The sequence below is a fragment of the Pleurodeles waltl genome, chromosome 9 (assembly GCF_031143425.1).
Source record: "Pleurodeles waltl isolate 20211129_DDA chromosome 9, aPleWal1.hap1.20221129, whole genome shotgun sequence".
NCBI classification, from domain to species: Eukaryota; Metazoa; Chordata; class Amphibia; order Caudata; family Salamandridae; genus Pleurodeles; species Pleurodeles waltl.
The window spans coordinates 408,175,680-408,247,768 of record NC_090448.1 but is presented as its reverse complement, the minus strand read 5'-3'; the positions used below and the strand labels follow the sequence as shown (position 1 = coordinate 408,247,768).

At 43.6% G+C, this 72,089-nt stretch overlaps 1 protein-coding gene across 1 annotated transcript; it reads left to right on the top strand.

The window, feature by feature from the left end:
- The first annotated feature begins 37,111 nt into the window (after nucleotides 1-37,111).
- Nucleotides 37,112-65,195, top strand: TMEM223 (transmembrane protein 223). Its single transcript, XM_069207164.1, has 2 exons — nucleotides 37,112-37,613; nucleotides 63,908-65,195. Exons 1-2 carry the CDS (start codon nucleotides 37,181-37,183, stop codon nucleotides 64,198-64,200), a joined length of 726 nt encoding a protein of 241 aa, XP_069063265.1. The 5' UTR covers nucleotides 37,112-37,180; the 3' UTR covers nucleotides 64,201-65,195.
- Nucleotides 65,196-72,089: the final 6,894 nt, after the last annotated feature.

The window sequence follows — 72,089 nt, the reverse complement described above, 5'->3', positions numbered from 1 at the left end:
GCCGTCGATGACCACGGTGCGTACTGCACCTACAACACAGGGGAGGGGGGGATAAAAAGAGAGTGACACACACACGCAACACGCAATACCCCCACCCTCACCAACAACAACATACACAGAAATACATGCAGCAACATTACATATACACCCCCCCCAACCCCTGGAAGAACGCAAGGAGAAAATTAAATGATTGTAACGATTGTAATCATGAAAAATCTGATAGTGAAAGTTCAAAATTCAGTATATACAAATATGTACACCAACTACACAAGTCCAGATAATGTACCAATCATTGTCCGTGGACCAGTGGTCCCAAAATGCATGGGCGAAGCCCACACATGATACCTGACTAGAAACGGAAAGAACACTGCAGGGGCCTCAGATCGAAAATAAACAGGCACCTCAGGGGGAAGGTAAGGGGTGGCACCTCAGCCTGATGAACGCACAACGCCACTGCTGCAAGAGGGGGCTCCATGCCCATTGCTGTATCCTGGGGAGTGCAAAGCCACAGTCTCTCTAGTCTTTCCAGTGGGTGTTTGCCCACTGCTTTATCCTGGGGAGTGCAAAGCCACATTCTCTCAAGTCTTTCCAGTGGGTGGTTTGCCCACTGCTTTATCCTGGGGAGTGCAAAGCCACAGTCTCAAGTGGATAACATTCTCTACTGGTTCTGGAGGGGGCCTTGTGCCCAGAGTGCTTCATCCTGCCAAGGACTGAGGTAGTGGATGTGATTCTCCACTGGTTCTGGAGGGGGCATTGTGCCCAGAGTACTTCATCCTGCCAAGGACTAAGGTAGTGGATGTGATTCTCCACTGGTTTTGGAAGGGGCTTGGTACCCAGAGTGCTCCACATGCAGTGTGGCCGGTCCCAATCCCTCACCTGGGTGTGTGTGCCACGAGGTTGCCTAGGAAAAGGTAGAATGATACGCCATGGAGGCAGAGACATACCCCACACTGCTGCGCCTTCGCCTTCTACCTGCAGGTGCAAACAGTGAGGGAAGTCATGCCTCATGGAAGCTGGGCAGGGTCCAGGAAGTCTCCTCCAGCCTCGGACGGCTGACCACTGGGGATGGTAGCCATGTCAGCGGTGGTGCCACTGTCCGAGCACGTCACGGGGCTGGTGGCGGTGCTTGCGGTGGTGTCTGTGACGGCGGTGCTGGCGGTGGTACATGTGTCAGCAACTGTTGGACACAGCAGGACGTCTCCTGCAGCCTCGGATGGCTGCCCACTGAGGAAGATGCAGGTGATGGTGGCGGTGCAGGTGGCGGTGCTGGTGGCGGTGCTGGTGGCAGTGCAGGTGGTGGTGCTGGTGGCGGGGCAGGTTGTGGTGTTTGCTGCCATACAGGTTGGTGTAGTCGTGGACAGAAGGGGTGACACTAGTCCCTCAATCGGTGCCACCGTGCCCTGTCCTGACCGGCTCTTCTGCTTTTGTCCCCTCCCCACCTTTAATGGTGCCGCAGGTGTCTTTCCACTGTCCTCTTTAGTTTTGGCAGAGCCCTTGGTGGCTGGTAGGTGCGGCTTCTCCCTCTGGGATGTGGGCACCTTCTCTACCTTGGCAGGTGGCGGAATGTCCTTAGCCTCGCTACGTGGCACACCATTTCTTGGCAGTTTCATGGTGGCATTCGAATCGGCAAGACGCGCAATTCGTTTCTCGTGCTTTAACCCTTGATTTTCATTGTGCGCTACCATTTCTTGGCAGTTACATGGTGGCATTCGAATCGGCAAGACGTGCGATTCATTTCTCGTGTGTAATTCATGTTATTCATTGTACGTTACCATTTCCTGACATTCATATGATGACATTCGAATCGGCAAGGCGCACAATTCTTTTTCTTGTCTCTAATTCATGATATTCATTGCGTGTTACCATTTCATGACATTTACTGGCTGACATTCGAATCGGCAGAACGTGCGATTCATTTCTTGTGTTTAAAATCACGGTGTTTATTATGCGCTACCACTTCATGGCATTTACTTGGTGGCTCTCGAGTTGGCAAGACACGTGATTTATTTCTCAAGTCTATTTTATGTTATTCATGGTGCACAATCATTCCATGGTATTTACAACCTTTTTGAACATCTGCAATGTGCGCAATTCATGTTCCGGCAATTTTGTGAAAGCAAAAAAATGTTAGAGTTTTTAGATGTAATGTTGAATATACATAATTAGTTTCTCCGACGCGATTCATATGATGGTTTTTAGAAATCATTTAGATTATTTCCTAATCCTCATGCAAAAGATAATACTTGAATTTGAAAGTTGCATTTAACCTTTCTTGATTCCCTCACAGGTATCCAGTCATCTTGAAGTCTAGTTATTTAAGTCTATGCTTAGGTTGTCCATGTATTTTCAGAATGACAATCCTTAGAGTCATAGCCTAGTACTGATTAATATGATATAATTTTGATAATGTGTGTTTTAACCTTTTTGCTTCCTACAGGTCTCCTGCCCAGCTGTCCCATTCCTAATCCCCTTTTCCCCACTTGGACTCTCTTAGACTCTGTGACAATTCTAATCAGAGTATTGGCGCTGTCTTGTGGTGGAAGTGTTGGGAACATGCACAGATCCCGAGGATCTGGTGACTCTTGACAGGCAGGCAAAAAGTTGGGGGATGACCACCCTAAGGCTGTCAGGTCTAACAAGCAGGATCTTCTGTTGCAACTGTAGGTCAAGGCCTGCTTCCTATGCTGCATAATCAGCACCTCCGTGCATAGAGACGAGGACAATTCACTTTATGCTCCAGCCTATCTTATCTTCAGTTCCTTTACCCTTGGTTAAGAAAACCATGTTTATTAATTTATTCAGGAATCACCAGGGTCATAGAAAATGTTAAATTACAGTCCCTGTACAAAATATGTACTATCAGTGCAGAGTATTCTTTCCATGGTGCAAGGACCACTAAAAGAATGCTTATCTAATGTTTAGGGATGTATGTTATTATCCGGGTTCAAAGAGAACCCTCGACAAGGTCAATGTTAAGTAGTTGCTCACATGAAATGAGATGTTGCCATTCCAAGTTTCTGTTCTGTTTTCAAGGTTGGTGATAACAACAATGTATGAAGAATTTCCAGGGGCATGAGTGAAACGGAAAACAAAATATTATTAGTGAAAGTGAGCAGAAAAAAACTGTCTCAGAAAGTTTCTGTTGTAGCTGTAATCTTTCCACAACTTTCATAACATTGTTTTGAGATCATTGTTCTCCATTATATCCTAGGTGCTTACGAAAGGATATATACTGAGTAGTCTGTAAACTGGGCAGACTCTGTTTGGCTGATTCAAAGAAACTGCTGAATTAGGTTTATTAAAAATATTTAGACCTCCTGTGACTGACTTGGCTTTTATTTCCAGAGTGATTTTGAAACTGCTTTATCAACTGGTGCCAAAACCCGGGATAGGTATGGACCACTCCAGTCTGTTCCAAGCACTGTGGTAAATGGGGCAGCGTGAACCCCTACATATTCCAAAGTGCGCACCTCCAGAGGGACTTGTTTTCTGAGTCGGTATCTGCGGGGGACCTGGAGTAGCCACAACACTTGGTGAGTGACTATTGAGAAGTCAGACATTGGGTAAGGGTGACAGGTTGGTTTAGGGAGAAAAGGAGGCACTAATAAAGGGCACAAAGGGGATTGGTTTCCCCGAGGAACATGGTTCTCCGTCAGCTCGGGAGGTTGGTTCCTCCACGGTAGTATATGTGAAGTTCTCAGAGTTTGTTAGGATTTTTGGATTACCTATTGATAGTTTTAATAATGAGTCAAGCGCTTAACAAATGTACCTGCTCAGACCAGAGTAAGGCTTCACCACCTGGAGGATCTCCAGCTCACGAAATAATGACAAAGGTTAATATATCATCCGGTTTATTTTTGAATCAATGGCAAGGGTATATTAAAAAGACTATTTGCAGTTTCTAATGGAACAGACTTTTGACATAGCAAAACTATGGTATTTAAGATACTGTATGATAGGAAAGGACAGGAAAAAGTTGATTAGATTGGCACAATGGGAATGTGGGAATGAATGGCAGTCGTATGCCCAACAGTTGAAGTGTGTGAAACAAGTGAAGGGCATAGTACGTCTTATGCTAAAGCGGGAACTGTAGGAAGTTAGAGAGGCTAAGAGCATACAGAAGGGTAAGGAATATTGGTAGGAAGATGATTTGGCAGAAAGCAAGGTTTTTGCGACCCAGTATTCCATGCCACCGCAACAAGGAGGAGGTAGTTCCAGTGATAGCACTGGCGCCACCTTATAGAAAACCTCCTTCCTGTAGTGAGATACAGAAAAGTGATCATAGGTCAGAGAATGTAGGACAAGGAAATAAAGGTACGCATAGAATTAGGAAGAAAGCGAAGCAGCCAGGTCAAAGAAAAACACCCCAAGAAACTGGAGAAATTCAGCCTGGCACTTGACACAAAGTGGAGATGACTGTGGGCCTGTTTGCTTAGATGAAAAAGCCATGAATGAATTGGCATACTAGATAATTGACTTGTGATACCATGCACATTGTGATGCTGTTTATTTTGCCCAGTGACACCCTAATAACAAGGAACACTTAGTAGCTCAATGGGAGTCTGACTGGAACAGAGATCATGAGGAATTGGTCAGAGGAGAATGGGATGAAGAAGAAGTTAGGACATGGCTAGAGGAGCTGTACCCACGGATACAGGAATGGCAAAAAGAGGCGGGCATGTGGAGATGGGAGAAAGAGGTAGATACAAGGAAACAAAAGGAGGCCAGGTCAAACATGAAGAATCTGACATCAAGTGTAGATCAGATGGAGGTAGATCAGACTGTCACTGACAGCTGCTTGCTTGAGGATAGTACTTTGACCACCACACTTGGTCCATTAACCTACCCTGACTGAAGATCTTCCTAAGAGTTGCCCTATGAGGGGAGTGCCAGGTACAACCCCTAAAGAGTTTCAGTATAGTTATACCCCTTGAACCAAGATGGACTTATACACTTTCAGTAAAGACTTTTCCAACTTACGAGTGAACCCTGATGCATGGTTTTCAAGGGTAGAACAGGTATTAAAACTAGGCGACTTAACATGGAAAGACCCAGATACTATATTTTCTATAATTGCATCTTCTGAGTTGTGGGCTAAGGTAAAAAGGATAAAAATGTGAAGAGGAAGATTCCGAACAGAATGCAGATGACTATTTCACTGACGACAGTTTAAAACTGCCTAAGAGGGTTATAGAATGCCTTAATGAATTAGTACCCCGTAAGCATATGGATTGGAATAAAATATATAAGGGAGCCCAGAAGAAAGATGAATGAGTTCATTATTATAACGGAACAATAAGGCGGGCTTTTAAAGCCCATAGCAGGATGGACATGGATAACCCTGGTTCTACTTCAGCTTTGATGAATGCCCTGGTATGCAGACTATAGCCAGCTGTTATGAAACTCTTGCAGTTATCCCTTGCTGATCAGTAGAACCACTTGATAAAATATTGGCTAATGCTCAATACTGTTTTGAATTCCAACAACAGGGGCCCAGCAAGAGAAACAGCATAAAGATACTGCAGCAAAGTTGCTGGTTCAACAATTATAACAGTTTAGCAGTTTAGTTCTGCTAGTCGGAGAAGAGGCACAGAGGATTCTGTGGTGATGCCCGGACCCAGAGAAGGGGGGAAGAGGTTTTAAGGAACTGGGCAGAGGAGAAGGACCTTCTAATCAGACCAGGAATGTTGTATCTATGGCACCACTGGTCACTGGAAGAACAACTGTCCCAATAAACCCAATAATTTTTAAACATGTACGAACATTCCAATGCAGTGCCAGACCAATTCTTTCCCTTTCTCCCGTCCCGGAACTCCGTCAGGTACAATAAACAGGAATTCTTTTTATCAGAGACAACAACAGATCCCACATCAAATGATGGCCCAAGACATTTACAGTTAGAACTGCTATGAACCATAGGGATTCCCCTAGAGGGGAACTAGGAATAGTAGTACCTATGCTCTCAGTTGATCAACAGGCCCTTATGTTCAAGGAGAGGCTGATGGTCGTGATTTTAAGTTCCTCATAGACACTGGTAACACCTAGTCCACATTAACAGCAAAAGCGATTTTCCACTTAACCCTCTCAGGAAGTGAAATACATCTGTAAGGGATTTCAAATGTTTCTTTCACAAGTCCTATCAGTAAACCTGTTACATATACTATTGGCCCCATCACAGATAAAAATTATTTTGTGGTTTCTGACCCCAGTATTTTTAACTTGTTGGGCTTTGTTTTATTGAATAAGATTTATGCTGTCATCAAATGTACACTGAGTGGTGTTTTCATTGAATGTAGTGATGAATATCCACCTACCTCTCAAATATGTGTATATCATACTGACATGGAGTCTTATGTTTTGGGTGTTTACCTGATATTGTATGAAACAAAGTAACAGTTAATGTTTGGGCTCTGAACAAATCTGATGTGGGTAAGATACTTAATGTTCAGCCTATTGTTATTGTTTGAAAGCACAATACTGTACCACCTCGAATACCACAGCACCTAATTTCACGAGGAGGAGAGTTGTGCTTGCAGGAAATAATATTAGCATTTATCACAGAAGGAATCCTGGTAGAGGCAAAGGGGAGTGTATGTAACTCCCCAATTCTTCCCATATACAAATGAAGTAAGGATCCCTTAAAAGCTGATGAATGGCTTTTGGTACAAGACCTCAACCAGATTAACAAGATAGTATAGCCAGGATTTTCTGCAGTGCCAAACCCCCCCACCATTCTTGCTACTATACCTCCTTCAACCACCTGTTTTTCAGTAGTAGATCTGACGAATGTCTTCTTCTCCATTCCACTGCTCACTGACAGCCAGTATTATTTATTCTCTTTTTCATTCAATCAGTGTAGTTTTTGTGGACACGACTCCTCAAAAAATATACAGAATCACCCTTAACTTACTTCCAAGTGTTAAAAACAGATCTTGATCTGTTTTAGAACCTGGGATAGGGCTAGTATAATAAGTAGACTATCTCATCATAGCAGCTGATACAAAAGAACAGTGCACCTGGGCTACTACAAATCTGCTCATTTGTCTTGCATTGCGTGATCAAAGGCATTTCCAAAGAAATTTACATTTTATAGAAAGCAGATATCCTATTTAGGTCACATCATTTTTAAAGGGGAGGGGAGAATATCGCCTAAAGGCATTCACGCAATAATGCAACACCCTGTCCCCTTAGCACAGCAGGAAGTAAAATCATTCTTAGGCATGGCAGAATACTGTAGATAATGGATACCTAACACTTCCATCATTTGCAAACCTTTACAAGATTTCTCACACAAAGATGTTACTGATCCTCTTCCCTCAATGCAAGTGCGTAATGAGTTTTCAAACTATTAGGAAGGCTCTTTGCGAGTCTCCAGCATTAAGGATTCCTGATTATGCTAAAGAGTTTAATCTTTTTACACATGAGCAAGAAGGATATGCTCTTGCAGTCCTTATACAGGAACACAGAGGTCTCAAGAGACTTGTGCATGTTTGTCTGCCATAATAGATCCTGTAGCAAGAGCGCTTCCTAAATGTCTTAGAGCAGTTGTGGCAGCAGCAGTCACAGTGGAACAAAGTGAAAGCCTGGTTTAAGGAAATATATTAAATATGTATGTTCCTCATTCTGTTGATGCATTATTGAATACAACTCACACACAATACTTGACCAATGCCAGATTGATTAGGTATGAACTGATTTTGTTACCTGCTGATAAGATCACCTTTCATCATTGTACTTCATTAAACCCAGCCATGCCTATGCCGTTACCAGGGGAAGAACAGATGACTGAACTACATCATTATGTTTTAGTGGCAGAACAACCGACCAAAGGCAGGAATATCACAAGTGTAGGCCCAATTGGGAAAAATAATACTTCTTACTCAAACATGTGAATTGAGTACAGATGTGACAATTAATATTTACACTGATAGCCAGTATGCCTTTGGGGGTCGCACACGATTTTTGTTTGACTCTGGAAGGAAAGAGGATTTCTTACCTACAGTGGTGCAAAAATAAAACATGGTACCTTGATCGTGCATCTCCTCAATGCACTAGTATTACCTAAGGCTCTAGCCATCATTAGATGAGCGGCCCATCAGAAAGTGATTGGTGATGTAAGCAGAGTTAACAGTTTTGTTGATCAGAATGAGCCACATACATAGTACTTGTTTCTGCTTAGTTAGTGGTTTTGGCAGTTTGAACAGAACTCTCAGGCAGAATGTAATGTAAATATGGATCCCCGTTTATTACAACAAAATGTATTTGAGGTTGATGGGATATGGGTGGGGCCAAATGTAATGTATTGGTTGCCTGCTGCTGTGGTGTATAATTTGGCTCTTGTTATGCATGGACCTGCACATTTGGGATGCAATGCTAAGTGTAAGTACTTCTCACAATTCTGGTATAACAAGAACTTTTGGAAAAATACAGAGGGCATTTGTAAAAACTGTGATGCCTGTGGACTGTTCAGTAAAGGTAAAGGGAAACCTACCTCATTAGGACACTTCCCACCTCCCGAGGTACCTTTTGAACACCTGCAGCTGGACATTGTGGAGTTTCCCCAGACACAAAAGTTTTGGTATGCATAAGTGGTGTTCCTCATACTCAGTGGTTGGACTAAGGTTTATGCTAGCAAGCAAAATGAGGCACAGACAGTGGCCAAGTGTCTGCTGAAATAACTGATCCCAAAATTTGGCATTCTACGTAGGATTTTGCCAGATAACAGGCCTCATTTTGCAAATAAAGTTATGGTGTTTGTGTGCAAGGTTTCTTAAATATGCCCCTAAATGATTTGCACAATTAGATGAAAGACTCCTTACCTGCATCTTCTTCAATGGAAGGACATGGTCTCCAACCCGGAGACTAGGTTTACACCAAAAACCTTCAACACAACAACTGTCCCTAGCAAATGTGGAAGGGCCCCACTCCTAATTACGAATACTGCTCTGAAATGCCAGGACATAACAACTGGGTTCATGCTAGCCATGTGAAGAAAGCACCCCAACTCTGATCCACAGCTACGCCTCCACAGACTACAGACATCCCACTGCCACTGCATTCTGGAAAACCTCAATATAATTTGAGACCAAGTCCACCTTCTGGGCCCAACCAACAATAGCATGACTAACGAACTCCAAGTTTTAATGTGCTTGTAACCTCTCTTAGCGTTGTTGTGGTGAAGAATTGAGAGTACTGTATTAATGTTATCTGCATAAAAGAAGTGATCAATAATAATGAGTGGTGATCGTATGATGAAGACCAACCGACAGGAGCCAACCATAGGCAAATTGATTATTATGCTATGTATACTGTTCAGTTTTATAACATTGTATTCAAGCTAATGTTTTTGTTAATGCACATGACAGATCCTTTGGGAAGGGAATAGCCTGTGCCATATACATTCAACTTTTACATTATGGATAGCTTATCCATCCTCAATCGTTAATTGGGCAGATAACAGACAACCTCACTTTAAGGAGATACATGGGGCAATTCGCATTTGCTTACCTAGGGCCCTGCTTGTCTAATTGGGTGTATCAGGTTAAAGAGTACCCTGAGTGTAATAATAATTCATACTGTGATACTTTATATTTTGATTAAAATAATGTGACTCTTAGAGGGTTTTCCCATGGGCAAATAACTGTGACTAAGGAAGCTGGCTAGTATGCTGTCACATAATCACCCTGAATTATACTGATATGATACTAAACTGTTCAGGGATATTGAAACACAAAGCAATACAGTCAATGTATATTAAGTATCAGCCACGTACTACTGGATGCAGCGCCCACTATCTAATAGTCAGTTATGGAGGAAATGGGCCACTATATGCACACCATGGATTTTTTTTTCTTTCTAATGGTTTGTACTCTAATATCCATAACGGCACGGAAAATCTGGCAGTAGGAACAGTTTTCCTCCTTGGGGTGCCATGTACTGACATTAGAAAATGGTATAGAACACTAACTAAAAAGATCTTGTGATGGTGTGACAGATTTTGAAATGAATAATTATAGTAATGGGAAAACATTTGATTATATAATGAATCAATATTTTCTATGAGGGTGTTCCAGGGGCAAGAGTTGAGTGAGGTAGAGAATATTTTGGGTGCAAGCTTCTGATCCTGTCCAACTCACCATCTCTGCCTTAAAAAGCATCACTTTAGTATTAGAAAGCATGCAAGCTTACTCAGAGCAAAATAGATATGCAATAGGTATTATTTTGGCCCAGGAAGGTGCACTAATAATTTTGATTTTTTGCTGCAACCTGAAATAAGCTTTAACATCCTGCTTTTTAGCCTGTATCTCCAGGGCTCATGTCAGTATTTGCAAAAGTATGGCGGCTCAAGCAAATACAGATGAGTCTGAACTGGTACAAAATAGAAACATAGAAATGCGGTGAATGCCCATGTAACAGAGCATTCAAAGGGGAGTGAGGACGCTTCACTTTATGTTCCAGCCTATCTTAGATTCAGTTCCTATCCCCTTCGCTGAGAAAAACATGTTTATTCATTTATTCAGGCATGTCCAGGGTCATGGAAAATGTCAAATTACAGTATATGCACAAAATGTGTACTATCAGTGCAGAATGTTCTTTCCATCGTTCAGGGTTCACTAAAAGAATACTTATTTATTGCTTAGCTCTGGAAGTTATTATCCGTGTTTAAAGAGAACCGTTGACAAGGTCAATGTTATGCAGCAGCTCACACGAAATGAGTTGTTGCCATTCCTAGTTTCTATTCTGTTTTCAAGGTTGGTGATAAAAACAATATATGAAGAGCAGTAGTGTAACACAAATTGAGTGCCCCCCTGCAAACTACATGAAGGACCCCCTCTGTACTCAGTCAGAAGAAATCAGGCCAGGGTACTGTGAAGAGGGAGCCCCCCTGGAGCTGGGGGCTCCCTGCGCTGCAGGGGCCTGTGTTACGCCACTGATGAAGAGTTACCAATCACGAGCTAAATGAAAAGCTAATTATTATTCGTGACACTGCGTGGAAAAACTGAGAAAGTTCCTGTTATACATGTAACCTTTCCATAACTTTGAACTATGACCATTTTGTGTCAAGATCATTGTTCTCCATTATATCCTATGTGCTAAAAAAGCACTCTGTAAATTGGGCAGTGTCTTTGTTCGGTTGATTCAGAGAAGCTCTGCTGCAGTACGTTTGTAATTAAAAATCTGAAGACTGCCTAATTAACTCCTCTTTTATTTCAAGAGTGATTTGGAATCCGCATTATCAGACATTGAGAAGTGGCTGCAGTTGATATCTGTAGGATGTTGGCTCTGTATGCACTATTTCAAAGTAAGGAATAGTATGCACAGAGTCCAAGGGTTCCCCTTAGAGGTAAGATAGTGGCAAAAAGAGATAATTCTAATGCTCTATTTTGTGGTAGTGTGGTCGAGCAATAGGCTTATCAAAGGAGTAGTGTTAAGCATTTGTTGTACATACGCATGCAATAAATGAGGAACACACACTCAGAGACAATTCCAGGCCAATAGGTTTTTGTATAGAAAAATATATTTTCTTAGTTTATTTTAAGAACCACAGGTTCAAGATTTACATGTAATACTTCAAATGAAAGGTATTTCAGGTAGGTACTTTAGGAACTTTGAATTAGAAAAATAGCCTATACAGTTTTCACATAAATGACATATAGCTATTTTAAAACTAGACACTTGGTGCAATTTTCAACAGTTCCTGGGGGGAGTAAGAGTTTGTTAGTTTTTGCAGGTAAGTAAACCACCTACGGGGTTCAAGTTTGGGTCCAAGGTAGCCCATCATTCAGAGCAACCCCAAAGTTACCACACCAGCAGCTCAGGGCCGGTCAGGTGCAGAGTTCAAAGTGGTGCCCAAAACGCATAGGCTTCAATGGAGAAGGGGGTGCCCCGGTTCCAGTCTGCCAGCAGGTAAGTACCCGCGTCTTCGGAGGGCAGACCAGGGGGGTTTTGTAGGGCACCGGGGGGGACACAAGTCCACACAGAAAGTACACCCTCAGCGGCACGGGGCGGCCGGGTGCAGTGTGCAAACAAGCGTCAGGTTTACAATAGGAGTCAATGGGAGACCAAGGGGTCTCTTCAGCGATGCAGGCAGGCAAGGGGGGGGCTCCTCAGGGTAGCCACCACCTGCGCAAGGGAGAGGGCCACCTGGGGGTCGCTCCTGCACTGGAGGTCGGATCCTTCAGGTCCTGGGGGCTACGGATGCAGTGCCTTTACCAGGTGTCGGGTCTTTGAAGCAGGCAGTTGTGGTCAGGGGGAACCTCGGGATTCCCTCTGCAGGCGTCGCTGTGGGGGCTCAGGGGGGTCAACTCTGGCTACTCACGGTCTCGCAGTCGCTGGGGAGTCCTCCCTGAAGTGATTGTTCTCCACAAGTCGAGCCAGGGGCATCGGGTGCAGAGTGCCAAGTCTCACGCTTCCGGCGGGAAACGCGTGTTGTTTCAAAGTTGCAGTCTTTGGTGAACAGAGCCGCTGTCCTCTGGAGTTCTTGGTCCTTCTAGATGCAGGGCAGTCCTCTGAGGCTTCAGAGGTCGCTGGTCCCTGTGGAAAGCGTCGCTGGAGCAGTGTCTTTAGAAGTGGGGAGACAGGCCGGTAGAGCTGGGGCCAAAGCAGTTGGTGTCTCCGTCTTCTCTGCAGGGTTTTTCAGCTTAGCAGTCCTCTTCTTCTTAGGTTGCAGGAATCTGAGTTCCTAGGTTCTGGGGAGCCCCTAAATACTCGATTTAGGGGTGTGTTTAGGTCTGGGGGGTTAGTAGCCAATGGCTACTAGCCCTGAGGGTGGCTACACCCTCTTTGTGCCTCCTCCCTGAGGGGAGGGGGGCACATCCCTAATCCTATTGGGGGAATCCTTCATCTGCAAGATGGACGATTTCTAAAAGTTAGAGTCACCTCAGCTCAGGACACCTTAGGGGCTGTCCTGACTGGCCAGTGACTCCTCCTTGTTTTTCTCATTATCTCCTCCGGCCTTGCCGCCAAAAGTGGGGCCGTGGCCGGAGGGGGCGGGCAACTCCACTAGCTGGAGTGCCCTGGGGTGCTGTAACAAAGGGGGTGAGCCTTTGAGGCTCACCGCCAGGTGTTACAGTTCCTGGAGGGGGAGGTGATAAGCATCTCCACCCAGTACAGGCTTTGTTACTGGCCACAGAGTGACAAAGGCACTCTCCCTATGTGGCCAGCAACATGTCTGGTGTGTGGCAGGCTGCTAAAACCAGTCAGCCTACACGGGTAGTCGGTTAAGGTTTCAGGGGGCACCTCTAAGGTGCCCTCTGGGGTGTATGTTACAATAAAATGTACACTGGCATCAGTGTGCATTTATTGTGCTGAGAAGTTTGATACCAAGCTTCACAGTTTTCAGTGTAGCCATTATGGTGCTGTGGAGTTCGTGCATGACAGACTCCCAGACCATATACTCCTATGGCTACCCTGCACTTACAATGTCTAAGGTTTTGCTTAGACACTGTAGGGGCATAGTGCTCATGCACTTATGCCCTCACCTATGGTATAGTGCACCCTGCCTTAGGGCTGTAAGGCCTGCTAGAGGGGTGACTTATCTATACTTCATAGGCAGTGTGGGGTTGGCATGGCACCCTGAGGGGAGTGCCATGTCGACTTAATCTTTTTATCCCCACTAGCACACACAAGCTGGCAAGCAGTGTGTCTGTGCTGGGTGAGGGGTCCCCAGGGTGGCATAAGACATGCTGCAGCCCTTAGAGACCTTCCCTGGCATCAGAGCCCTTGGTACCAGGGGTACCAGTTACAAGGGACTTACCTGGATGCCAGGATGTGCCAATTGTGGAAACAAAAGTACAGGTTAGGGAAAGAACACTGGTGCTGGGGTCTGGTTAGCAGGCCTCAGCACACTTTCAAATCAAAACTTAGCATCAGCAAAGGCAAAAAGTCAGGGGGTAACCATGCCAAGGAGGCATTTCCTTACACAACCCCTCCCCCCCCCCCAAACGAAAGAGTATGAGACTAACCTTTCCCAAGAGAGTCTTCATTTTCTAAGTGGAAGAACCTGGAAAGGCCATCTGCAGTGGCCTGGGCAGTCCCAGGTCTGTGTTCCACTATAAAGTCCATTCCCTGTAGGGAGATGGACCACCTCAACAGTTTTGGATTTTCATCTTTCATTTGCATCAGCCATCTGAGAGGTCTGTGGTCAGTTTGAACTACAAAGTGAGTACCAAAGAGGTATGGTCTCAGCTTCTTCAGGGACCAGACCACAGCAAAGGCCTCCCTCTCAATGGCACTCCAACGCTGCTCCCTGGGGAGTAACCTCCTGCTAATGAAAGCAACAGGCTGGTCAAGGCCATCATCATTGGTTTGGGACAAAACTGCCCCTATCCCATGTTCAGAGGCATCTGTCTGCACAATGAACTGCTTGGAGTAATCTGGAGCTTTAAGAACTGGTGCTGTGCACATTGCTTGTTTCAGGGTGTCAAAGGCCTGTTGGCATTCTACAGTCTAGTTTACCTTCTTGGGCATTTTCTTGGAGGTACGTTCTGTGAGGGCTGTCACTATGGATCCATATCCCTTCACAAACCTCCTGTAGTACCCAGTCAAGCCAAGGAATGCCCTGACTTGAGTCTGGGTTTTTGGAGCTGCCCAGTCCAGAATAGTCTGGATCTTAGGCTGGAGTGGCTGAACTTGGCCTCCACCTACAAGGTGACCCAAGTAAACCACAGTTCCCTGCCCTATCTGGCATTTGGATGCCTTGATAGAGAGGCGCCTGCTGATTGCAGATCCTTCAAAACCTTCTTCAGGTGAACCAGGTGATCCTGCCAGTTGGAGCTAAAGACAGCAATATCGTCAAGATAAGCTGCACTAAAGGACTCCAAGCCAGCAAGGACTTGATTCACCAACCTTTGGAAGGTGGCAGGGGCATTCTTTAAACCAAAGGGCATAACAGTAAACTGATAATGCCCATCAGGTGTGGAGAATGCTGTCTTTTCTTTTGCTCCTGGTGCCATTTTGATTTGCCAGTACCCTGCTGTCAAGTTAAAGGTACTTAAGTATTTGGCAGCACCTAGTTTGTCTATCAGTTCATCTGCCCTTGGAATGGGATGGGCATCTGTCTTGGGGACAGAATTAAGACCTCTGTAGTCCACAGAAAACCTCATCTCTCTCTTCCCATCTTTGGTGTGAGGTTTGGGGACTAAGACCATTGGGCTAGCCCAGGGGCTGTCAGAGTGTTCAATGACTCCCAATTCCAGCATCTTGTGGACTTCCACCTTGATGCTTTCCTTAACTTGATCAGACTGTCTGAATATTTTGTTTTTGACAGGCAAGCTGTCTCCTGTGTCCACATCATGGGTACACAGGTGTGTCTGACCAGGGGTTAGGCAAAAGAGCTCAGCAAACTGTTGCAGGACCTTCCTACAGTCAGATTGCTGTTGGCCAGAGAGGGTTTCTGAATAGATCACTCCATCTACTGAACCATCTTTAGGGTCTGTGGAGAGGAGATCAGGGAGAGGTTCACTCTCAGCTTCCTGGTCCTCATCTGTTACCATCAACAGATTCACATCTGCCCTATCATGGAAGAGCTTGAGGCGGTTCACATGGATCACCCTTTTGGGGGTCCTGCTAGTGCCTAGGTCTACCAGGTAGGTGACCTGACTCTTCTTTTCCAGTACTGGGTAAGGGCCACTCCATCTGTCCTGAAGTGCCCTGGGAGCCACAGGTTCCAAAACCCAGACTTTCTGCCCTGGCTAAAATTCAACCATAGCAGCCTTTTCGTCATACCAAAACTTCTGGAGCTGTTGGCTGGCCTCAGGGTTTTTGCTTGCCTTTTCCATGTACTCTGCCATCCTTGAACGTAGGCCCAGTACATAGTCCACTATATCTTGCTTAGGCTCATGAAGAGGTCTCTCCCAGCCTTCTTTCACAAGAGCTAGTGGTCCCCTTACAGGGTGGCCAAACAGAAGTTCAAAGGGGGAAAACCCTACTCACTTCTGAGGCACCTCTCTGTAAGCGAAAAGCAGACATGGCAAGAGTACATCCCATCTCCTTTTGAGTTTTTCAGGGAGCCCCATGATCATGCCTTTCAATGTCTTGTTGAATCTCTCAACAAGGCCATTGGTTTGTGGATGGTATGGTGTGGTGAATTTGTAAGTCACCCCACACTCATTCCGCATGTGTTTCAGGTATGCTGACATAAAGTTGGTACCTCTGTCAGACACCACCTCCTTAGGAAAACCCACTCTGGTAAAAATACCAATGAGTGCTTTGGCTACTGCAGGGGCAGTAGTCAACCTAAGGGGAATTGCTTCAGGGTATCTAGTAGCATGATCCACTACTACTAGTATGTACAGGTTCCCTGAGGCTGTGGGAGGTTCAAGTGGACCCTCTATGTCCACACCCACTCTTTCAAAGGGGACCCCCACCACTGGAAGTGGAATGAGGGGGGCCTTTGGGTGTCCACCTGTCTTACCACTAGCTTGACAGGTGGCACAGGAGACACAAAACTCCTTGACCTTCTGGGACATGTTGGGCCAATAGAAGTGGTTGACTAGTCTCTCCCACGTCTTGGTCTGTCCCAAATGGCCAGCAAGAGGAATATCATGTGCTAAGGTCAGAATGAACTCCCTAAACTCCTGAGGCACTACTACTCTCCTAGTGGCACCATGTTTGGGATCTCTTGCCTCAGTGTAAAGGAGTCCATCTTCCCAATAGACCCTATGTGTTCCTGTTTTCTTTCCATTGGACTCTTCAGCAGCTTGCTTCCTAAGGCCTTCAAGAGAGGGACAGGTTTCTTGCCCCTTACACAACTGCTCCCTTGAGGGTCCCCCTGGGCCTAGGAGCTCAACCTGATAAGGTTCTAACTCCATAGGCTCAGTTCCCTCAGAGGGCAGGACTTCTTCCTGAGAAGAGAGGTTCTCTTTTTCTTGTTGTGTTGCAACTGGTTCCCAGTTGTCTTTCCTTTTCTCTTGGTGGGGTGGGCCCTTTTTCCAGGCTCCAACACCACTTTTTCACCCTGAGCCTTGCACTGTGCCCTTGTCTTGACACACACCAGTTCAGGGATACCCAGCATGGCTGCATGGGTTTTCAGTTCTACCTCAGCCCATGCTGAGGACTCCAGGTCATTTCCAAGCAAACAGTCTACAGGGATATTTGAGGAGACCACCACCTGTTTCAGGCCATTGACCCCTCCCCACTCTAAAGTTACCATAGCCATGGGATGTACTTTAGTCTGATTGTCAGCGTTGGTGACTGGATAAGTTTGTCCAGCCAGGTATTGACCAGGGGAAACCAGTTTCTCTGTCACCATGGTGACACTGGCACCTGTATCCCTCAGGCCTTCTACACTTGTCCCATTAATTAAGAGCTTCTGCCTGTATTTTTGCATGTTAGGGGCCAGGCAGCCAGTGTGGCTAAATCCACCCAACCCTCAGAGACTAATGTAGCTTCAGTGTGACACCTGATTTGCTCAGGGCACACTGTTGATCCCACTTGGAGACTAGTCATTCCTGTGTTAGCTGGAGTAGAGTTAGAAGCGGAACCTTTCTTGGGACAGGCCTTGTCTCTAGTTTGGTGTCCAGGCTGATTACAGCTACGACACCAGGCCTTTTTGGGATCAAAGTTTTTACCCTTGTACCCAAAATTGGATTGTGAAGAGGCTCTGGGCCCACCCTCCTGTGCAGGTTTTTGGGGGCCTGTAGAAGACTCTTTACTATTTTTCCCTTTGGATGTCTCAACACTCTTCCCCTGGGAGGCTTTGTGACCCCTTTCTTTTGGTCACCCCCTGTGGAAGTCTTGGTCACCCTAGTCTTGACCCAATGGTCTGCCTTCTTTCCCAATTCTTGGGGAGAAATTGGTCCTAGGTCTACCAGATGCTGATGTAGTTTATCATTTGAACAATTACTTAACAGGTGTTCTTTCACAAATAAATTGTACAGCCCATCATAATCATTTACACCACTGCCTTGAATCCAACCATTCAGTGTTTTTACTGAGTAGTCAACAAAATCAACCCAGGTCTAGCTCGAGGATTTTTGAGCCCCCCTGAATCTAATTCTATACTCCTCAGTGGAGAATCCAAAGCCCTCAATCAGGGTAGCCTTCATGAGGTCATAGGATTCTGCATCTTTTCCAGAGAGTGTGAGGAGTCTATCCCTACACTTTCCAGTGAACATTTCCCAAAGGAGAGCACCCCAGTGAGATCTGTTTACTTTTCTGGTTGCACAAGCCCTCTCAAAAGCTGTGAACCATTTGGTGATGTCATCACCATCTTCATATTTAGTTACAATCCCTTTAGGGATTTTCAACATGTCAGGAGAATCTCTGACTCTATTTATGTTGCTGCCACCATGGATGGGACCAAAACCCATCTCTTGTCTTTCCCTTTCTATGGCTAGGAGCTGTCTCTCTAAAGCCAATCTTTTGGCCATCCTGGCTAGCAGGAGGTTCTCTTCACTGAGGCTATCCTCAGTGACTCCAGAGGTGCTAGACCCTCCTGCGAGGGAAGCAGCATCTCTGACTATCACATTTGGAGTCAGGGCTTGAGGAGCCCTGATCTCCCTAACTAGGACTGGAGGTGGGACTTCCTCCACATCACTAGTTTCTTCCTCTAGGAGGTCATCCTCAGAGGGGTTGTCTTTGGCAAACTCTGCCAACAGCTCCTGGAGCTGTGGTTTGGTAGGGTTTAACCAGCTTTAATATTTTTTAATTTGCAGAGAGACCTTAACTCCCTCATCCTAAGATGGAGGTAAGAGGTGAGGTCGAGATCCATCACATTCTCTTCTGCATTAGACATTATGGGCCTGATTCTAACTTTGGAGGACGGTGTTAAACCGTCCCAAAAGTGGCGGATATACCACCTACCGTATTACGAGTCCATTATATCCTATGGAACTCGTAATACGGTAGGTGGTATATCCGCCACTTTTGGGACGGTTTAACACCGTCCTCCAAAGTTAGAATCAGGCCCTATGTTTCTAAAAGTTGGAATACTTTTTAAGAATCTAAAACTATCTCTAGAACTTAATTCAAACTTTTACAAAACTTTTAAACTCTAAAAGAAATGCTAACAGGGACTAACACAAGGCCCTAGCAGGACTTTTAAAAATTTAGAAAAATAGCTCAAATTTCAAAAATCAGTTTCTAATGACAATTTTTGGAATTTAGTCGTGTGATCAGGTATTGGCTGAGTAGTCCAGCAAATGCAAAGTCTTGTATCCCACCGCTGATCCACCAATGTAGGATGTTGGCTCTGTATGCACTATTTCAAAGTAAGGAATAGTATGCACAGAGTCCAAGGGTTCCCCTTAGAGGTAAGATAGTGGCAAAAAGAGATAATTCTAATGCTCTATTTTGTGGTAGTGTGGTCGAGCAGTAGGCTTATCAAAGGAGTAGTGTTAAGCATTTGTTGTACATACACAGGCAATAAATGAGGAACACACACTCAGAGACAATTCCAGGCCAATAGGTTTTTGTATAGAAAAATATATTTTCTTAGTTTATTTTAAGAACCACAGGTTCAAGATTTACATGTAATGCTTCAAATGAAAGGTATTTCAGGTAGGTACTTTAGGAACTTTGAATTAGCAAAATAGCCTATACAGTTTTCACATAAATGACATATAGCTATTTTAAAACTAGACACAGTGCAATTTTCAACAGTTCCTGGGGGGAGTAAGAGTTTGTTAGTTTTTGCAGGTAAGTAAACCACCTACGGGGTTCAAGTTTGGGTCCAAGGTAGCCCACCGTTGGGGGTTCAGAGCAACCCCAAAGTTACCACACCAGCAGCTCAGGGCCGGTCAGGTGCAGAGTTCAAAGTGGTGCCCAAAACGCATAGGCTTCAATGGAGAAGGGGGTGCCCCGGTTCCAGTCTGACAGCAGGTAAGTACCCGCGTCTTCGGAGGGCAGACCAGGGGGGTTTTGTAGGGCACCGGGGGGGACACAAGTCCACACAGAAAGTACACCCTCAGCGGCACGGGGGCGGCCGGGTGCAGTGTGCAAACAAGCATTGGGTTTTCAATAGAAAGCAATGGGAGACCAAGGGGTCTCTTCAGCGATGCAGGCAGGCAAGGGGGGGCTCCTCGGGGTAGCAACCACCTGGGCAAGGGAGAGGGCCACCTGGGGGTCGCTCCTGCACTGGAGGTCGGATCCTTCAGGTCCTGGGGGCTGCGGATGCAGTGCCTTTACCAGGTGTCGGGTCTTTGAAGCAGGCAGTCGCGGTCAGGGGGAGCCTCGAGATTCCCTCTGCAGACGTCGCTGTGGGGGCTCAGGGGGGTCAACTCTGGCTACTCACGGTCTCGCAGTCGCTGGGGAGTCCTCCCTGAAGTGATTGTTCTCCACAAGTCGAGCCGGGGGCGTCGGGTGCAGAGTGCCAAGTCTCACGCTTCCAGCGGGAAACGCGTGTTGTTTCAAAGTTGCTTCTTTGTTGCAAAGTTGCAGTCTTTGGTGAACAGAGCCGCTGTCCTCTGGAGTTCTTGGTCCTTCTAGGTGAGGGCAGTCCTCTGAGGCTTCAGAGGTCGCTGGTCCCTGTGGAAAGCGTAGCTGGAGCAGTGTCTTTAGAAGTGGAGAGACAGGCCGGTAGAGCTGGGGCCAAAGCAGTTGGTGTCTCCGTCTTCTCTGCAGGGTTTTTCAGCTTAGCAGTCCTCTTCTTCTTAGGTTGCAGGAATCTGAGTTCCTAGGTTCTGGGGAGGCCCTAAATACTTGATTTAGGGGTGTGTTTAGGTCTGGGGGGTTAGTAGCCAATGGCTACTAGCCCTGAGGGTGGCTAACACCCTCTTTGTGCCTCCTCCCTGAGGGGAGGGGGGCACATCCCTAATTCTATTGGGGGAATCCTCCATCTGCAAGATGGAGGATTTCTAAAAGTTAGAGTCACCTCAGCTCAGGACACCTTAGGGGCTGTCCTGACTGGCCAGTGACTCCTCCTTGTTTTTCTCATTATCTCCTCCGGCCTTGCCGCCAAAAGTGGGGCCGTGGCCAGAGGGGGCGGGCAACTCCACTAGCTGGAGTGCCCTGGGGTGCTGTAACAAAGGGGGTGAACCTTTGAGGCTCACCACCAGGTGTTACAGTTCCTGCAGAGGGAGGTGATAAGCATCTCCACCCAGTACAGGCTTTGTTACTAGCCACAGAGTGACAAAGGCACTCTCCCTATGTGGCCACCAACATGTCTGCTGTGTGGCAGGCTGCTAAAACCAGTCAGCCTACACGGGTAGTCGGTTAAGGTTTCAGGGGGCACCTCTAAGGTGCCCTCTGGGGTGTATGTTACAAGAAAATGTACACTGGCATCAGTGTGCATTTATTGTGCTGAGAAGTTTGATACCAAGCTTCACAGTTTTCAGTGTAGCCATTATGGTGCTGTGGAGTTCGTGCATGACAGACTCCCAGACCATATACTCTTATGGCTACCCTGCACTTACAATGTCTAAGGTTTTGCTTAGACACTGTAGGGGCATAGTGCTCATGCACTTATGCCCTCACCTATGGTATAGTGCACCCTGCCTTAGGGCTGTAAGGCCTGCTAGAGGGGTGACTTATCTATACGTCATAGGCACTGTGGGGTTGGCATGGCACCCTGAGGGGAGTGCCATATCGACTTAGTCTTTTTATCCCCACTAGCACACACAAGCTGGCAAGCAGTGTATCTGTGCTGAGTGAGGGGTCCCCAGGGTGGCATAAGACATGCTGCAGCCCTTAGAGACCTTCCCTGGCATCAGGGCCCTTGGTACCAGGGGTACCAGTTACAAGGGACTTACCTGGATGCCAGGGTGTGCCAATTGTGGAAACAAAAGTACAGGTTAAGGAAAGAACACTGGTGGTGGGGTCTGGTTAGCAGGCCTCAGCACACTTTCCAATCAAAACTTAGCATCAGCAAAGGCAAAAAGTCAGGGGGTAACCATGCCAAGGAGGCATTTCCTTACAATATCCTTCTAACTTCCTCCTGAAGTTGTGGGAGGGAATGACGTCACTCTGGACTCATATGGCATCACCTACCAGCATGCAGGAGCACTGATTTTTGAGTTTCCGGGTCCAGTCTGCACCTACGGATGCAAGGTGTAGAATCTGTGATTATAATTATGCATCAAGACTAATCCTATATGTTACACAGCAAAATGGTGCAGATACTTAAATTTGTGTACTAGGAATGATTTTATTGAAATAAAAACGGATCAAGAAGTGTTGTTGAAGTAAATTCTGTATTTACTGGAATGTGGATTTAGATAGGCATCATTAAGATTGGTTTTGTCAACAATTGCAGCGTACACAGGAATTAATCAAATACAGATATACTTGATGCTGGTAATAAAAAGATTCTTAGACATGCTGAGAGACTATAACCTCTACATTCAACACCAGCCCTTCAGTGGTGCTTAACCTTAGCAGTGACAGTACTCAGAAAAAAAAGAGTAAGCACCCAATACAAAGATGTCAGTTCAGGGCTGGCCGCCAGTGGACGCGTAGCCCTCCAGAGCCACGCCGGATGTTCTTGAGCTCTTTCGAGACCCGCTCCCTTCTCCTTACCTAGCCAGAATACACCAAACGAATGAGGCTCGGACTCAGCAGAGGGGTTGCTGCCCTTTGTGGTTCTTCTCTCTGGTGGCTACTCAGTGGGCCAAAGAGGGGTAAATCGGTGTTTGATTGGGCTGGAGGCATCTCTCCAGAGTGCCTCGGTGTAGCAAGCTGGTCTCTTCACAGCAGTTGCCTCAGATTGGCAACCAGTTCATTGTCTTCTCTGTTGGCATTGGCCGGAAAGAATGATCTTTTTCTGCCTCAGCTCGCAACATAGTTTCCACAGAAAATCTTGGTTGGATTGTTGCTACATTGTGCCAGCAAACTCTCTCGTTGGATCCGCAGCTTCAATCTAGTGCACTTAAAGAGGACTTGCTGGATGGAATACTGCATATCTGGGCTTTCTACTTGGCAGTGCTTGTATGGCCGATTTCTTCCAAGCTGTCTGTAACACCATCACCAAGATGTAGGGTGTACATTCCTGCTGTAAGTGACTGGGATATTGATAGCATGATTCAAAGGGCACTTTGCTTCCCATTTCATCTGCCCAACCTGGGACGCCAAGTCCACTATCATTTCGGCCATCCTTATCTAGGGCATGCAAATTTCTGTGCAGCTTGCCCCAGGCCACCAATCAAAGCCTGCGGAGATGAGCTGTTCGTACTCTCTAATTTCTGTTATGAAACAGTGGTTTGGAGGTGGCAACCCCGTGAGCACATCCCAGCCCTGCAAAATACCGGGAAAACACTCTCTCTTATAGAACCTGCTACTCTGTGGATTAAGCATGTGGGACAACTGTACTTTTGTTTCACTGCTGAGAAGGTTGCAGAGCTGCTACACAACTGGCAGCCAGCTAAATTATATGATGCTCCAGTTGGCCTTATCTTGCCTGGGGGTATGTCCTGTAGCTTGCTTCCGGGTCCCTCCTACGGGGTCCAGGTAACTTTTAGATCCTAAAATGTTGTCTCAATTGTCTCCATGTCTTCAGAACAATCTGGGGATGGACTCTATTTTTCTTTTCTCCTCTTTTGTCTTATTTTCTGTACTGATCCCTGGGTCTCTTATTATAACTGTTCTTTTTTCTTTTATCAGGGCACCTTGTGAGAGGGCCAGTCTCTGTGGTCACTCATAGTGTTGAACAGCTTCATTGTGTTGGCGAAGGGTGTGATGTCCCATTTTTGGGGCATATGTTGGGGGCCATTTTTGGTTGGGGCCGGGCCATGGTTTCAACACAGTTAGATGGGTCACCACCAGGTGTGAGGATGGGGAGCATTTCACAGTTAAAATTGGATTAAAAAGTGGAATACGGGGTTTCAGTGGTTAGCTCTGGGGGATGTCAGAGGCAGCCTCTCAGTTTATGTGCAGGGTGCATCATTTTCCAGGTTACCCATGATAATGGCTAACTCTGACTAAATCCATGGCCAACACCTGGATATTCATACTTGGAATGTCAATGGTGTTAAGACCCCCGATGAATATAAGCCAATAAGGGAAGAACTATTTTCTGTGGCCACATATTATATGCCTACAGGAGACCCACCTTTCCAGGACTCAAACCTTGCTGTTGAAAGTCCTGGGCAATCGAGTCTTGTGTATTGCTAGTTTTATTTCTGCTCATAGGGGAATTACTCTTCTGGTGTGGGATAAGAAATGGGTTTTCATGGGGCATAAGTCGGACTCGAGTGGTTGATGACTTATTACGACTATCTCCAGGGAGAACCTTCAATTTACTTTTTGCATAATCTATGACCCGAAGAAGGATGACTCAACAGTCTTTGATTGCTTGAAAGCTGAATTACACCAGTAGCCCTAGCCTCTGGTAATGTGTGGTGATTTTAATGTCTTTCTTCATTTCAGTATCGCCTTTCCATGTTGTGGGGTGCCATGTTCTGCTGTGGGAGGAGGCTGCATTTCAGGGATACTGTGAAACAATTAATGAAGTTCTATGTGCTTTTTGACACCTGGCATAGCTGTCATCACTGGAAGTTGGGATTTACTTTTCACCCTGCTTCTCACAACCATTTTGGCAGGTTAATATATTTCTCATGAGTTATTCTCTTTTACTGTGTCGTAATAGCCAGGTAAATCTGAGACTAATATCCGATCACAATTCACTATCTCTGTTCATCTGAGCTGAACGATCTTCTCAAGCTTACAGTCTTTGTGCTTGGACCTTTGATCACAGACTTCTTCTTGAAGACCAAAATATTCATTTTTTGAATAACCATTTGAAGGAGTATCTGGAGCTTAAACGTTGGTTCAGCTTCCACTATTGTTGTATAGGATGCACTTAAAGCTTTTTGTAGGGACACACACTTTAAACTATGCATGTATCAGCGTAAGGAACCTAGCATTGCAGAGGTCTGCATTCATTCCTCTTTTGATTTAATCGAACACAGCATGGCACAGTGCGTAATCAGCCAGGATTAGCAGTGGATCACATCTCTAATGAAGAACTTTCAACCTCTCAAGCTGCCCTTAGAAAAAGGTAATGGGATAGATTCATCAAGAGGATTCGGGCTAATCAATTGTCCTGCTTTGAAAATAACAAGAAGGGGCGATTACTCTTGTGAAAGCTGAATTAATTACTAATGACTTACATTGATTAATGGTTAAGAATTTGCATGGAATTAAGCTAACGTAGAAAATAATGTGCTACTTGGAAATGTGCCCACTTGACTGGCCGTCATAAATACATAAATGCTTTTAGAGAATGCATATTATTATTAGATATTGTGCACATGTAGAGAAAACTGTATTAGTATATTACATTAATAGTTTCATGCTATGAATTGGTTTTATTAACTTTAGGATATACATTTGCGAAGTTTGGGCCTAGTTTGTCAAGTCATGTCGAGCTGCAATGTTTACTAAATGGTGGGAAATTTATTGTATGGCTAAACAATGAATGCTTTCGTTGTTCATGCTGTGATGACCAAACCATTTGCAGCTGTCTTTAACTTTCTCATGAGAACTGCTTGTAGAACCATGTTGTACCACAAAAGATACGAAGTTAATTTGATGCGTGAGACTGACATTTTTCCACAAACCAACAATGGATGCACTGAATGGAGTATGGATTGCAACAAAAGAGTTACCTGACGAGCCTGACGATGTGAAAAGGAGAAGAGGAGCCAATCATCAACGTGTGAAAGACAGTTTAGTTATATCATAGATTTGGGTTTTAATTTTTATTGGACCAACTGTAAACATACGATTTCCTGACCAATGATGATGTGGGAAAATTCTCTATGAAATTTAAATTTAGCATGACTGCAGAGAGAGTTCCGTGCCATTAGTCATTTGCCATTATCCCATTCTTCTTCTTCGCGCACTGTTTTATTCTGTTTGAGGAGCTGAACAGTTCCTGAGGGTTTTATTTTCTAACTTAGACTTTATTACTTAAAATGCTAATGGTGGATGCTGATCACTTAGACATTGTTTCTTAAATGGTTCAGATAGTTTAGAACCAACCATGTCTGAACCATTCCCTTTCACTGTCCGTTGCTGAAACTGACCAGACGGATGTCCAACTGAGGAAGAGAATCACAGCTTGCCGATCTGTTGAGGAGAGGTATAACAAAATGCTATTGTTTGTTGTAGCTTTTATTCTTTAGATTTCGGTACCAACCGCTATTTGTATAGAGCCATAGTTAGATGTTTTCCTAATTAACATTTGACTAAATTACTTTTGCATGAAGTCCAAATATGCTATGCTAATAAGAGGGTTAGTTAGTAATCTCAATGTTGACGGTGTTATTCATATATGTTTATCATTTGGTATTGAGACTAATATATCTGATGTTAACATTCTTAATATAGGGAAATAAGCTATCCACCTTTTTCTAAAGGTGTGGTTATTCATGACCACTCTAGAAATTGATTGACTGACTGATTGATTGAACTCTTGTTTTCTTTGTGACTAAAGCATGTTGAAACTCCACCCTTCCTTATTCTTTAAACTGATGGACAGTTGGGAGTCCTTGTCAGATGACTGATTTTTCATATCCTGTTATTTTACATCTGAAGATCAGACTGTTTAGCTCAAGCAACAGGCACTTTTCTTCAGCAGTGGTCAGGGAAGAACTATGCCTTTCCCTCTTTCCCAATCATTCCCAGAGTAATCTGTCAAATCAGGAGGCTGGCAGCAGAGGGCATCCTAGAAACCCCATTGTAGAAGGCATGACTCTGGTTCCTCATTCTTTTGAAGTTGTCTGGCAGTCCTCCTATCCATTTTCCATTACATTCCAAAATAACTGTTGAACCTTCTGGGTCAACCTCCCCTCTTGGTTCTGCAGAATCAGCTCCATCGAGGAGCATGGCATCTTTCGGGACCCATTGTCAAATCCATGAAATTTTTGAATCATGCTCTTTTCTTCTTGAACAAGGGTGGGTCAGACTCTGTTCACCGATGATATAATTCAGCGTGGGGTAGAAAGGCACACTTGTGTTCTGAACGGGATTTTGTTCAAATAGGGACATATGTGACATTCAGTCTCGAGTAACAGAACAATCTAGAAGATGTCTTGGTTCTTTGGCCAGTGGTAACAGTTACATCCTTATGTGTAAAGATCCTATCTGAGATGTCTAGCGCTCTGACATCTTGCACCCTACTGTAAAAAATTAAGCAAAGTAGAGTTGCAAGTTTGTCTGACAATTGCTTCCTAGATAAACTTTCATTAGTGGGCGAATGTTGCAAGAACCGCAACACAACATTAACATCCCAGAAAATATTATACCTTGGTTGATGAGCTACTGTAAACATAATTACCCTGAAAAGTTTAGAAACCAAAGGATGTTGCCCGACAGGAATTTGGGAAACCAGGGAGTGTCATACAAAATGGCTGATCTAAAATTATTTAAGGACCTGTATGTCATTCCACGTAAACAGTATTTGCTTGAATGGGATAGGTAGCCCATTCCCAACACCAGAGTCTCCACAAAGATTTGTAGCACCTGCTAGTGCTATCTGCCCATGCACCCAAGATGTACTCTGTAGTTTTCTCGAAAGGGCCGGCACCTGCCATTCTTCCTGTTATAATCTTTAACCAACCTTTTAGTATCAAGTGGTGAGCCTTGCCAAAGGGATCTGTCAAAATATTCTGTGTTACTGGTAAGGGAACTGGATTGCTGTGCAACAGTTTTAAGAGCACTAAAAACCATATTTGAGATCTACAAAGAGGTGCAATTAGACCCAGATTTGCTGCTTGCCTACTTACATGGGATGTCAAATGGGGGCAGAATAATGAAGGGGAAAATTACATAAAGAAGCTCTCCAGACTAATTATGAAGGAAGGCATCCATTGCTTTCGCTTCCAGATCCGTCCTTCAACTGAAAAACTTGGGAAGTTGTCTGTTGATGAAGGAGGCAAACAGATCAAAGTGGCAAAGATCCTAGTGATCGATTAGAATTATGAAAAAATCTTTTTTCAACATCCAGTCATCACTGTCCAGCAGAAATCTCAAATACCAGTCTGTGATTTAGTTGCAAGTACCTGGCAGATGTTCTGCCGTGAATGGAATCTTATGTTAAAGGCACAATTACCATAAGTCCTTTACTACCTCAGTCACAATCTTTGACGTTGTGTTCCCCCAGTTAGTGGCTCTATTTCACTGCCAAAATATTGCTCATCTTCAAGACAATGCAACAAGTCAACCAGTCCAACTCCTCTAAGGACCATTTTCTCACTGTGGATATAATTCCACCCCTGGCACTAAGCCTGTTCTGCTGGCGTCCACTTCTATAACCATGTCTGAGAGAGACCCGGAGATGGTTCAGCTGTTCCACACTTCCATTACAGTGAGCCACCAATGCATCTCTTGTTTGCTGTGCTCTGAAAGAGGAATCATGTCGTTGTATGAGAAACCACTTTGTAGATGAGCTATTTTCAATTGCTGAAGTGCTCTGTAATGGATAGGATCAAGAACAATGGCCTAAATTGCAGACACGAGAAGTTCCACAATCCTTGCTAGTTGTCTCTTTTGAGATTAATGTCACCTCACTAGGACCTTGCATAATTCCTTCCTTCTGACATAGATCTTTGAATTGGGGAGCGAAAGAGATGCCTTAATCGACTTAATCTGAACCCCAAAAAGGTAAATCACTGCATTGGACCAACTGTGGTTTCTGAACATTGATCACAGGCTGCAGGAGTTTGATCATTACGTTCAGTTGCTGAGAAAGAAGGAATCAATCATGTGACATCAGCAGTATATCATCCAAATAAATAGCTATCATTATCTTGAAGAAAATCCCTAGGGCAGAACATAGGCTAAATTGGAGAACTGTGAATTTGTATGTCTAACCCTAGCACTGAAAATGTTGGAATCTCTAATGCAGCTTGAAATAGGTATGGTCAAGTAGGCATTCTTCAAGTCAAAATGTCCCATCCATGTGTTCTGCTGCAAGACATCTCTGAGCAGGTAAAGTCCCTCCATCTTGAAATGTTGGTACTTTAAACAGGAATGAAACTTCTTTAGGTTTATTACCAGTCCGTGGCTTCCTCTGTTTTTGTTTACAACAAATATATTGATGAGAAAACCATTGAGATGTGATACAGCCTCTTGATTTGCCGTTTTCAGAGGTAGTGGATAAACCTTTGGGGAAATGGTGTGTAACTGAGTAGAAGTAAACTGTATTAGTCTTGGCAGGCAAGATTGCTGAGGGGAACCAAAAATTCCATGAAAATTCCTTGCACTGTCTGAAAGACCAAAGCATCTTTTGTCAGAACTCACCAGTTCTACATAAATATTTTCACATTACCAGAAGGATTACTTGATAATGTGGTAGAATCCTTAACTGAATGTCCTTGGTTGAATCTCCATTGTTGACTCCTCTGTAGTTCCATCTGGGAAAGAGCCTCAGTTGCTTCGGCCCCAGGAGGGGAAGAAGTTGCCAAACCATCTCTGGTTGTCTCAGATATTTCTCCTCCTGGTGCCTGCACCTTGTGGAGGACATTGCCAGACAAACATCCCCTACTGCGCCCCACCCTCCCAAAAATTCCTTAGTTGATTACCTTCTTCATTGAGAGCTGTGCCTTATCAAGTGCTATAAAAGTGTTTATAAATGTTCCCAATTCTTTCACAAAGGGATCCCGAAGAGGAGCCTCTCTGCAATGTGTCCATCCGCAGAGGATGCCAAATTACCAAGTTTAGAATCAACTCTAAGGCCTGATTGATGCCACTCTGTGGAATTAGCACAGGTTGCACAACCATGCAGGTAAATGGCCTGCTGCGCTCATTCCCCAACACGTTGATGTTTACAATCAGACCTTCATCTCTTGATGTGATTACTAATTCCAAGATTTTTGCAAGAGGGTCTGTTAGGTGGAGGAGTTTGCCCTGACAACATCGCCATGTCCTGTTTATCACCTTTTAAGAATCTCAGGAAAACTTTCCCATAAAGGTAGACGTTTTAGGGCCCAAATCGGGAACTGCAGCTACCTCTCCTCATAAAGAAGGTCTCGGACATTCCACCAGCAGCCTGATCTTAAAATATCAGTCAAGGACTTTGCAGAACCAGGATTGTGCATACAAAGTCACTTTAAGTGAAAGTGTCCAATCTGGGATGAACCAAGTCCACCTGATAAAACATCTCCAAAAGGCCATGCTTGCCCACCTGTTAAGAGGGCTCTCACATGTCAACTGAACCTTTTTCCAAGCATCTTTTATGCAATCTTACTGCTGGTGAAGGCTGTTAATGTGTGTCTGAATAAGCATTTGAGTCCGTCACAGCCATGGTAATGTAATCACTTTTCAAAGGAATAATTGCCAGTTTGGGGTTCAAGCCCATTCTGGCTTCCATGAGATGACTTTTTCAGCAAGTAATTCCTCGACCCATCAGAGAATGATGCACCCAGCTTGTCAAACACTTCGGCATGCAATAAATGCTTGGATTTCTTCGAGGCATTGGAATAACCAGGGGCCCCAGCACCTTCCTTATTGACCTCACTCACAAGGAGCACTGAACCCAGATCTTCCTGCAAATGTATAATTTATAGGAGGGAATGAATAGCTTTTAAATGATCCCAAATTGTCTTTAAGGTGGTGGAAATAGCACTGTGAACTGAGCCCTGGACTAAAGCATCAACAGCATCAAAATGTGCTTCTCCTCTACAATCCCACTCTGGAAGATGCTAATACCTGTTCTGGTAGTCATGACCATACTCATTTGCACATGTTGTACTTGGAGTACTAACTACATTCACAGTGTGAGGTGAACCCTAGAACTTCTTGTACGCCTGTTCACTCCTTAGTTTATGGGGTTACTGCCCAAAAATCCTTCGGGGAAGGATGGGCCAAAAATCTACTCACCAAGGCAGTTGATGTGCTGTCCGAAAAGGCTAGTAAGTACATCTAGCTGCCGGCTCTTTTTGGCAGCAGAGCTGTTAGCTGAATTTTACAACCAAAGCCTTAAGTGCGGCATGTCCCTTTGGGTCTCGGACCCAGCAGTAATCAAAAACTGACCTTGAAACTGGGCCCTACCAAGCCCTCTTGTTAAATGTAAAAAAACACTGATCAATTTCTGAAGAATGCCTCCAAAATTCTTTGAGGTAAATTATCTGAAGACTGTAGTTTGTCTTTACTTTTCACATTTTACTTCATCTTGCATTCCATATGAGTGTTGCTTTTTCCAGCATGTTGTACTTCTATCGTTTTTTTCATGCAGCATATAACTCGAGTAAGGCACACTGTGTCACCTCCAGGAGACTCTCTGGGTTCAGGTTGTGGGTGGGCCAAGATACAGAGCTGTAGATTTGAAGATGATAGCAGAGCACGTTTCTCACAGTGCCGGTCTGTCGGTCATAAAGGTGTTCAGAACATATACTCATCCGGTCCTTGACCTCTATAGAGAGTTTGTGTGACAATTGTAATTGGGATTCTGTGTGAAAGTGTGTGTTGAAGGTACATGGCTGCTGAAATATTTACAGGGCAAGTGTAAATCGCAATGGTTACAGGTGAAGTTGGTGTGGTGTGTTGTGGGAGATAGCAAAGTGAAGGAGATGCAAGGATTACATGCAGGAGAGAGTGAGAAAGAGGCTAATCAAGAGGAAAGAGAAGAGTTATGAGATATGCAGATGGAGGGTTTCAGAAAGATGTGAGGAGAAAAAGGGCATAAGTGACTAACAGAGTGAAAGACTGCAGAGGAAAGGGCTGTGAAAGTATAATGGGCGTTTACTGAGGCATTCTAAAGACCACTATCCTTTCGAAATGTTTAATTCATGGTCTGATACGGTCAGGGGTGAAACATTTTCAATCCTAATTATTCACAAAAAATGTATTGTTACTCTTTTAGCTGATACTGCTAATAAGCATTGACAAAGCTAAGAGAAGTAACTTGTTTTAGGTGTATTTCTGTTATTGCATGATTTGCCTGGATGCAATAACAAAAAACTCACAAAGAGGCATCAAAATAGTGGTTGGTGGCACGTTATGGAAAGCACAGGATTTTTGATTCATTTTCCAGAGCTGTAGAAGATCTGCTGTCTCATCAGGTTCCCCTTGACCTGAATTATTTACCATGCTAGTTCATGGGTTAGGGAATCTTCCTTTGTATTAGGGGCAGAGATGGAGAGCAAATGGCCTTGAGTGTTACATATTTTGTTCGTTATGTTGTTTTAACAAAGGCTGTTTTATTGTAGGGGGAACTACTGAGGTCATCTTGCTCTGCTTGAGAATTATACTGTATGTTTCAAATTGTGTAGACATTGTATGTTCTCAACGTAACTGTCAACTCAATTAACTTGTTTTAAAGTCAGTCATGAGAAAACTCGAAGAAGTTACAACCTGATGGGAACTACCTACTGTGGTTGGCTATTGATCATCTCACCCACATAAGACCAGAGAAGCCAACCAATTGGAGAGGAGATGGTAACTTTTGGAACTTTAGTTAATCAGGTCCCAAGAAGAAGATTGAGGCATAGTCATTCTTCTCAGCCATTCTCTCCATGACCCTATTAGCCATTATTCTTTTAGCCAGTTTCCTTGACTGCACACGTTGCCGTTCCTTATAGTCATTGTGAGACTTTGCTGAGTTTATTCTCCTAACCATCTTCTGTTCTAGTCTGCCCATAATATGTTCAGAGGAGCTTTTGTCAATAACCATCCTCTATTTTTTGTCACCAATATAGATGCCCTAATTTAATGCAGTTCAGTAACTATATGTCCAATATAATACTGAACTGGTGTCCTTGCCCTGATGCAGCCCGTGTCTGCATTGTCCTGATGCTACCTGCTGATGTCCTTCTTATGTTGTGTTCTGCTGAATAAACCTTGCCAACTGCTTTTGCTTAAGGAGAGGCATAACAAATGATGTGTTGTTTTATGTTTTCCTTTTAGGTAATTACATACCTAACCTTGATTTTAGATAGCTCCTTAGATGATTTTTCAATTTTATTGTCTTTTGCTTTTTGTTGCATGTCTCAGCCCATCCCTGTCTATGCCAGTCCACATTTGTGATAGTTGTAAGGATGACCCAGCTCGCAAACTGATTAATTATGTTTGATTATGTTAAATCCATCTGCTCACACTTTGAAAGCTCTTACTATTGCGAAAATTATTTTGCTATTATTGTGTTATCCTGTTAGAATCCTTTATGTTGTAGCTCTAACTAGACTAGATTGAGATTCTTTAGATGATGTGCACAACCTATGTTTTTCCGTTATCTTTACAATTTAGTTATGTGCACCATATATGTGACCTTAGGATTGTGGTTTTAGGGAATAAAGCTTTGAAAATGTAATTTAAATTGGTGTGGTGCCTCATGACCACATAGGTCATGGTGTCTAAAGTTCCTGGCTCATTATTAAAGTTCATTGTTATTATTGGTGTGTAGATTGTGATTGATGAATTTGATTATCACGCTCCTCTCTGAGTCAAAAGATCAGATCGACCTCTGAGGATAGTGAATGTTCACTGCCCTTTATGCGTTTCACAGTCCTGAGTAGGAAGAGGTCACATGCTCACACTACTCTTGTATTACTCTGACTCCCTCCTGTACTTGAGACCGAGGCTTGTATCATAATGTGCTGATTACTGTCAGACACGTTAGAAACTATATTAGACCACTGCATATCCCCAGCTGTAAACGTAAACTTAAAAGCTCTGTTGATTTTAGTTCTCTCAGTCCTTGCGCTAGCAGCTCAGGATAGGCCCCCTTAGAATCCATTGATTACGATCAGTTATGGACAGAGCAGAGACACTGAAAGTGCAATAGACTTCACGGGTAAAGAAGCATTTTAAAGAAAATAATTACTGTGGAAAATACAAAAAGTGGGTTTGGATGGTAGGCACAACAGTCATTGTATAGTAGTGTGGTTCAAAACATGGACAAATGAACAGTGAGATACTAATAAATGCAATACATTTGTTTGTATAGTGCAATTAGCACAGTACTTAGTTTGAGCTGTTCCTTCAAGTACAAAAAAAGCGTTGCCTCTTGGCATGAGGACTACAGAGAGGCAAATAACTACTCTTAGTACAGGCAGGATTTAATTTGTTTTTATGTGTTATGAAGATCTTTTTTAGTCAAATTTCCGAGGGTTGCTGTGCTTTTCCTTCTTTACCTGTCCTTGGCCCACCCTTGACAATATTAAGCAAAAACATTCACTCCTGCAGAAGTAGGATAAAGGTGTGAGGTAGAGAAGAGGGAGGCGGAAGCAAATCGAAGGAGGGGGTAGAAAAGGACATAAAGAGGTAGAGAAGTTAAAGTAACAGGGAAAGGACACTAAAAGAGGAGGGGGCAAAAGAGAAGCAAAAGTTAGTAATGAAATGAATGCAGAAGCTGGAAAATTAAGTGACAATGGACTATATAAGAGACGGAGAAAGAAAAGTTGACAAAGAGGAGACATGTGAAAAAAGAACAGAGGGGGAGATAAATAAATGGGAAGGAGAAAACATGGAGAGACGTGGGGGTGCAAGAAAGCAGGAGAGTGCATAGGAGAGAAAGAAAGAAGGGTGGAGGGGAAAGAAATGAAGAGAAAGATGAAAAGTGGACTCTGAGAGGAGTGCAAGAAAGTTGAATAGATCGAAAAACAAGAAACGTGAATGGTGGTGTGAGAATATGAGAAGAGAAAAAGCAGGGAGAAACTCGCTGGCTGCAGTTCGCCCAGTCAATGCTTGAAAGCAAATGTGTATTAACATTTGAGGTTCGTGTTTATGTTAGATCCCTGTGCGTGAACATAGAAGCTGAAGAACTGTTGGGTTCAACTTGGCACTTTACAATTTTACTTCTGTCAGGAGGGAGTACCAATTATAACAATATGAGGGTGAAGCTGAACATCACTAAGGGTGGCACTCATAATGTGACACATGAGGCACTGAAATGGCACACGTGAGCATAAAGAAAACATGCAAATGTCTCACGTGCAAGCAGAAAGCTTAGCAGCTATGACAACCAGTAACTCCAGCTCACTTAACACTGCCACCTTTCGTACCCCGCGCTGGCTCATAATGGCACCAGTGGCATCCCAACAGGATGCACAGTCAGAGTTGGAGGTTGGGGGATCATTGATGCCTTAGGACATAAGCAGGGGATGCATAGACTGTAATGAAGATAAATGCTGCACTTACCTCATACATTTTTTTTTGCAGTCTTTATGTAGCACGGACTCGACCCGAAGATATTGGCCACTTTACATGAGCACTAGCTAAAAAAACACAAGGAAGCATTCCTTTTTTGTTGACACAAGGAGATTAAGGGGGTTATTACAACTTTGGAGGAGGTGTTAATCCGTCCCAAAAGTGACGGTAAAGTGACGGATATACCACCAGCCGTATTACGAGTCCATTATATCCTATGGAACTCGTAATACGGCTGGTGGTATATCCATCACTTTACCATCACTTTTGGAACGGATTAACACCTCCTCCAAAGTTGTAATAACCCCCTAAGTGTTTTGCATACCTGCCAATGGAAAAAAAAATGTCAGTGTGTGAAGAGGGGCCATGTGCCAAAAAGTACCTATGAGGTGCTTTTGCCTGTGCCCGTCCTAAAGCCCTCCTCCAAAAAGAAGGAAAAAAAGCTTGCTGAGGCTTTCACATCATCTTAATGGATGTTGGCACTTCAAACTTCCTGAAAACGAGTTAGAAATCCACTTTATGGTTTCAGCTCGTTTTGCCACCATGTGATGTTGGCTCCTCACCGTGTGACCTGCAAAGAGAAGTGACAGGATGGCTCCATGTGAGTTGGCAGGTCTGGATTTGCCCAAAATCACATTAAGCTTATGCTGAGACTTGAAACTGGTTCCCCACTTCCAAAGTCAGTAGCTCTGGCCATTTTGGATACATGCCAACCTTGCCGATTCAGGCAGGAGACTACTGATTTCAAGGCTAGTCTCCCGTCTCCCAATTCCTGCATGCAAGAAACAAAAATCCACTGTGGGCTTCGGCTGACTGGACTGGTCTTGTGTGACTCGGAGTATGCACTGCCAGTAACCTGCACACTACTGCACATCATTTTTTATCACATTCTCTCTTTCTGTCTTGGTGCTTTCTCAGTGCTTCTGACAGGTTGGCACCATGTGAGTTGGCAGGTCTGGATTTGACCAGAATCCCATTAAGCCTATGCTGAGACTTGAACCTGGTACCCCATTTCCAAAGCTGGTAGCTCTGGCCATTTCGGATATATGCAAACCCTTCGATTAAGGTGGGAGACTACTGATTTCAAGGCTAGTCCTGCGTCCCCCAATTCCTGCATGCACAAACCTGATTCCACTGTGGGCTTCAGCTGACATGGACTGGTCTTCTGTGACTCGGAGCATGCATAACCTGCAAGCCACTGCACATCATTTTTTATCACATTCACTCTTCCTGCTTTAGTGCTTTCTCCGTGCTTCTGATAAGTAAGAGAAAAATAAAGTAAATGCACATTCCTAATAACCAATCCTGCAGCAGCTCACTTTCAAATTCCATACATGACAATAACCAGATTCCGGCCTCAATATAAGTCAACAAGAGAAATACATTCTCCTGATTATCTTTTTTTATCTCCCACTTTTCTCTTCTAAAATGTTGGCATGTATGATTATGTCACATCCTCTCCCCAACACACATGATTGAAATGGTAAAGTGAGGCACGTAGCTGCTGAGCAACTAGATAGGAAAACGGCCGAAGGTTGACTTTATGCACATCTAAATGTGTTGAATGTCTGTCAGGCTGTTACTCTTTGATGTTTTGTGACGTTAACGATTCATGGGATCCTTTATTGTTGTCATTGTTTTAATGGTCACCGAGCATGCACATTAAAGGAAAGAAGGCATAATTCTAAACTCGAACTTCTCAAATAGAATTTGAGATTTCGTAACTTTTAAATTGTAATGCCTATATTCGTTAAAACCTACCCTACACCCCGCGTTTCACGGTGTCAAACGTGACAGTCTCCCGTTTAAGGATGGTCCACAACAAAATGAACTTCTCCACCCCGTTCCAAGATGGCAGTACTCCAGCGCACTTCGTCAGTCTATAAGAAAACAGCCGCAATTGAGAAGCTTATTTATATGTCTATAAACTCAAGATTTGTGATTTTCTTGTTCATATATTTACTCAAAAAAAACTACCGCTTCTTTAAGGATAATGTAATAATGCTTTAGTGGCATTACTGCGCCGAACCATTGCCGTGCGAATGTAGTGGCGTCTAGTCTTTTCTCTGTTTCCATCACCTTCCGCATATTGGACTTCTGCACGCCAAAAGTCTGACACTAGGTAGCTGTGAGTCCACAAACGCCGACAGGGGTCACCATGACTTCCCTCCTCCGCGCGGAGTCTAAGTTTACACTTCTCCTCTGTTGTAAAAAGACTCGTTTAGAATTCGCTAGATTATTGGGGGGTCAGCATGGTGCCAGAAGCCATACTGAAACGCAACCGCCCCGGGACTTAGTCCTATTCAAGCACCACCGGCCACGTTTCTTCCGCCTCGTGGGTCTGTTTTGTCTCGGGCAGGGTGGCTTCTGGGCTTACCTCGGGCACTACGGGTTTAGTTCACTAAGGGACACTGATGGAGTTCGTGTCAAAGTGCCAGTTACTCATGACAGCAGCGCGGTGGCGTCCGGTACGAAGGAAGGCAACCAGCCAGAGGCAAAGAAGAGCAGCGACACACCCGCTGAGGGGAAGCAGTTGAACTTGGGTTCCAGGCTATGGCGCTACGGGTTCACCCTCACCTGCTTCACAATCGGTAAGTAGGAATAGCTCGGAGGAAGGTGTAGTGGAATCATTCCTTGTGTGGATACCTGAAGTGTTTATTTTTTTTGCCTTCGGTGAAGCAGCGTTAACACACTAAACTACAATATTTCACCCATGTTTAACAGTTGGATGGAATTTTAATAGTTATCACGGGACGGGAAAGAGAATAGTAAATTAGCTTTGCCCCCATTCGCAACAACTCTGCTATTCTGTGAGTGCAGCCAAAGGCAACACACTCTAGCTTTGTCTGGAGACTACAGGATATGAGGTGACCAGATTATGCGAAAAGAAAAAAACTTTGACGTGCTGCTAACGTAGAAGGTGCAATACAGTTCTGGAGTGATTTTTGTGTGCACAGAATGACTTAATCGACAGTACCTTACAATATTAACAAGCATTTGCAATGCAATAGGTCTCGCTTCTTGAGATAGAGCCTTTGGCATTGTAAATTAATAACGAGACTTTTCTTGCCATATAAATTGGTCAACCTTGCCTCATAATTTCGTCTTTACTTGTCATATAATTCCAGTGGCCCAGCATTTAACTAAAACCTTCTTCCTCTGTCTTAAAACATGTATACAATTATCAAAACACAGTAACAAAAATATCTTTTGGGACCGATTGGCGGGTGAAAGAAAAGACGGAGTCAGGAGTGAAGATGGAGAGGACAAGTGGCGTAGTAACAGTGTCATGGGCCCTGGAGCAAGAAGGGAATATGGTTGACTGGAATTTCGGTAGGAAAATACAGCGTTAATAAGAGTGGAGTGGCGATCTATAGGTCTCTGGGCCACCGCAGCAATTGCTCCATTGATAACTAGGCCTCAGGAGAGGAGGAGGAGGATGGGGCAGAAAAAGCAAAAAAGTTTGCAGAAAAAAGGAAGAAAGAGAAGGGGGCCCAAAGAAATAAAAGAAATAAGGCACCTAGAGAACGAGAAAATGAAAACACAACTATGAGAAGAAATAGAGCAAACGTGTGAGACAAAAGAAAAAAGGGAAGGGAGCTAGCGAATGGAAGAGAAAGATGAAAGAAGTGCGAAAAGAAAGGAAAAATGAACATTAGAGAAAAAAAGAGAGATGGTGAAAGAAACAAGCAGCAAATGAACAAGGGCATGTATGGACTGACACATTTCCCACAGTCACAGAATGGGAAAACCACTTTGGGTCCCAACAAGTAACTTGTGGCTTCCACATACAGGCGAGAAAAAGAGGGATTTATAGTAAAATGTAAATTGACAGATAAGAGTGGGAGGAATGTGATCTGGAAAGTGGCGATCTTTCAATCTAGCCACATCCTCCACCACTGCTACTCTAGGAACTCTTACCTGTTCCACCACAATAAGGCTCTCTATCACTGACTCCTGAAATTTAACAAATTTCATCCTTGACTCAGGTGAACAATCCTTGAACACAATAAAAGCATTAAAAGTTGGCAAATGAAATAAATGTAGGGCCAACTTTTTATACCACACGTAAGACTTACGAAGAGCAGTGTAAGGTTCCAAACTCTGATCTACTCTATCAACACCACCCATGTGCCTATTGTAGTCCAAAATGCACGCAGGTTTGCGCTCTTCGGCAACCTGACCCCAAACAGTCACAGGGGAAGTACTCTCATCATGGATGGTAGTTAGCATGTACACATCCCGCCTGTCTGGAAGTTTCAGAGCTAGCAGGTCATTATTCTACAACGCACTGCACTGTCCCCTCAAGTCTTTTACAGACAAGCTCCCTTGGGTAGCCTTTCCGGTTACATCGGATTGTGCCACAAGCAACAGTGTCCACTCTAAACAACTCCTTGAACAACTGCACTCCAGTGTAGAAATTATCTATGCACAAATGGTGACCTTTGTTAAACAGTTGTCTACCAAGTTCCCACCAGATTTTATCGCTAACTCCAAACGTGGGCGGACAACCAGGAGGGTCAATACTGGAATCCCTACCAGTGTAGAACCAGAAATTATACATGTATTCTGTACTACTTTCTGACAGCATATACAATTTAATTCCATACCATGCCCTCTTACTAGGAGTGTACTGCTTAAAAACTAAACGCCCCTTGAAAAGGACCAAAGACTCGTCCACACTTATCTCTTTGCCTGGAACATAGACCTCTGAAAACCGATCTACAAAATGATCAAGGACAGGGTTAATCTTAAAAAGACGGTCACAATCAGGGTGATCTTGTGGCACGGCTAAAGCATTGTCTACAAAATGCAGCATACGAAGAAGAAACAAATAGTGATTACGTGTCATAGTTGCAGCAAATATAGCTGTTGCCATCAAGGGACTAGTAGACCAGTAAGAAGCCAGTGACGGCTTTCTTATCAACCCCATCAAAAAAGTCAAACCTAAAAACTTTCATCTCTTCCAGATATGTGGGAACTCACTGAGTAGCTATAGACTGAGGCCTATAAGTCTGGCAGCGTTGTCCCCCAAATATTGCTCCGCATACAAATTAGTCTGCTCCACAATCTCTTCTAAAAATACATCGTCCATAAACAAGTGAAAGAAATTGACAGGCAAAAAGTTTTCCATATTGACTCCACACCCTGGGAGACCAGTAAATGCAGGTAACTGTGGCTGCTCCGTGTTTGGGGCAATCTAGGTGTCAGGTCTTCTAATGGGAAACCCTTCAGCCCCAGGCTGCTGCACTCTTGGCATATCAATGTCCTCCTCTAAAACAGGCCCTTCATCTGCACTGAGAGTGGCTTCCTCATCAGAAGATTCCTTCTCGGACAGAAAACTCACTGCCAGAATTTCTCACTTCCTCCTCTGCCCCAGATGCAGTGTCATTCTCATAATCATGGTCTGAAGATGACTCAAAAAGCATGCCAACAACCTGCTGAGTGGTCATTCTGCGGCTCGCCATGATCCTTTCTAACAACAAATGGATTGCCAACAACAACCAGCACTAAAATAAGTAATAAACAAAGTGTAGCTTTATCACAAAGACTTATGTACTAAAAAAACTTTACCATTCCCTTGCCTGAAAAAGCTACTCACCAGCAACTACTCTGCACAGACGCAGCAGCCAATGATATCCCACTAAAAAGAAAAAAGCTAATTAGACATATGACAACACAAATATCATTGTGCTCAAATCTAAGGACAGTTTCTCACACAATCCTGCATTTAGTACACCACCTACAAACATGTCATTCATGCATGTCAACAATACTCCTTTGGAGTAAATTGCTTTTACTTACCTAAAACATGCAACTATGTAAACCGCAGGACAACTACTGCCAAAACCGCAAGGATCCACAGCAAAGGAAGCAAAAGGTTTGAAATGGAACACAAAGAAGAAATAAGCTGTTATAGTCTCTAATACAAATACTTCACCAGTTGACAAACACCCCTCCACCAAGAACTTAGAAATTGTCCCTGGTGCCTAAGTGGCTTCTGCCCCCCTGGGGGCAGTTGGGCCTGAAAAAAATAGGCTGAACTGCCCTCAAGGAGGGCAGAAATGGCCAACAGCTCTGTACCCTGTTTGGGGGGGGAGGAGGTGCCAGCCAAAGGGACGCCCCCAGCACAAAAAGAAACTAAGGGGAACAAAAATTCCCTCACGTCTTGGTGGCTTCTGCCCACTTGGGGGCAGATGGGCCCAAAAAAAAATCCCGATCTGCCCCAAAAGGGGAGCAGAAATGTCCATCAGTAATGTGCACACCTTTGGGGAGCGACGCTTGCCAAAGGGGCAGCCCCCCCACACACACACAAGATCCCTGGTGCCTAAGTGGATTCTGCCCCCCTTGGGGGCAAATGGGCAAAAAACCCTTGCCCAAGGGGTGCCCCCAAACACACAAAACACACACCACACAATCCATGGGGCCTAGTGGGTTTCGACCCACTAACATGGCCAAAAACATGGCCGATCTAGCCCCAGGGGGGCCGAAACATATAAAAACAAATTATTGCCCGCCGGGGCAGCGACCCTTGCCTAAGAAGTTGCTGCCCAAAAACATCAGGAAAATAAAATCCCTGGTGGTCTAGTGGTTTTCGACCCTTCCCCCTCCCCCCTTCCCCCCCCCCCCCCCCAGGGGGGCAGATCAGCTGCTCTTCCCCCAGGGGCGGTGAAACAGAATTTAAAATTGCCCCCCAGGGGAGCGATGCTTGCCCAAGGGGTCGCATCCCGAAACAAAACTAAAATCCCTGGAGCCTAGTGGGGATTTCTGCTCCCCAATTGCGGGCCCCGCCCGCGATCGTGGAGCAGGAATCCACTGAAAACAGGCACGGGGGAAAGGAAAATCTTTCCTTCCCCGTATCTGTTTTCCACCCCCAACCACCCCTCAGGAGAAGCTGCGTCCTCTCCACTCGCGCTGGAAGCAAATGGCTTCCAGCAAATTCTCAGCAGCTTCTGATGACGTCTGCGCGCTGACGCCATCAGATTGCCGGGGGGGGGGGGGGGGGGGGGGGTCGGGGAGGAAGGGGAAGCGATTTCCCCCATCCATCCTCAACTTGGGGGTTGTGGGTGGGAGGCCCACGGGAGGAGCGCTAGCGCTCCCCTCGTGGGCCTGGTGCAGGACGAGCTGGTCTCGTTCAGGGCACACGCCAACCGTGTGCCTGGATGAGACCAGCTCGTCCCTGGCATGGGTGGGGTGAAGGATCGCGGAGCCCTGGTAGAGCTGGATGCCTAGGCCATAAACGATTACAAGCAATCCTCCGCCCTTGCTCTCGCCACTCCACAGGCAGGTACATTTGGTAAAGAAAATCCAAGCCAAGGAGGGGTCGAAGCCAGGCAGCTGAGAGAGAGTGCAGAGTTCCCACACCAAATGTGACCCCATAAAAGCCTGTTTTATAGCCTTGTTTACAGCTAAGATGAGAACAAGAATGCTCTGCAAATGAAAAGGGAAGCCTCCTTGGACAGGAGCAGGAAAGAAAGTTAAAAAAAAAAAAAAAAAGTCCACAGACCAGATAAACAGGACAAAGCATAATTATACAGTAGTTTGTCCCTTCTCTTGCATAGAAGATGGATGGACAAAGTGGCATGACCACTAGCAAGGAAGGATTGACATTGAAACTAACAAATAAGATTGTTGGAAGCCCACAGAAGAAGTATACTCAAACATATGCAAGAGGTCGTATGCTTACTCTTGACCTAAAATGTTATGACAGTGGGAGCTGATATGCCGAGTTTGGTATCTTTGAGGTACATTATCTAAGGTGCATGCACTGAAGAACTCGGACTGTCCGGCTGAATACGGGACAATTGGCCATCCTATCATACAGCGTTGTGAAGATGCCTCTAACCTGTTGTTAGCCTGCATCACTTTCATAGCAAAGGTTATGTGGGTGCTAATGCAGAGCACTCAAGTTTCATTTACATTTACAGCTTATACAAGGCATGTCTTTGTTTTTTTATTCTGGGATTTGTGGTCCTCCTCATGTTGTAATATCAAGACTACAAGCCTTAGAATGCAAAGCGAAAAGACAGATGTCTGTTCACCAAAATGCCCGGGGTATCACCAGTGACATTATACACCTCTCGTATTACATCACAGGAAATAATGCCATTTGACCTTGATGACCTAACAAGAAGTTACACCATCAAAATGCAATAAGTGCTAAACATAGCAGGAAAACTACTACTGGTGATAAAACCCACTTCAATTATCACCCATGTGCTAGCCTGGGTGCAGCTATCAAATGACATGACACAGTTTTTGCTTGGTGCAACTGGAGGACCTTTTTATCACATGGGACATTTATACATAAAATGTGCATGTAGCTAAACAGGTTGCAAACGCAGCAGAACAAATTGTTTACCAAACGAAAAATGTCTCTTAAATTTACTAGCCAGGAAAATGGCACCCACAGGTTAATGACCAGAATCTGACACTAATGCGAAAAAACACCTTTACGAAAAGAGGCACACAGTATTTCTTCCATAATTAAAATAACATTGTGCTTTGCCTATTTTATTTGGAACTGAAATGCTTTCCTGTTAAATGATCAAACACACCATACAAGACAACTTGGCAGTCAGTGGGCAATGCTTCAATACCCAAGGCACTTGGACACAAGTAGTAAGCAAAAGTTAATCACCAAATTATCCCTAACTGCCCAGTAGCCACTAACTGCCCCAAGAAGTGAATAAGAGGCCTTACATGGGCCAACTCGGCTGCGGCAATATACCCAAATACTGACCTGCAAATTTAGTTCTCACACAGCACTGAAGGAACACTTCAGTCCTGACCCGTAACAACACTGGGAGCCCACAACTCATGGCTCCATGTCACGAAGATACCTATATCCAGTCCTAAGCTTTCTTTTACCATTATACTGCATTCTGTGCCATGTAATATTGTTTACTTTTATTTGATCCTATTATAGGAACACTCCTGGAAACAATGAATTGTGAAAGGAAAATAATTGGGGACTGGGAAAATTGTTTTTCTCACTAGGAGTCAAATGGTTGCCCAGTGCACCTTATTCCTAACCTGAGGTAAATCACGTTATGCCATCACTGACACATGACAGAGCTTTCTGGGGGCACTTCCCGTTCTGGAACTAAAGCCTGTGTATGGCTCTACAACGCAACTTCAGTTCTGAATAGATTTATTTTTACATACCTAAAAATCATTGAAATCAATTATAAGAGCTTGCTATTTTCCTCTAATGAAACACGCTTTTACTTATGCCTTTCCTAGTACTCATTCCCTTCACCGATACCTTCAGTATTTACCTTTTATTTAAAGTGACTCTAGGTCAGAGTCTGAAGTTTACAAATGTATAAAGTGGGCTATAATAATACTGCACTTCGTAGTTTTTTTACTGTTCCTACATGCAAGGGGTGCAGCTCAGTGACTGAGCTAAAAAAAAAATTTGCAAGCTGAACACCCACAACCCAAAAGCGAACTGCAAGTACATTATTGTTTCATTGGTAAACGAAACGGCCCCTACAGGCAAAGTTCCAGTTAATCCGAGATCCTCTGATCATTATTGAGATGTCAGACTTTGTTGAGTGGGACCAACTCTCTAAAAGTTAATTTTTGATCAGGCGAGTTAATTGTGTTAACAATGAAAGCAGACCCTCAGGTATGTTTATCATGGGTGCCATGCTTGAATGGCTTGTATAATGTATATTGTAGACTTTTTGTTAGATTTTCTGGCAGCTGGGGCATTCACAAATATATGTTGCATAAAGCAGACCCACTGTTTTTCACTGGCAACAGGGAGACCCATTTCAGGTATTTAGGGTCCTACTGCACGTTCAAAAGGTGATACCTTCAGAAACACAAGAAGCAGTAGCAGAAGTGTCATATACTTTATTAAGTCAGTAAATTATCCAGTGTGGCCACATCATTAGACTAAGAGTCCTAGTGTTCAAATTTCCACACATATTTTATTCCTCATTTCTCCATAAAGTGCACAAAAGCTTTAAATCTTTCCTCATGGCAAAAGCCAGTAGTCCACCAAGGCTACACCTATGTCAATAGGCTTTGTCAAGGTCATGTAACATGTGTGTCACATGGATTAAATATGATATAAAATCAATGATTATATAAGCACCAATAGGAGTCCGTGTAAATAATTAAAACCAAGCACATCTGCTTATCGTAGCAAGTCATAGAAACAGAGATCCAGAACAAAATATCCCATAATGCCACATTCTGGCCACGTGACAAGATAGGGACACCCTGTGTCATGGTATTGGTAAATTGTAGGAAGGGTAAGACTGGAGAAATTGTCTAATGCCAGCTGCACTGAAACACACCAGTTACCTTTCTGGTGTAACAAAAATACAAAGACTAGTAATTGTGAAGCAACATAACCAACATACAACATTACTGCATTGCCAGGTGCAACTATTCTATCAATGTATTAATTATAAAATTTTACCTTAACCATTATTTTGGAAAAAAAGGTTTAAATATACTTTATATACTTTATTGATAGCAACAGCTGACAAAGTATAAACCTAAATTTTTATCAATCATAACAATTGCTGTTTACTATTAACAAATTACAGGTACGTTGAACACTGACTTTCACCAAATATTCAAGCCAGCGAGTATTTTGCAGCTCGCAGTCTTCTTGCTCAAAAATGGATCAGATAGAAAGCAAGAATTTAACTCACTATTAAGTACTTCATAATATCATTCACTATTTACAGCTTATTGACTATGTATAGACAGAACCATGTTTGACTACATTTTAGGGTATTTCCAAAACTTTATTTTTCATCATCTCTTCTAGAAATGAAGATAAATTAGGTTGTTTCCACTTATATCGCATGTTAGATTATAGATACAAAGAGGAAGTTAGGCACCCATACCCATTATTGGCAACAATTATGCTTCCTTTTTTTTTTTCTTTTTTTTTTTATTAATACTAAGTAACCTGTTGGATGTTATAAAGTTAGACGTTGGCAGTTCAGCAACTTCCAGGGAGAATAAACAGTATTTCTAATACTCAGCCAGTGGCAAATCATTTTCTACCTTAATCCTTTAATGTCATCAAAATGTTTTAGACGGCAGCAAGGTATTAACCTAAATACATCTACCTGACATATTAACATATACTTCATCGGAAATAATTTGACTTGGGTTCATCTGCTCTGTAATGCAATAAATAAGAGCTACTACATACCCGTTCTGTAGGTTTAACTAAATGTTAACAAACGTTCAAGCTGTCTAATCCATAGATCTTGTATATACGTTTGTATGGCAAGGGAGAGACCTGTGGTACGTCCCTGCTGGCCTAGCTATAACAAAATAACTGTTAAAAGGTCAACATAAACTGCTTTCTGGAATATCAAACTGTCAACCATACTAATCAAAACGTTTTAATGGCTTACATTTTTTCTATATCACCTTTGTTTTCTCTTCTTTTTAGCTCTCATAGAGAAAGCAGCCAATAAGCTGTGAAACAAATGTTGGCTGGAATCTTTGATTGGTTTAAGCCTGTGTTCAATGTACCTTAAGTTAGTAGCAGTGATAAAATTTTTTTATGATTGGTCAAAGTTTGGATTTGTTAGTTGTGTAAATGGTACCAATTAGCATAAGTGTACTAAAACAACTGTTAACACTAAATTCTTCAGTACAGTGAATTGATAACATCATTCCACTTGGCAATAATTTAATATATGTTGGTTGTGGTGCCTCTCAGTTTCTAGTCTATCTTTGTTATTAGAAGATTGTCTACATCATAATACTCTTTTCTTATGTATACAGTGCTGAAGACTGGTTAAGATCTACTAAACTCAAAGGGAAATAATATACACTTAAAGGCTACTAATTGCTTACATTAATTGACACTTCCTAAATGAAAACTATATAATGAATATGCCATAATATGTTAATTCAACAGATTCCATTCATAGCTAAGTAGAGAATATATTTACATATACGCACAAAGTTGAGCGAGAAATTCATTACCATTTCTAATCATTCAGTTTAATTCCAAGCTAGATCAGCCTCACAGTCCTCAGTGATCTTTATGGAAATTCCACAAAATAGAATTATTTAGGAAGGTACGACGTCCTTCATAGAAATTTAAACACTTGGGTCATATTGTTGCCACATTTAGTATAATCTTAGATTCTGGTTTGCATAATTTTAGCTCTTGATTGCCGCCCCTAACATTTTCTTTTGGAACAAATGCTCACAAATTCAAGTAGAGATGTGAAACTGTTATGTTCCTTACAGTGTATTGATGTAGGATATTAAGTTTAATCTCGTAAAATAATACTCATATGTTCAACAGTTTTGATTTTTAGCTGTCTAATTATACTACCAATAAAAATAAGGAAATGGGCTTTGTGATGCATATTTGTACGTATGAGTGTTTACAGATGAGAAATGTTGTAATATTTAAATGTTTATTATTGCTGCCAAATATTTATATACATTTATAACAAATTTGCTGCTATGTTTGGAAAACATCATAAGAAAGATCATCTTTTCTTTCCCCAGTGCTTCTATTTTCTGATATTGCAAGTTAATTTCTGTCCTTGGCATCTCCTCCCGGTCTTGCTTTTATGATAATGTCTTGAGAGTAATCCCTTCTCGTGAAGCTCAACAGCCTGATATATTTGGAATCTTATGTCATAAATGGATGGGCTTAATGATTTGTGCATCAACTGATGTGCATAGAACAAACTGGGACCAGAGCCAGTCACACAGTGTACTTTGTTCAAAATCTGTATGTACAACTGACTCACTGCAGTCATATCCTCCTTTGCGTAGGAGAGGGAGCCGCACCAAACAATTAAATGGGATTTAAATTGGAAAGATGCCTTTTAGATTTCCTGACTTGGGTCTTTGCAATTTCAACACAGCTACAAGCTTAAAATACCAACATAGCTGGACCAACCAAATTACCTTTAGTTTTGTTGGTATTTGAAATTAGTGTGTTCTCTGGCTTTCCTACTTTTTCGCAACAGGCATTCAACAGGAGCATGATACATCAGCCTTAGTAAATGTGGCCTAGATGGAAGGTGGATAATGCACAGGGTCACCTGCTTGCTGCGTAAGATACAGTTTTTCTGAGTTCATCTAACAAACCATGCATTTATACATTCTTTCTAATTCTTGAAAGTGGCAACACATAAAGGGAATTTCTCAAAGCATGATTTGGCCAACAAATAAGGCTGTCATTTGCATCTTTAGATGTATGGCCTGCTTATGATTATCTAGTAATTGAAGATGTGAAATGTCCCTTTCTTCTGAATGAGTGGAGCCAATAGGTGTTTGCATTTAAGCATGTCTACAAACAAATTTATCATTTGTATGTGTGTGTATGTATGTATGTATGTATATGTGTGTGTGTGTGTATATATATATATATATATATATATATATATATATATATATATATATATACACACAAGTGTTTAATGGCATGTGTAGCTGCAGATACACATGATGTGCATATCTCGCCATCTAGTATTTGGCACGGAGTGTTCCAAGTTACAAGAAGGCTTTTTTCGAGTCACTGGATCGAGTGACTCCTCCTCTCGGTGATAGTGCGCATGGGCATCGACTCCTTTGTTAGACACTTTTCTTTCGGCTGTCGGGTTCAGACGTGTGCCCTCTCGCTCCAGGACTTTCGGTTTGAAAAATCTCTATTTTCTCAAACGTTTCTCATACCGCTGGTATTGTTTCGAAGGCGGTTTCTTCTGCACTCGATCTGATAGTACAGTTGGGATCAAGGAAACGCCCTTTTGGGCGCTCACACCCACTTTGGGCCTGATTGGCCCTACTTTGTAATAGCCTAATCTAGGGGCACAAAACATACCTCTGAACATCAAATGGAGGAATCGGACATTCAACCTAATTTAGAGGTTATGGACAGCAAGCAAAGGAGAATCCAAATCCAGAAAGAGACTGGCAAAATTATTACTTCTCCGCCTCCACAGACTAAAAGAAAGTTAGCATTTCAGGAGACCCTTGATACTGCCCCACCACTGGCAAAAATTTACAAGCAGAAGGAAAAACCGAAACCTCTTGAGCTTTCTACACCACATTCACCGCAGCTTTCTTTTTCACCACAACCTCCCAATCCACGACCACCACCTTAACCATCACACTCTGATACTTCCTCACAAGAAGAAGAAAGGGGTGATTCCAGTTGCACTGTAGACCGATGGGACATGTATGATTCGGATCCTATCCCATCTAACGATCCGTATCTCTACCCTACCAGACCATCTCCACCAGAGGATAGTACAGCCTATAACCAAGTTATATCCAGGGCAGCTGCATACCATGGAGTACAAATGCATACAGAACCTTTAGGAGGATTTCCTTTTTAATACCTTATCCTCAACTCATAAGCAATACCAGATTTTACCAATGCTTGCTAGTATGCCTAAGCATGCAGAAGAAATATTCAAAGAACCAGTTAAAGGTAGGTTTCTGACACCGAGGATTGACTAAAAAATATAAGTCTCCACCAACAGACCCAACTTACATCACACAACAATTACCATCATATTCTATTATGGTCAGTGCAGTCAGGAAGTGTGGCAATAGTCCGTCTTCTGGGGATACCTCACCCCCTGACAAAGAAAGACGTAAATTTGATGCTGCGGGGAAAAGGGTGACAACACCTGCAGCCAACCAATGGTGTATTACCAATTCCCAGCCCCTGTTAGCAAGGTATGACAGGGCACATTGGGACGAGATGCAAGAATTGTTACAATACCTACCCAAAGAACACCAAAAGCTGATGCAGTAAATTGTGGAAGAAGGTCAGACTATAACAAATAACCAAATTAGGTCTACTCTAGATGCAGCTGAAGCTGCAGCTAGAGGAATTAATACCAGTGACCTGCATGGTTGAGGTCCTCAGGTTTTAAACCAGAGGTACAACAGGCGGTCCTGAATATGCCGTTTTTAAATAAACAGCATCTTTTCGGACCTAAGGTGGACACATCCTTAGAAAAACTCAAGAAATACTCTGGCACAGCAAAAGCCATGGGAGCCCTTTATACCACACCATTTCGGGGTTCCTTTTGGAAACCACAGTTTAGGGGAGGTTTTAAAACCCAAACTGCAGTGGCTTTCACATCCTATCCAAGGCAAGGACAGCAGTATTACCCAAGGGGGTCATTCAAAAGCTCTTACAGAGGACACAATTTTAGAGCCAGAGGTAAATTTGCTGCCTCAAAAGGTGCATCCACACCCACTAAACAACGACTTCCCAAACATCCCACAATCCCATACATCTCCTGTGACAGGAAGACTGCAACAATTACATCCTCACTGGCAAAACATGACCACAGATCAATGGTCCGCAATGGTTTTTGCCTAGAGCTCATCTCCGCGCCACCAAATATTCCACCTCGTTCTCACACTCTCTCCAGAACATACTATTCTACTAAAACAAGAGGTAGAATCTCTATTACACACAGAGGCAATAGAAATAGTTCCCATCTCAGTGCAAGGAACAGGAGTATACTCCCTAAACTTCCTTATACCAAAGAAGGATGGTACTCTCACACCCATTCTCAATCTCAGGCCTCTAAATCTTAACATCCTGTCAGAACATTTTCACATGGTCACTCTACATGATGTCATTCCCTTACTACAAAAACAAGATTACACAATAGCGTTAGATCTGAAAAACGGTTACTTCCACATTCCCATACACCCAGCTCACTGCAAGTATCTAAGGTTCATAATCGCAGACAATCACTCCCAATTAAAGGTACTACCCTCTGGGGTAACAACAGCACCAAGAGTGTTTACAAAATGCCTAGCTGTAGTAGCAGTATACCTCAGAAGACAGCACATACATGTCTTCCCTTATCTAGATGATTGCTTAATAAAATCCAGCACCATTCTAAAATGCCAACAACACACAATACACAATAGATACCCTACACACATTAGGGTTCACAATCAATTACCAGATATCTCATCTTCAGCCAGCACAAATTCAACCTTATCTAGGTGAAATTCTGAATACTCAATCAGCATTAGCCTACCCAAATCTACAACAGATACAAGCCTTTCACTCCCTCATACCCCGAATGCTGGCCAGTCAAACCTACACAGTAGGATTTGTCATAAAACTAGTGGGAATGATAGCATCATGCATAGCAATAGTACTAAATGCACGTCTAAACATGAGACCACTGCAACAGTGTCTCTCGCAACAATGGTCTCAGGCACAGGGTCGGCTACAGGATCTAGTGTTAGACTGCCAAACTTACAAATCTCTGCAATGGTGGAATCACAACAACTTGGCAAAGGGGTGGCCATTTCAAGACCCTGTGCTACAGATCATAATCACAACAGATGTGACAATGACAGGTTGGGAAGCCGATCTCAAAAATCTAAAAATACAAGGGGAATGGGACTCAATCCAACAAACTTATCACATAAACCACTTGGAATTATTTGCGGTGTTCTTAGCCATCAAGGCATTTCAACAACAGATCATACACAAAATAGTCTTAATAAAAACATCAACATAACATTGTATTATCTGAAAAAACAGGGGGACACACACTCATCCCAATTGTCCCTTCAACCTCAAACAATATGGAAATGGGCAATTCACAATCACATTCACCTGCTAGCGGAATACATCCCAGGGTTACAAAACCAGCTAGCGGACTTTATAAACAGGATGCACCAACAAATACACGAATGGGAAATTCACCCACAAGTAATTCAATATTACTTTCAAATGTGGGGAACACCAAACATAGACCTCTTCCCAACAAGTGAAAACGCAAAGTGCCAAAACTTTGCATCCAGATACCCACACCCCCAGTCCAGGGGCGGCAATGCTCTATGGATCAACTGGTCAGGGATATTTGCTTATGCTTTTCCCCCTCTCCCATTAATTCAATTTCTGGTCAACAAAATGTGTCACACTTTCCCTCACCATGATACTCATAGCTCCCACGTGGGCATGTCAACACTGCTAGATCTGTCAGTAGAACCACATCACAAGCTTTCAAACAGACCAAACCTGTTAAGTTCAAACAAGGGTCAAATCAGGCATCCCAATCCCAGTATGCTCAACTTGGCGATTTGGCTCCCTGGGTCATAGCATTTGGATATCTACAGCTTTTATTAGAATGTATGGACATTCTAAAACAAGCACTTAAACCAACAACTAGACAGTGCTACGCAAATAAATGGAAACGTTTTGTATACTACTGTATAAAAATATTGATCCACCAAAAGCATCAGTTCAGGATATTGTGTGTTATTTGCTTTATTTACAAAAAGCAAATCTTCCCTATTTCTCTATTAAAATTAATTTAACCCCTTGGGTGCGCTGGATGTAACAGTTACATCCTGTGCAGCACCTCTCGGGCTAGCGCTCCCCCTGGGGGCCTCCCACCCCCCTCCCTGGGCAAGGATGGAAGGGGAATCGCTTCCGCTTCCCCCACATCCTCCATTCCCCCCTCCCCCCCCCCCCCCCCACACCCCCCCCCCCCCCCCCCCCCCCCAATCATGCGCTGACCTCATCAGAGGCCTGCCCCTCGGCACTGGAAGCTCAGCTTCCAGTGCATATCAGAGGAGAAATGCTTTTGCATTTCTCCTCTGATCATGTGGAGGGGCTGAGAAAGGCATCAAAGGAAAGGAAAGGCATTTCCTTTCCTCTGATGTCTTTCTCAGCATTTCTGCGGCCTGATCGCGATCGGCCAGCAGAAATGCCCACAAGACACCAGGGAGTTTTTTGTCTTCCTGTAATTGAATAAGTGGAGCGGCCCCTTGGGCAAGGGCTGCTCCCCAGGGTGCCAAATTATTGGGGGTATATTAGCCCATTATAATTAAGTTCATCTGCCCCCAAGGGAGGCAGAAACCACTAGACATCAGGGATACATTTTTTGTGGTTTATTTTATTATTTTTTATACGTGGGGAGCGACCCCTTAGACAAGGGTCATTCCCTGGGGGGCAAAATTACTCTTAGGCCATTTCTGCCCCCCTTGGGGGCAGATCGGCCTATTTTTATTGGGCCAATCTGCCCCCAAGAGGGGCAGAAACCACTAGATACCAATGGTTTGTTTTTTTATATTATTGAATAAGGGAAGCGGCCCTTGGGAAAGGGCTGCTCCCCAGGGGTGAATTTTTTTTTTTTTTTAGGCCTTTTCAACCCCCCCCCCCCCCTTCCCCGGGGGTAGATCGGCCTATTAGAATTAGGCTGATCTGCCCCCAGGGGGGGGCCGAAACCCCTGGACACCAGGGAGATAGATAGATAGATCTATATATATATATATATATATATATATATATATATATATATATATATATATATATCTATATCTATATCTATATATATATATATATATATATATTATATATATATATATATATATATATATATATCTCTCTCTCTCTCTCTCTCTCTCTCTCTCTCTCTCTCTCTCTCTCTCTCTCTCTCTCTCTCTCTCTCCTCTCTCTCTCTCTCTCTCTCTCTCTCTCTCTCTCTCTCTCTCTCTCTCTCTCTCTCTCTCTCTCTCTCTCTCTCTCTCTCTCTCTCTCTCTCTCTCTCTCTCTCTCTCTCTCTCTCTCTCTCTCTCTCTCTCTCTCTATTATATATATATAATATATATATATATATATATATATATATATATATATATATATATATTTTTTTTTTTGTTTTTTTGGTTTCCTTTGTTTTTTATATGGGGAGCGACCCCTTAGGCAAGGGTCACTCCCCTGGGGTGGGGCATTTTATTTAGGGCATTTCTGCTCCCCTTGGGGGCAGAAACTACTTAGGTACCACAGATTGGTGTGTGTTTTTGTTGTGGGGGCAGCCCCTTGGGCAAGGGTCGCTCCCCATGGGGGCACATTACTGTTGGCCATATCTGATTGGCCTATTATTGGAAGGCCCATCTGCCCCCAAGGGGGGCAGAAAGCCCACCAGAGACCAGGGAAGTTCCCCCTTCCCCCCCCCCCCCCAAAAAAAAAAAAAGGATGTGGGTATGGCCAAACCTCCACCCCAAATAAATGGGGCCAAAGTTTATCTTCCCACCAGTGGGCAGATGGGGGCAATTACCCCCGATCCACACCCCGGGGGGTGGGGGGCAGAAAGACTACTAGATGTCAGGGAATAAAAAATAAAAAAAGTGTGGTGGTGGCTACCAACCGGTATGGGCATGGTTATGCCCCCACCCCACCTGAAGGGGGTAACAGTCTTTCAGCTCTCCCTCCGCACACTAAAACATCTTATCCCTTGGCAAGCATGAGGACATTTGATTATTTTGTGTTTTGGTTTTACATTTGGGCCAGGAGAGCTTGGCTAACTCACAAAATTGTCTCACTTGGAATGGTGAGGGTTGCACTTTTTGGACTTTGCGACACTGCCATGTAGAAAAAACCACAAGACCTCGACATATCTGAAAACTAAACATCTGGGTGAGTCCAGCGTGGTGTGCTTCACATGCACCCCGCACTGTTTTCTTACCCACAATGCCCTGCAAACCTCCAACTTTGCTGGAAATCGCACATTTTTCCCACATTTTTGTGATGAAACTTTCGGAATCTGCTGGAATCCACAATACCACCCAGCATTGTCTCATCTATACCGATAAAAATTCTGCTGCACATGTCAGCCCTAAAATGTTTTTTTGCCCTTCTGGACCCGCTTTGGTTCCCCCTCATTTCTGCATGTTTCTGGCTCTTCTCTGTCAGGCCCACCTACACAAGTGAGGTATCATTTTTACCGGAAAACTGAGGGGAACATTGGGTGTAGAAAAACTTGTCTCGGTGCGGTGATCTCACACAGAGATGTGGGGAAAATTTTGATTTTGTTTTTGGTGCTAAATTTGAGGTTTGCTGAGGATTCTGGGTAAGAAAGCATTGGGGGAATCAACGCAAGTCATACCTCCCTGGATTACCTTGGATGTCTAGTTTTCAGAAATGTTGGGTTTGGTAGGTTTCCTTATATGGCTGCTGAGCCCAGGACCAAAAAACGCAGGCCCCGCAAAAACAAGTAGTTTAGTATTTGATAATTTTTATGTGTTCACTTAGTGTTTTGGGGTATTGCCAGTCGTGGGTGCTAGGCCTACCCACACAAGTGAGGTACTGTTTTTATCGGGAGACTTGAGAACGGTGGGTGGAAGAAAATTCTGGCTCCTCTCAGATTCCAGAACTTTCTATCACCAAAATGTGAGGAAAGTGTTTTTTCTGGCCAACATTTGAGGTTTGCAAAGGATTCTGAGTAACAGAACCTGTGAGAGCCCCACAAGTCACCCCATCCTGGATTCCCCTAGGTGTCTAGTTTAAAAAAATACACAGGTTTTGTATGTTTCTCTGGTATGTTTCTCTAGGTGCCGTCTGAGCTAGAGGCCAAAATCTACAGCTAGGGACTTTGCAAAAAATACATTAGATTTCAATGTAAAAAGCATTAGGCCTAGCCACGCAAGTGAGGTACCATTTTATCGGAGACTTGGGGAACACAGAATAGCAAAACAAGTGTTTCTGCCCCTTGTCTTTCTCTAAATGTTTTCCTTCCAAGTGTAGGACAGTGTGTAAACAAGATGTCTATTTGAGAATGCCCTGTAGTTTACAGGCTATTATGGGCACCCCCGGAATTCAGAGATTGCAAATAACCACTGCTTCTCAACACCTTATCCTGTGCCCATTTTGGAAATGCAAAGGTTTTCGTGATACCTATTTTTCACTCTTTATATTTCAACAAATGCTGTATACCCGGTATAGAATGAAAACCCATTGCAAGGTGCAGCTCATTTATTGGCTCTGGGTACCTCGGGTTATTGATGGACCTACAAGCCTGATATTTCCCCGCAACGAGAAGAGTCCAGCAGATGTAACTTTTTGCTTTAAAAAATCTGACATTGCAGGAAAAAGTTACATGATAAAGGTGGAGAAAAAATGGCTGTGTTTTTCACCTCAGTTTCAATATTGTTTTTATTTCAGCCGTTATTTTCTGTAGGAAACTCTTGTAGGATCTACACAAATTACCCTTGCTGAATTCAGAATTTTGTCTACGTTTGTGAAATGTTTAGCTTTCTGGGATCCAACATTGGCTTCACACCCATTTCTGTCACTGACTGGAAGGAGGCTGAAAGAACAAAAAATAGTAAAAATGGGTATGTCCCAGTAAAATGCCAAATTGTGTGAAAAATGTGTTTTCTGATTCAAGTCTGCCTGTTCTTGAAAGCTGGGAAGATGGTGATTTTAGCACAGTAAACCCTTTGTTGGTGCCATTTTCAGGGCAACAAACCACAAGCCTTCTTATGCAGCCCTTTTCCCCATTTTTTTAAACAAAATGTTCGCTGTATTTTGGCTAATTTCTTGGTCTCCTTCTGGTGAACCCACAAAGTCTGGGTACCTCTAGGATGTTGGAAAAAAACACAGATTTGGCATAGGTATCTTATGTGGACAAAAAGTTATGAGATCCTAAGCGCACTCTGCCCAAAGAGCCAAAAAAAGGCCTGGCAGCGAAGGGGTTAACTGCGATATCAGCCTACCTAAAAAAAACAGAACATACGTCTCTGTTTAGAGTTCCTATTATAAAAACATTTATGGAAGGGCTTAAACGCATTATTCCACCTAGTGTTCCACCAGCTCCAGCATGGAATCTTAATATTATGCTCACAAGACTTATGGGTTCCCCATTCAAATCCATGTACTATTCAAATTCTAACATGGAAGGTGGCTTTCTTTGTAGCAATTACTTCCTTGAGAAGAGTAAGTGAAAGTCAGGCATTTACTCTAGAAGAACCTTTCCTCCAGGTACACAAACAAAAGTAGTATGTGGGACAAAGCCAAACGTTTTGCCTAAAGTGGTTTCACCTTTTCACGTTAATCAGTCAGTGGAATTGCCAGTCTTCTTTCCACAGCCAGACTCTACTGCTGAAAGAGCTCTCCACACTCTTGATCTCAAAAGAGCTCTAATGTATTATGTATACAGAACAAAGGACTTTAGGAAAAGTAAACAACTTTTTGTTGCTTTTCAACAACCTTATAAAGGTAATCCCATTTCAAAATAAGGATTAGCTAGATGGATTGTAAAATGTATTCAAACATGCTGCCTCAAAGCAAAAAGGCAACTATAAGTAACTCCAAAAGCATATTCCACTAGAAAAAAGGGTGTCTCCATGGCATTCTCAGGAAATATACCAATGGCAAATATATGCAAGACAGCCATGTGGTCCGCACCACACACATTCACTAAACATTACTGTGTGGATGTGTTATCTAGACAACAATCCATTATTGGCCAAGCAGTGCTAAAATACTTCAACTCCTATGGGCTAACCACCGCTTACTTGGGAGGACAACTGCTTCTTAATCTATGCACAGCATGTGTATCTGCAGCTACACATGCCATTGAACAGAAAATGTAACTTACAAGTGTACATCTGTTCATAGCATGTAGTGCTGAATATTCACATGTGCCCTCCCTCCTCCTCGGGAGCCTGTAGTCATTGTAGTACTTTATTATGTAAATATGTATATACATTGAATGGACATCTTCTTTATCTTATATATATATATAGTTGTGCATACGCAATCCTTCACTTCTTACTTCACCCTCCTGCGGGAAAACTATCTAACAAAGGAGTAGATGCCCATGTGCGCTATCACCGAGAGGAGGAGTCACTCGATTCTGTGACTCAAAAAAAAAAGACATCTTCGAAAAAAAAAAAAAAACTTGTAACACTCCGAGCCCAACACTAGATGCCGAGAAATGCACAGCATGTGTGCATCTGCAGCACTTCATGCCACAAACAGATGTACACTGGTAAGTGACAATTTCATATTTATATATATATATATATATATATATATATACATTTTGATTGCTCCTCTGTTAAAGTATAATTCAATACCAAACTTTTTTAGCACAGAGCATATATTAGTTTTGCAATAAAAAAGTAGCTAAGATTAGCGGGGGTAGAAACTCGGAGATATACTTATCATTACTGCAAAATTACCACTTTGAAATGCCTTCTGAAATATGTAAAGAGACGGTTTGTTCCTTAAATTTAAGCATGTATTAAGAAACATTGCTTTTTAGTTTGGGCAGTTATGAATCTTGGTTCTCTCAACAACAGAGAGTTTCTGCTCCTGAGTCCTCTTTGTCCACTTGAAACATTGTTACACACTGGCAGTCGCGTTCTCCCTCACAAAACCTATTCTTAGAAAGAGAGAGATGGGACAGATTGCCAAACATATAAAAGAAACAATGAAAGAAGGCAACTAATGAAAATAAATGGAGAGGGAGAGAATTAAGGGGCCAAACAAACTGGAGCTAGAAAGTGGGAAGTATTAGAGAGCAGACTGACAAGAAGGAATCCTAATAATAGTGATTTAACAAGACCAGGGCCAAAGGAAAAAAAAAAAGAGGAGCAGATTCAGGACATAAAGGGTAGAATTGTGAAGCGAGGCAGAATATTGATAAAAGAATACGAGCAATATAAGAGAGAGAGAGGAATGTGATATGAGGGCTTGGACATTATACTAGAGACCGAATAAAAATAGGAAGAAGGTGATATGAAAGAGGAAAACAAAGTGGTGTTGTAGCACAGGAGGTGAGATAAGGGAATTTGTGTAGATAAGAGAGAGAAAGGTGCCAGGCATGTATCCTGTCAAACCAGAGGGAGGTTTTGGGCAGTTTCTGCTTTCCACAGTATGAATAACTCAAGTTGCAGTTTGAAAAACAGGGTATGGACATTTCGCAGGATGAGGACCTGCTCTTTCACCCGCCCACGTCATATCTCTTGGACAAGGACAGTGCTAGTAATGTAATAATTCCCTGTTTGTGTTTCAGATAAGAAAAGTTATGTCTTGGGATGTGGAGCCGAAGCACGATCAATATAGCTGTGCTGTAAAACCACTCTACTGGGATGGCTTGCAGGGAGCCACAAATAGGGTTTGGTGTTAATATGCGACCCAGCCCCAGAGAAGAGATGAGGTGGTGAGACCTCTGACGCCCTGAACCGAAAGGACGCCTGGACGTGCTTGGGGATGTATATTTACTTGTGGTGCCATGTACTGTAACATGGTGCCACCTGAAGGAGCAGAAGGTTACTGGCGGCACCTCTCTGTCCTCCTAGCTGCTGGGGCCCTTCATTTCTGCCTGTATGTGGGACAGGTGATAGTGTCACCTCTGCCTTCCTCGTAAGTTGGAACGCCGTTGATAACGACACCAAAGGACTGGGACTGTAATACTGACCCCTCCCCCTTTGCAGGCCCAGAGCAGCGTGTTGGTTTTTCCAGGACTACAGAGAATTTAGGATTTCCAATATTTGTGCTCAAGAGTGCTGTGAGAGCCAGTTGGCTGGGAGGGCAGGATCTGTGGCTGTGATATGAGCAGGGAAATCAGTAGCTGTGTAGGCTGCTCATAGACATTACTGCACTTGTATAGTGCGGGCTCACAGTCCCAGTTGTCTTAACAGTACACCGTAGAGGTGCTCGGTCGCCAGAAGTGGGCCCGCTGTCGAATCTGGCAACTGGTTTGCGCACAGCTGTGCTGATCTCTAATTCAAATGCACATAAATACACTGTTCCAAAAGGCGAAAGGGACGTGAGTCCACAAGGCACTCCTCTTTCTAAAAGCAAATGCCCTCACACATCCTATTGGATGTCATGCTTCATCATAGGGCTTGCTCCTCGTCAGACTGGCGCTGCAATGTCTGACAGGCACCCCATAAAGGGGACTATTTGGCGGAGATCTTTTCCCAATACTTGTGTGCCGTGGTATAGAATATAGGGGAAAGTGCCAACCTATGGGCAAACAGAGGATAGAAGAGCAAAGAAAAAGGGGTCTTGGTCAAGGTTAAAACACAAATGGGAGTGAAAAACAAGATAATGCTCGATCACTCTCTCAACCACAAAAGAAAAAAAGAAAAGGGGGAGGAAATTATCTTCACCCCCAATGGGTCCGCATGATTTGCGTCTAAGGGGTCCATACGGATCCAGTGGCGCTTCATCAGGACCAAATTACAAAACACTTCTCCTCAATCATCCAAGAGGACCACAGTGAGTCTAAGTCTGTCGATCTAGAAACCTCCTGTCACTTACTCAGGAAAAACTACATGTCAAATTAGTCATTTGTCCAGGGAGATCTGTGGAGAAACAAAAAAAGCCCAAAATCTGAATACAAATACATATACAATAGTGTACACATGAATGGTGACGTGACACTGTGTACAAAAGTGTTGTCATGCTCAATGGCGTTGTGGGATAAAGTGGTATACTAACTTACCGTCCCACATTGTGGACCCCGCTCCATAGGAATCTGCGTGCCATGTGATTGGCGCAATATCTATAATGATATTAGGAAACTGTTATAAAGATGATTCAACAAGTAATCCATCAAGCACACTGAACAGGCCTGGCACACACGTAACCCCATATTTGAGATTCATGTTAGGTGTGATAAATCTTAATCACTACCCCTCCGAAATCCTCATTGAGATAATTTGGGAGCCATTTAATGCAAATTGCACACAACTCAGGAGAAAACCGATATCTAACCAGATTGATAATGCCCAACTTCTTCACAACAGTCTGCCCATACGTAATATATCCAAAAAACATAGCGATAATCTGCAGAAATATGCTGTATGTCCGCAAAAGGCTATTATGAGGAGGGGCGGCACTCTCCTCATATGTGTGTCGTAACTTACTACAAAGCTGCCAATCCTCTGATTGGACGATCGAAGAGACAAAGCGCAGAGCTTTCAACCAGTTGAAGTGGGCCTTCTTGTCAGGGGTATTGGAGAGGGCAGGTATAGGCCTGAGATTTGTGTCTATTGTCTTAGTGGCCTACCAACTGCAATATAACACATCCTGGTAAACAGGACCCTCTCTGTGCCTATCATCCTAGCTAGAAGCACAGGCCATGGATGCCCTTTAGCCTGTTTGCAGCTCATATTGGGGAAGAAAATTAGAAAACGAGCCTTCTCTTTGGGAAAGAGGAAAATAAACTGATGTTATTTGCAGACCACATTCGGTTGACTCTCACCAAATCAGACATGGGTCTGCCTAGACTGAAAGAGCTCTTCACGCATGAAAACATCTCAGGCTTCAAAATCAGTACCACCAAATCTGAAAACCTCAACCTTACACTTCCACCCACCTCACAAAATAAGAGCCCAAGCTAGCACCTCCTTTAGATGGGCCTGTCACTTACACCCCTATCCTCTCGCTGAGATCCAAGGGGATCTTCAATGCTGGGCATTTTTTTCCTATTGTCCTGGCTGGGACACATTAATACCCTAAAGATGAATGTACTCCCATGGTTCCTATACTTACTCCACCCCCTCTGCTCCCACAGACTTTCTTCACAGTCTTTAAGACCACTGTCTTGAAATACATTTTGGGAAATAGGGAGGTGCCCTCTAAGGTACTGTGTAGACCAGGGGAGAGGAGTGGCCTGTTTTTGACAGATATATACACACAGTATATACCCCCCCCCCCCCCCCCCCAAACTGCGAGTTCTAGTGGAATGGAGTGTCCTGGAGTTGTAAATGGCCTGGCTACACATGGGAAGAGCAATAGCTGCCCCATCATTTTGGGGCCGGGTGTGGAAACCCAGGATGGACAGGCCACCAAACGTATATCTTAGTACTACTACCAACACAGCTCTTTGGGTAGCACACGCAGCTACGCTTAATTACACACTCGATTAAGGGTGTACCATACCTGTATCCATAGTCGATCTGTAAGTGTTTTGTCTAGAATCTGTTGCCATTTTGACTTAATAAGGATGTGTGGGGAAGGTGCACTGTAATGAGGATCTGATATAAGATATGATTCCTCTAGACCCAGTTGGGCATTTGATAAGATGTTCCATAAGGGGTGTGATCGTGTGTTACCGCTTTCTCTATTGGCGTATGGATTACCAATTGCAGCAGTGGTCAAAGTGTATTAAAAAAGTATGGGGACTGTGATGCTGCATACAGTGGGGGCGGGGTCAAAGGCATGGTTAAAGAAACAAAATATTCTGTAACTTTTTTCGGTCTTTCCCCTTCCGGTAACCACATATAAAATAACGCACATGAAAGGAAAAATAAATGCAATTTAGGTTAATCAGTGGGAAATGTAATATCAAACATTATGGAACCATATTACGTAATGCATTCCAGAGGTCTGTGTCTGTAACCAGAGAGCCTCATAATGGAAACCTGGCTGGTGCAGTGGAAACTAGTGTATTTTTAGTGCTACGAGGTCCCTGTCTGTGACGGTAAGCACCGTGAATATGTAAGTCATTCTTTTAAACTTGCCTTACACACAAGATAAGATAGGTTGCTGCAAAACGGTTTAAGATAAAGTGTTTCCAAAATATAAATTTGAGTAGCATCCAGACTGTACTAGTGCAAATTATTGTTATAAACGTCTTTTAAAAACACACACCTCATGTCAGCTGGTAACTCCCTTGCAATACCACTCAAAAAAATAAAATCTGTGTCATCAGGAAGCTTCAAGTGATTCCATCAATTAAAGCCAATACTGACTTCTAAGCACCCTTTATGTATGCACATTGACCAGTTGCGCACCCTTAATTTGTTTTCAGACAGCAGGCACCCTGGCAAGAAAGTCTGTTAGCTGTCTGCACCTCCCTCAATTTTACAGCAGAGGAGGCCTTGCTGTTCATTTCAAGCATTTCAACTCTCCGATTTAACCGTCCCAGGACTGGTGTCTTCTTATAAATACTAGGGGAGCTGTTTGTGTAAAATTAAAAAAATACATATATATATATATATAGGGGCACATCGTGCCCCTCCGATCCTGCAACTTCACCACTATCTTACAGGAATCTGAAAGATATTGAATGCCCTGTGGTTATTGTTCGTATCCTATCTCATAAGCACTAGTTCAGGGACATCTTCCTAGGGAAGGGTGGGGGTGTGGATGATGAAACAGTGAGGGCAAATGGGCTCACTTGTTCTTATTTACCCTTTCCTACTTTATTTAGTTTATCATGTGACTTACAGCGTCTACATTTCTCCAATATTTAAAGCCCTAGAAACAAACATCCAGTAATGGTCACATCCTTTTCCGTTGTTTTTTGTAAACTTTCTAATATTGAAAATATAAAAACTATTTAAAAAAAAAAAAAAAAAAAGTTAGTCAAAGGTTTGGAGATGCCATTACACTGCATTTCCAGACCCGGAGGGAGATAAAGTATGGTTTGGGTGAGGAGGAAAGTATTGCTTCACATAGCTACATTACTTCACTCCAATCAACATTGCATGTAATGTCATTGTTCCAAATGTTGAAGATCAAATGCTTCGAGATTAACTACAATCATGCTGATTTGTATTGTTTATTGTATAACACATAATATTACCACTTCCTTATAATCTCTTTCCAAAGCTTGTAATTTTGTCCATTCTCTGTTCCTTAAGCGTGGGCACTACTACTGGAGCACTTGTCACTCAAGTTGAATCTCTGAATTCCTGGCCACAACTACAATAACCACAAGGTCATGGGATGGCGAGACAACCGGCCGTCCTTTTTAGTAAAAAATACATTTGTCACCCACAATGTACACTAACGAGAAGCTGTGGTGGTCACACTTTTATTTGCATGTGTTATGGAATGTCTTAAACTGTGTAAGTAATGAGAGGAGGGACATTTAACTTTCACTTTGTACTGCAATGATTCGGTTATTTTGAGATATAATTAAAATGTGATTTGGACAAGAAGACGTCAGCGGAGTAGAGGGGACACTGTCACTGATAAAGGTGGTGATATGTATAGCGCCTGCTGCAAATTGAATCCTTTTGGGTTCTTTATTTAAGCTTAATTGTTTAATTGTGCATGGGCAGGAGGGAAATTTGATGTGATTTCAGTGCATTGATTCGAACTGCCATGTGTTTTCCCTTGTTTCAGGTTCCCTGATTGTGGCAGCAGGATACTTGTTTTCGCGTCGCTCAGTGAGCCAGGTCCTCCTTCACCGCGGTGGCCAGCAGGTCACAATCCACACATCTGCCCTTTTTAGCTCTGGTTCATCCTTCACAGTTCCTCTGCGGCATGTGTCTTGCATGGCCCATCGCAGTGAGGTGCCCTCTGCTATTCCCCTTAAGATCAAGGGCCGACCTCTGTATTTTCTGCTGGACAAGCAAGGGCAAGTATTCAACGGTAAACTTTTTGATGTTACTGTAGGTGCCTACCGCAAGCTTTAGCATTAAGCAGAGGGAGCTCCTTGATGCTAATGCATGAAACAGAAGTGATGAAAAGTTATTCAATCCAAAGCGCTCCTGATTTGAGCGGGTGAGACTTTGTCAACACCAACCTCGTGAATATCACTCCGGTCACCTTCGGATTCAACACAAGTGCAGCCTTATTATGGGTGTCTACACAAGACTGGGTGAGTTTGGATGTCTGATAGAGATTTTGACCTGGAACAGAACAAAAAGACAATGCTGACCACTTTAGCGTCACCAGGGCGATTACCAGATGCTCTAAGACCAGGGAAGTTCTTCAAATCTAAGTTATTTACCATTGCTATGGAACCTACTTAAGACTTCCCCATATTTTGGGTGCCTACTATGTAGACTAACCTAGAGTAACTTTAGACATTTCAAAGTTCAGGTGGAGTTCTTCGGTGCCCAGCTCTCACATTACTGTGAATGCACACAACTTGCTGTAATCGCTTGACCAAACTCAGAATGCTCACTCTTGCTTTTTCAGTTCAGTCTTTGAGACTGATGGTCTTTGGTTGAGAAGAACCTCTGGGTTTTGGTTTTGATCTTATGATCCTCACAGAAGCAATATCTTGAAGTCCATATTCACTGTGACTCATTCTTTCTTGGTACTGTTTGTAAACTAGTTTTACCTCTATGAAGATTCACCCACACTTGTTCCTCTTTGCTTACCAAAGCTTTGTCAGCATGGATTAATATTGCTCTCTTCCTTGTGAAATGAGAGGTTTTGTGGCTACTTGCAGTCATTGCTGCCAACTTCTAGGGGAGCAGTGATGGTTTTCCCTTTTCAGCCAGGGAAAGCAATGACATCTAGTCTTTTTTGCTGATTTGGGCATACAATGGTTACAGTGGAACTATGAAGGTGCAAAGCTAAAAGACAAAGATATTGGCAACGACGGTGGTTTGATTGCAAAAGCGATTTTCTACAAGAACTGAAGACTACTGTATAGCAATAAAATGTGTGTTTCTTTGTTGCCGTATGTGTTGTTTTTGCTATTGAATGGTGCAATACACTTAAGGCAAGATCGTGGTGTAGGCAAAAAAGAAAATGTGTATCATGTTCTTTTAACCAAATAGGTAAAAATGGATTCTGAACATTTTGTAAATGATATTATTTTTCATGAATCTGTTCATAATTGTTGGTACGACCAGCCAACTAGAATTTTTTGTTGGTAATTGCCTTCCCTCTCCATCTGCGTCCTTTTGCGAATGGAAAGTGATGTAGAAAAGGATGCATATTGCTCTCTTCGTGGGAGTATACACCACGATCAGGGCAACACTGTATTGAAAGCATGACAGCAAATAATGTTCTAACATTGAGGCCTGAATTAACTCTTTAGTAGTCACAGATTTTGGCATGATGTAGTCACAAGAAATTAGGAAGTGAAGTAACACTGACAGCTGATGTTCTTTGCAGATTTCCGAATAGCTGTGTGAAAATTATATCAGTGCAAATGATTTCAAAGCAGAACATCATCCAAAGTACAAATTTAACCCCTTCCCTGCTAGGCCTTTGCCACCTCGTGCTAAGCCTTTTTTGGCTATTTGGGGTAGTTCAATCTTAGGCCCCTATACGTTTTGGTCGACTTTAAGCATCCACGCCAAATTTGTGTCATTTTTTTCCCCCAATATCCTGGGGGTTCTAAAGGTACCCCGGGGTTGTGGATTCCCCGGGAGGGAACTGTGAAAATGGGCAAAAGATAGCAAACTTTTGAGTTTTTCCAGGAAAATGGGGAAAACACGTACCGCAGAAGAAATCCTTGGGGTTTGTTCCCTTCAAATGGCATCAGCAAAAGGTTTGTGGTGCTAACATCACCAGCTTTCAGGAACAGAACGACTTGAATCAGAAAAGCACATTTTTCAACACAGGTTTAGCATAACAGGGACATGGTCTATTTTTCCTATTTCTTGTGCTTTCAACCTCCTTCCAGTTAGCAGCAGAAATGGGTGTGAAACCAATGGTGGATCCTGGAAAGCTATACCTTTCTGAAGAGTAGGCAAAATTCTGAATTCAGCAAGCGGTCTATTGTGTAGATCCTTCAGGTGTTTCCTCTAGAAAGTAACAGTTGAAATAAAAGAAATTGCGTTGAAACAAATCTGCTATTTGTGTCTACGTTTCATCTGTAACTTTTTCTAACTATGGCATATTTTTGAAAGCAATATACTGTTACGTCCACTGTATCCTTCTGGTTGCCGGGATATGTAGGGCTCGTAGGTTCACCAAAAACCTGAGGTACCCAGAGGCAGTAACTGAGCTGCACCTTGCAATGGTTTTTCATTGTGTACCAAGTGTACAGCAATTCATATGGTTAAATATAAATAATGAAAAGTAGGTACCAAGGAAACCAATTCCGAAATAGGCACAAGATATGGAGTTTAGAAGCAGGGATTATTTGCACATCTCTGAATTTGTGGGTACACATACTAGCATGTGAATTACAGGGTATTTCTCAAAATTACTTCTTTCCTACACATTGACTTACATTTGGAAGGTGCAAATGCAGAAAAGTACAATTGGTAATAATACTTGTTCTACTACTCTGTGTTCCCTTAAGTCTCAGAATACAAATGGTACCTCACTTGTGTTGGTAGTCCTGGTGCCCATGATAGGAAGCGGTCCAAAACGCAACATGGATACATCACATTTTCCCACACAAAACTGACCCATTGTTTGCGAAATGGATAGCTGTGGTTTTTGGGGCCAACTTCAGCTGGGACCTAGAGAAACCTAGCAAACCTGTACATTTTTTAAAAACTAGACACTTCGGGAATCCAGGATGGGAAAACTTATGTGGCTCTCACTAGGTTGTTGTACCCAGAATCCCTAGCAAACCTCAAACTTTGACTAAAAAAAACACATTTTCCTCACATTTCTGTGATGGAAAGTTCTGGAATCTGCACAGAGCCACAAACGTCCTTCCACCCAGCATACTCCTAAGTCTTCTGATCAAAATGGTTCCTAGATGGTGTGTGTAGGCCTGGTGTCCCCGGTAGGAAACTGCCCAAATCACAACATGAATACATTAGATTGTTTCACACAAAACTGACCTATTTTTTTACAAAGTGGGTAGCTGTGGTTTTTAAGCCCGTAGCTCAGCCAGCCCATAGTGAAACCCTTTAAACCTGTACACTTTAAACTAGACACTTAAGGACATCCAGGGAGGGATGACTTGTGTGGCTCCCACCACATTTACCCAGAATTCCTTGCAAACCTCAAAATTTGTCTAAAAAATGATTTTTTCCTCATATTTCTCTGATGGAAAGTTCTGGAATCCGAGGGGAGCCACAAATTTCCTACCACTTAGCGTTCTCCTTGGTCTGCCATTAAAAATGATACCTAACTTGTGTGGGTGGGACTAAAGCCGAAAACGGGGTGGGGTAAAAATGTGTATTTTTTGAGGGGGAACCAAAGCAGGTCCAAAAGGGTAGGTTTTAAAAAAAAATATATATATACATTTTGTGGCTGACTCTGCTTTGAGCATCAACACAAGTGATGTGTCGTTTTTACTGGGAGACTGAGGGGAAATGCTGGGTGATAGGACATTTTTAGTTTATTTATGTTTCCTGAAGAATATGGCACAGAAATGCAAGGAAAATGTGTAAATTTAGTCACATTGTGAGGTTTGCAGGGCATTGTGGGTAAGAAAATGGTTAAGGTGCGCTCTTGCGCTTGACAGGGGGTTTGGGGGAACATGGCGGCCGACTGAAGGGAGCCAGATGGAGCTAGGATCCCTGGATAGCAGTGATGTGCCCTGCTAGGTTGCGAACTGAATAACACATAAATAATAGTTTCTTATTTTTAAAGAAAAAGGTTTACCTATTCCTGGCGGCTTTCTCATGTTGAAACTGCGGAGTAGTCAGCTTCAAAGGCTCGGGAGAGAGCAGCATGAAGGGAGCTGAAGCTGCAGTGTCAGGTTGTGGGCGGAGGCTTTGTCAGAGCTCTGTCGGGACTGGCACTCATCTGCTCATCTGAGGAACACCAAGCAGTGGCAGTATTAGCAGCAATAGCATGAGCAACACCAGTAAGGAAGGCTGGGGACTGCCGACTGGCAGCAGACGGAGCGGGCAGTAGGAGAAAATTACCCCGAGCAGCCTATGACTCCAGAAGGGGGTTACGGACAAGGCAGAAGGAATCCACACATACCCCCTAGCCCGAGTGGGTATAAATCAAAGGCCTTAGATAAGGAACAAACCTTTACTGCAACTGGACAGGGGACAGACATAGGGGGTCATAATATTACTGAACCTCTAAATCTCCTTAGGAACCAGTTAGCAAGGGCCAAGTTGGGTGGGGGGCATAGGAAATACTCCTCTCCCAGTGAACTTAACAAAGCCTGACACCTCACAGGGCCAAGGAGAGGACGAAAAGGAGTTGCCGTCAGTCGCCCAGCATATTATATTAAAAAAAAAACACACAAAAAAAAAACAGAGGTCGGCATTGGCCAGAAGGGTGTAAAAAATTTGGAACGGATTAGGATTACTACTTCACTAAGGTCTTTTTTCAAAGTGCAGGAAAAGAAAGGGGGGGGGGCGCGAGGCTAATATGGTGCAGGACAGTACAAGTACTAACCTCCCTCCCAATGAAAACGGGCCTGAGAACTTAGAGTTTGCAAATAGATTCCAAGTGCTGGCTCAAGACACTGTTGAGACCCAGTCTTTCCCTTCTGTGCCCCTAGCGAGCGAAGAGCAAGTAAGCAGAGTCTGCTCATGTCTGTAACAGAGTAAATAAGAGGAAAATTTGCAATCTCGGAGACAAATCTGGAAATAATTAAGCAGACTTAAGGCTATAGAAATGGAAATAAACGCTTTGTCGAACAGGATGGGAGAAATAGAAGCTGCAGTGGAGTGGCTGACCAGGGTGGTGGATCTGAACCGCTAAGAACTACAGAGCTTAAAGACCGGGGAAAAAGATGTGCAGAAGAAACTTGACACTAGAAAATAACACGAGTAGAAATAACCTAAGGGTCTTGAAGGACCCGGAGGGTTTAGAGAGAGACAATATCAAAAGTTTTGTGATCGATTTGATAAAGGAGTTTATCCCGTCCATACATTATTCAGTCCTGGTGGAGGACATTCAAAGGGTCCATCTCGTCTTATTTAAAGTGACTGCAGGCAGGAAAATTCCCAGGAAAATATTAATTACCTTTAAAGCCTACTCCTCAAAGGAAAACATCTTTTTGGAGGCACTTAAAGTGGATAAATGCCTCCGAAGGGGAATGGTCTTTGTTTCAGATTGACATTTCGAGAGCCACACAGGACAGGCAGTAGGAGTTAGGAAAGCTCATCCAGGAACTTAGATCGTTGGGAGCTACAGCACAGATGCGTTTCCCAGCCATTTTGAGACTCATGTGGAAAAACAAAATGTACAGCATTACAGAATTAAGTGAGGTGGGTGTCCTACCTAGTGGCTATAGGGAGGGTTCCTCAGGGGCAGGGGGGATGCAGGGGGTGTGGTGGTAGGGGAGGCTGGAAATGATCAGTAGGCACACCCAATTTTGGGTTGTGTGTATGTATCGCAAGGCGTGGGAGCATCTGGGAAAAAATAGTTGCTCCTCATTTGTTATCTTCAATTTGAGTAGCATATCTGAGCCCAAATCAGCGCATCCTAGGGCCTTGCTACATGAGTAATCATGGCTAAGTCTGTATTGACTCCTATAAGGGTTCTCTTCTGGAACGTAAATGGTTTGAGTAGGAGACTGAGAATATTTGAGGCTGGTGGATAAAGAGGGGTTTCTCCTTCAGGAGACTTGTTTATTAAAGACCGAGTGGGAAGACATTATGAAAAAGCAAAAATGGATCGATCAGTATGTCTGTAGGAAGTTGGCTCTGTATGTGCTATTTCAAAGTAAGGAATAGCATGCACAGAGTCCAAGGGTTCCCCTTAGAGGTAAAATAGTGGTAAAAATAGATAATACTAATGCTCTATTTTGTGGTAGTGTGGTCGAGCAGTAGGCTTATCCAAGGAGTAGTGTTAAGCATTTGTTGTACATACACATAGACAATAAATGAGGTACACACACTCAGAGACAAATCCAGCCAATAGGTTTTGTTATAGAAAAATATCTTTTCTTAGTTTATTTTAAGAACCACAGGTTCAAATTTAACATGTAATATCTTGTTTGAAAGGTATTGCAGGTAAGTACATTAGGAACTTTGAATCATTTCAATTGCATGTATACTTTTCAAGTTATTGACAAATAGCTACTTTAAAAGTGGACACTTAGTGCAATTTTCACAGTTCCTGGGGGAGGTAAGTTTTTGTTAGTTTTACCAGGTAAGTAAGACACTTACAGGGTTCAGTTCTTGGTCCAAGGTAGCCCACCGTTGGGGGTTCAGAGCAACCCCAAAGTCACCACACCAGCAGCTCAGGGCCGGTCAGGTGCAGAGTTCAAAGTGGTGCCCAAAAACACATAGGCTAGAATGGAGAGAAGGGGGTGCCCCGGTTCCGGTCTGCTTGCAGGTAAGTACCCGCGTCTTCGGAGGGCAGACCAGGGGGGTTTTGTAGGGCACCGGGGGGACACAAGCCCACACAGAAATTTCACCCTCAGCAGCGCGGGGGCGGCCGGGTGCAGTGTAGGAACAGGCGTCGGGTTCGCAATGTTAGTCTATGAGAGATCTCGGGATCTCTTCAGCGCTGCAGGCAGGCAAGGGGGGGGATTCCTCGGGGAAACCTCCACTTGGGCAAGGGAGAGGGACTCCTGGGGGTCACTTCTCCAGTGAAAGTCCGGTCCTTCAGGTCCTGGGGGCTGCGGGTGCAGGGTCTCTCCCAGGCGTCGGGACTTTGGATTCAAAGAGTCGCGGTCAGGGGAAGCCTCGGGATTCCCTCTGCAGGCGGCGCTGTGGGGGCTCAGGGGGGACAGGTTTTGGTACTCACAGTATCAGAGTAGTCCTGGGGTCCCTCCTGAGGTGTTGGATCTCCACCAGCCGAGTCGGGGTCGCCGGGTGCAGTGTTGCAAGTCTCACGCTTCTTGCGGGGAGCTTGCAGGGTTCTTTCAAAGCTGCTGGAAACAAAGTTGCAGCCTTTCTTGGAGCAGGTCCGCTGTCCTCGGGAGTTTCTTGTCTTTTCGAAGCAGGGGCAGTCCTCAGAGGATGTCGAGGTCGCTGGTCCCTTTGGAAGGCGTCGCTGGAGCAGGATCTTTGGAAGGCAGGAGACAGGCCGGTGAGTTTCTGGAGCCAAGGCAGTTGTCGTCTTCTGGTCTTCCTCTGCAGGGGTTTTCAGCTAGGCAGTCCTTCTTCTTGTCGTTGCAGGAATCTAATTTTCTAGGGTTCAGGGTAGCCCTTAAATACTAAATTTAAGGGCGTGTTTAGGTCTGGGGGGTTAGTAGCCAATGGCTACTAGCCCTGAGGGTGGGTACACCCTCTTTGTGCCTCCTCCCAAGGGGAGGGGGTCACAATCCTAACCCTATTGGGGGAATCCTCCATCTGCAAGATGGAGGATTTCTAAAAGTTAGAGTCACTTCAGCTCAGGACACCTTAGGGGCTGTCCTGACTGGCCAGTGACTCCTCCTTGTTGCTTTCTTTGTTCCCTCCAGCCTTGCCGCCAAAAGTGGGGGCCGTGGCCGGAGGGGGCGGGCAACTCCACTAAGCTGGAGTGCCCTGCTGGGCTGTGACAAAGGGGTGAGCCTTTGAGGCTCACCGCCAGGTGTCACAGTTCCTGCCTGGGGGAGGTGTTAGCATCTCCACCCAGTGCAGGCTTTGTTACTGGCCTCAGAGTGACAAAGGCACTCTCCCCATGGGGCCAGCAACATGTCTCTGGTGTGGCAGGCTGCTGGAACTAGTCAGCCTACACAGACAGTCGGTTAAGTTTCAGGGGGCACCTCTAAGGTGCCCTCTGGGGTGTATTTTACAATAAAATGTACACTGGCATC

Bases quoted from the DNA above. Each gene is read 5' to 3' on its own strand.
- TMEM223 (XM_069207164.1), top strand. From the start codon at position 37,181: ATGACTTCCCTCCTCCGCGCGGAGTCTAAGTTTACACTTCTCCTCTGT. The intron at 37,614-63,907 runs GTAAGTAGGAAT...CCCTTGTTTCAG, and splicing joins CCTCACCTGCTTCACAATCG to GTTCCCTGATTGTGGCAGCA.